This window comes from Danio aesculapii, chromosome 22, assembly GCF_903798145.1.
Source record: "Danio aesculapii chromosome 22, fDanAes4.1, whole genome shotgun sequence".
NCBI lineage: Eukaryota > Metazoa > Chordata > Actinopteri > Cypriniformes > Danionidae > Danio > Danio aesculapii.
In genome coordinates, this window is record NC_079456.1 from 10,563,468 (window position 1) to 10,635,556 (window position 72,089).

At 36.0% G+C, this 72,089-nt stretch overlaps 3 protein-coding genes, 1 long non-coding RNA gene and 1 pseudogene across 6 annotated transcripts in view; 1 reads left to right on the forward strand and 4 right to left on the reverse strand.

Moving 5' to 3' along the window:
- Positions 1–108, reverse strand: part of LOC130216386 (protein NLRC3-like) — a 229,101-nt gene extending 228,993 nt beyond the window's left edge. For both annotated transcript variants that reach the window (XR_008835795.1, XM_056448281.1), the window contains exon 1: positions 1–108. This exon is cut by the window's left edge and continues 27 nt beyond it. The gene's annotated coding sequence lies outside the window, so the exon portion shown is untranslated.
- Positions 109–9,780: 9,672 nt separating this feature from the next.
- On the reverse strand, positions 9,781–24,267 carry LOC130216667 (NLR family CARD domain-containing protein 3-like). The gene is made up of 10 exons (XM_056448552.1): positions 24,123–24,267; positions 22,137–24,024; positions 18,560–18,727; positions 17,922–18,095; positions 16,256–16,426; positions 14,521–14,694; positions 12,923–13,096; positions 12,610–12,783; positions 11,012–11,173; positions 9,781–10,210 (listed from the first exon to the last, which is right to left on the reverse strand). The coding sequence occupies exons 1-10, from the start codon at positions 24,265–24,267 to the stop codon at positions 10,201–10,203; spliced, it is 3,240 nt and encodes a 1,079-aa protein (XP_056304527.1). The 3' UTR covers positions 9,781–10,200.
- Positions 24,268–24,529: 262 nt separating this feature from the next.
- On the reverse strand, positions 24,530–26,004 carry LOC130216429 (uncharacterized). Its single transcript, XR_008835803.1, has 3 exons — positions 25,906–26,004; positions 24,982–25,086; positions 24,530–24,581 (listed from the first exon to the last, which is right to left on the reverse strand). It is a non-coding gene; the product is annotated as an uncharacterized LOC130216429 (long non-coding RNA).
- A 20,208-nt stretch (positions 26,005–46,212) lies between these two features.
- On the reverse strand, positions 46,213–50,456 carry LOC130216668 (gastrula zinc finger protein XlCGF52.1-like; annotated as a pseudogene).
- Positions 50,457–64,021: 13,565 nt separating this feature from the next.
- Positions 64,022–68,373, forward strand: LOC130216413 (natural killer cell receptor 2B4). Of its 2 annotated transcripts, none has more exons than XM_056448309.1 (6): positions 64,022–64,099; positions 64,803–65,141; positions 65,328–65,624; positions 66,491–66,607; positions 66,699–66,766; positions 67,158–68,373. In XM_056448309.1, the coding sequence occupies exons 1-6, from the start codon at positions 64,054–64,056 to the stop codon at positions 67,209–67,211; spliced, it is 921 nt and encodes a 306-aa protein (XP_056304284.1). In that variant the 5' UTR covers positions 64,022–64,053; the 3' UTR covers positions 67,212–68,373. The 2 variants fall into 2 exon arrangements, with proteins under 2 accessions (XP_056304284.1, XP_056304285.1); XM_056448310.1 differs by having other exon boundaries at positions 65,358–65,624.
- The last annotated feature ends 3,716 nt before the right edge of the window (positions 68,374–72,089 follow it).

A 72,089-nucleotide genomic window follows, 5' to 3' on the forward strand; every position in this document is an offset into this window, starting at 1 on the left:
TTAATCTCGGAGAAAAAACAAAGTTCGCCGAAGCAGTGGACAGCAGTGTGAAGCACAACCATCATAGATATTCCTCTGCAACCATAAAAAAAGCTCAACACCTCAATCTCCTTCTCCTTTCTAACGGCAGACCTCAAACTAAACCAGAGCTCTAGCGCCTCCTGCCGTTACTGCCTATTCTCTTCTACCAACACTGATGATTCTGGTGGACAATCTGCTCCATTTATGTAAATTTCACATACACAAATCCAAGTTTGCCAAAAGCAAACCTCTCTTCATGGTGCTAGAAAAAGAGATTAAAATGTATATGAAAGTGATATCTAAGTCTTTAAATAGAAAGGCAGTTAAAACAGTTAATATTACATGCTCCTCCTTGAACATTTTAGCATTAAATTGTTTGTATACATGCATTTTCTGTAGTAAAAGTGCATTTAATAACTCTTGTTAATAACTAAAATTGGAAAAATATGTGTGTTATATTTATATTTGATAAATATGTACCCTCTCCTCTGTTTCCTTCTTTGCTCATTTAATCATTCTTGTTAAGGAATGTGAAGTGATTTTGCTGTATAATAAAACTGTACATGCTGGTTATTGTTAATAAAGCAAAAACAAACAAAACAAAAAAAAATTATAATAAAATCTGCTCCATTCACCTCCAGCTGCAGAAGATTAGAATAATAACGACAGACTAATCAAATCTCACATCTGAAATGTAAATCTGATATTGTACAGTCCCATATTAAGGCGTATTAAGTAAGTTTTATTTTTGAAAGTGCATATTTCACAGACATTTAGAACAGAATATATTAAACAATCACTATATACAAGATATTTGTCAAACAATCTGACATTAAAGGTTGAAATGAATATAATTACTATAATAATGTTAATTAACAGAAAAAAAATGAGGATGTAACTCAAAACTGATGATTTAGAAAAGACAAAACACCACGTTATCTGTTATTTACAACTAATGACTAATTTTGACATTGCACAATGTGGATAAAAGTATTTAGACAATTCCTGTATGATAAACCGTCACTCGTGCAAACATAAGATTGAATATTTATTTTGGAATTTCTATCTGTGATAATACCTTAGATAGTCTTATTTAATTTTATTTATTTTCTTTTGGCTCTATTTATTATTAAAAAATAAATATTATTTTACACATGAAGCAACATGAAAGAAAGTAAAGTGTAAACGCAGCCTACATGACGCACTAAAAGGCAAGTTACTTTGTTCGAATGTTTTTAAATAAAACTAAAGTATTTTTAAGCTATATTTGGAAAATGTTTGCTGCATGAATTAAAAGTCAGTCAATTATTATTATTATTATTAAAACAAAACAGATAATTTCAAATAAATAAATTTGAGTTTTTTTTCAAAACTGTAAAGTCCACTGTTGTGGATATACATTGCAGCATATTTCAGCTGTTTTGGTTTCTTTTCAAACTACACTGATTGTTCTGGACCATTCCAGGAACAAAAATGCAATCACGTGACTTTTTGAAAGAACAGTATAAAAATCTTCTCTAGTAGTGTTTAAAGTTTCACATTCTAATACAATAAGTTTTATGGTGAGAGAGGCTTGACAGTGGTTACATGTTGCTGGTGCATTATTATTCAATATATACAAATAAGTCAACCTAGAGTGTCTCAAAAAAATGCTTGAGTTGATCACTTGCATTTTTTTGTAAAGTTTTCCCATTCCACTCGCTATTTTTGTTTATACGCAAATTAATTGAAGATTTCAGATTGGAGGGAGGAACATTGTCACTCTCAGAGAAATTCATTTTTTGGTTTTTTCCTCATCTTCCAGTTCATTTGCACAGACAGACATTTGACTTGAAGTTTAGCAGAAAATGAGGTTGAACTTCTTATTCTCTAAAAGTGTAATTTTCCTTCTTTCCATGTTAATTAGGGGGTTGTCAGACTTAATAGATTCACATGCTTGAATTCTCAATTGGTTTCAGATCAAGGCTCTGACTAGGCCACTCCAGAATATAAATGTTGTTGTCCCTGAACTATTAAATCAACCACTTGTGCAGTGTTCCTTTGGTAATTATCCTACTGGTATGTCCATTCCGATGGCAGGTTAAAGTTCTGTACCAACATAACCAGTTGTATTTTTATCTAGAATCTTGAGCTATTCTTTTTTTATGATACAGTCTATATTAATGAAGTAAGCCTGTATCACTGGCAGAAAACCATCTACATATCATGAAATTGCATCTCTGTGCTTTGGCACTGGGATGGTACTCCTAGCTCTGAATGCTTACCCTCTCATGTTAATTTTACAGTGTTGAGATTTTTTAAACTTCTTGATCACACTATATACACGACTGATAAAGGGTCATTAAACGCACATGAACCGGATGTTGCTGAGACTTCTATTTCAGTATGTTGATGTACTTACTGTACAAATGAAATGGAATTGAATGGGCGGGGTTTTTTTGTGAATCATTATTCTTGTTGCAAACAAACAAGAGGTACATAGTTTAAGTCAAATTTAAAACTTAGATATAAGGAGGAAAATCTAAAATTAATGCAACAAAAACTAAGGATATGATTATTGATTTTAGAAGAAATCATACAGCAGCTGAGGTGACAAATTTTAGGGTTCAAAAAGTAGAATGGGTGGAGAACTACAAATATTTGGGTACCATTATTGACCGACTTTGAGGCAAACTGTGATGCTGTGTGCAAGAAAGGGCATCGGCGCCTATATTGTCTTAGGAAACTATCCTGTTTTCACATTGGCCCCAACATGCTTACTCTTTTTTTTCTTATTGAGTCCATTCTATCCTTCGCTCTGGTGGCATGGTTTGGAGGTCTGTCCTTAAAAAACAGGAATAGACTGAGACAGGTTGTTAGGTGGTCCAGCAGGTTGATGAATCACAGCTGAGTATTGAATCCCTGTATAGTAGGCAGCTTTTTGCGGATTGCCCAGAACATTAGTAGCATTAGCTCTCATCCTCTGTCTGATGAGTTTATCCTGCTCCCTTCAGGTCGAAGGTTTCAGATGCTTTTTTAGTAGGACAAAACGATTCAGGAATAGCTTTGTCCCATCATCTATTGTCGCTCTGAATAAATTGTAATCTTTTATAAGGTACTTTGTATGTGTATATGTGTGATTTGATTGTTTGTATCAAATGCCAAACTTTGCTGCAAAAAGAATCTATCTACGATACTAATAAAGTTAACTAACTAACTAACAAACAAACAAGAATATTGTTGACTGAAGCTGTCAAACTGAAGTCAACAGAGAAGGACCGCCACTCCAACGCAGAAGCAAATGGACTATTATTGAGGATTACCAGAACAAACATTTTCAATAGATAAACTTGCACGGATTGACTTTAAGAATAACAATGTTAGCTTCCAAAATAAACATTGAACATTTTGATTTCACACAGACTTTAAACTGTTTCAAAATGAGTTTCAGCTTTTGTCAGACATTGACAATAGATGATAATGACTGACCTTTTTTCTTCTAGGCCATGGTGATAGTAACTTGATAATTAAGGCTTTATTCCCCTTGTTTAATACTTAATACAGAGCAGGTGATATCATTAAATATCTTTAGGCCTAAATTGATGTTGCAGTTTAAGACTGATAAATTGATGGTCAGTGATTATGATCACTGGAGAGTGAAAACCATGTGCACTTTTACAAGAGAATTAATTACATTTCTGTGATTGGGGAATAGGGTATTATTAATTTTGCACAGGCTCAAAAGAGAAGCTCTGGCTTTATTTATTTAAATGAAAATAAGATTTAGCCATATTTAGTGTTTGTAGAACAACTAATACATATTGGATACTATGGCAGATGGTCCAGGATTTTGTGATTCCGTGATCACTGAATTTAATGCAAAGCAACAATTTATTTTTCAATTGTTGCAGATTTCCCACATATTTTGGGCCATCAGTATACGGTTTAAATTCCCACCACATCACAGAACAATATCAGCATAGATTTAAATAAAATAAAAAAGATCATATTCACAAACAGAATGCGCTTGTCTGCAGGCATCTACAGGTATTTTATCAACAGGTATTTCATACCTGCAGTATTTTAAAAAAGATTGCAGATTTACAAAAAACATAAGTCACAAATATTTATTATTAATCAAATCCTCTTTTTGAGACTTTTGTAAACATAAATAATTCTCTAATAAATATTTGAAATAAAAGTATGCCAGTAAACATTTGCTTAAACATTCTGAATGCGTGACCAATACTAATAAAAATATGAAATACCTTTTATTAGATGATGTTTTTTCCTGACTGAAGTTTGGAACTCTACCATTTGACCGGTCACTCTTTAGAGACACAGAGCTGGACGCATTGAGAACCTGAACCCACACTGAAGACACAAAAACAAGGAGGAAAAAAATCATAATTGCTGAAAATACATCTTACAGAAAGATTTAAAATAGCAAATAGCAATTAAAGCCATTTGCCAGTCTATGATCATAGATAAAAGAAATAATTGTTTGGTTTAATCATGCATATTTAACAGTAAACATTGACTACGTTTACATGGACATCAATAATCAAATTGTTTGCCTTAATCTGAATAAGACAATAATATGATTAAGGTGTTAGGTTTTGAATGTTCTTTTATATGTTTGTGTTAATTTATTGCCACATCAGCAATTTATATACAACTTCATAAGCCAATAAGAGTACATTAAAATGTTATATTAAAATATAAGATCTTTCAGTCCCATATACATTTTTTTTTTAAATCTTCCAAAGATACTTTTATAAAAACATCCACCCGAGTGCTCTCAGAATTAGAATATAAAATATAGCATTCTAATAAAGTATGTTTTATGGTGTAAGAGGCTGTAGGTGACAATGACAATAAGATAACTAAAAATGAAAGCTGGTGTTCTGTGGAGCAATACGCTAGAAACAGAGAGACAAGAAATCCAAATCGTCAAACAGTAGTCTTTTTTTAATAAAGGCTATGTCCCATAAAAAACTGGAACCCACTTATCAGATTCAATAAGCTCAAGCTTTACCACTAGATTAATACATTTCTAAAGTATCACTGTCAGTAGACTATAGGTTTTATTTTGTGCATACATTTTCTTTACATCAACAGACAATAATATAACTCGTAAGTACAACAGCACAGTAATAACTTAGCTATCAGTTAAAAACAAATGGTTAATCAATGGACATCCAGCATAAACAATAAACAGTTTACAGGCATTTAACCAGTGCAAATCTAAAAGCAGATTTCTAAATTGTTTTGGAAAGCTGAACAGGAAAATTGTGAAAACCATGTTGAAACAGGACAAACCTGAAAGTTTTTTTTGAAGAATGACTACAGTCTTACCTGTGTTTTTCTGACGAACAGTCTTTTCCTTGTAATTCTGACATACTGAAGCTGAAAACTTTGTGTCGCTGAGGACAATCAGATGTTCATCATGATAGTCCACCAGAAAAAAGAATAATAACAAACAATTAATGTAGATAATTTAGACCACAATGTATATTTAAAAAAAAAACAATGCCTCATTATGGAAATGGAGGATTTAGTTTCTTTAACATTTTCAAACCATACATGACTCACGACTTGCTCTTGGTTATCGACTCCTAAAAGCATAATAATTGCTCTGCTTATAGAATGCTCCTGATTGTAAATTACAGACTAAAATGGAAATAAATAGGCTAAACTAACCTGCTGTATTTATTATACACTTTTACAATCTTAATGTTGTAAAAATTCGCCATTTTCAAACGCTTAACTTCTGTCTTGCCGTGAATTTATTGTTCTTCGACAAGTAAGCCAACTTCTTAAACGTTTACATATATTTAAAAAAAAATTATTTTCCTCATACAACTAATAGCATAAGTTTTTTAACTTACTTGCAGTATTACAGACAGTCTTGTGCAGCAGGTACCGAATCCAGAAATCTCTCAAACACTTTGTGACGTTGTTAAAAACACCTGCGTTGCTTTACGGATGTTGTTTGTCTCAAGTCGATTCTGTAAAGAGAAAATTAAAGTTTGTCAAATCAGTTTTTGACATTAGCGCCTTCAACTGGACAGAAGTGAAGCACAACACACCTGAGTCTCCTTCTTCGTGTTTTTTATTGACGGTTGGCATACAACTTTGTGATGAATTTCCGCCACCTATTGGTTAGGAGTGTGGATCAGCAGTGAAATTTCTACCCTCTTATTCTTATTCCTATTCTATTCTATTCTATTCTATTCTATTCTATTCTATTCTATTCTATTCTATTCTATTCTATTCTATTCTAACCCAGTCTTTCTAATAAACATTAGTTAAGCTTTAAATTCTTTAAAATCTCCTACTCCACTACTTAAAGTTCTATTACTATCTATACTTGCATTATTTTCCTCAATGTCTATTATCATCATATTCCGTTCCCTTTTATATAATGGACATTTCTTTATAATATGCTCTATATTTTCCTCTTCATTACAATTACAATTTCCACTTGAAACTCTTCCTATTCTAAACAGCCCGCTATTTAGAGCAGTATGTCCAAACCTTAACCTTGATATAACTGTTTCATTCATTCATTCATTCATTTTGGCTTAGTCCCTTTATTAATCCAGGGTCGCCACAGCGGAATGAACCAGCGGATGCCCTTCCAGCCGCAACCCATCTCTGGGAAACAATATAACTGTTTCCTCATGTCTATTTCTTCCTACTGTTCTGTTTTTACCCACCATCCTCTGGATCATGTAATACCATCTTCCTGTTCTTTCTTCCTCCCATTTCTTTTGCCATCTCTTCATCACATATTGTCGAATAATTGTCTTCCTTTCGTTTTTACTAGGTCTTAAAAACATGCCAATTTTTTGTGGCCTCCTTTGCACATTCAGAGTCTGTTTCTTCTAACAGATCTCAAACTAAAACAAAGTTCTAGCGCCCCTGCCGTTACAGCTTGTTCTCTTCCCCTCCATCTTCTGCATTACTGTACAATTACTGACAAATTAATCCCATATATAGATCTAAATGGTAAAGCCGAATAGACAGTCATGTTTTAAAGGGCTATAAAACAGCGACTGTAAGTGCAAATTCAATTCTCCAATCTTATTATAAAAACAATGACTATTATTTGAAATGCTAAATTCATGGAATTATTACAGAACTTGTTAAATGACAATAAACTTTTCAGCTCTATTGTTTACCCAGTTCACCTGCACAGCATGTCTTTGGACTGTGGGGGAAACCCATAGATAAATACATTATATATACAATATATATTGTGCTTTGTTTGCTCGTTACTACACCCGTACACAGCATTAAAGTCCAGCATCTTAACATTTGGCACACTGTCTTGACTAGTGCAGTTGAATGACATTGATCCTGGGAGCCCTGTACTAATGTGGTGGCGCTATTGATGCATGCTCAGGGTCCGTATACAACATCTAGTGTATATATCTATAGGGGGGAAACCGGAGCACCCGGAGGAAACCCACGTGAACACAGGGAGAACATGCAAACTCAACACAGAAACGCCAACTGACCCAGCCGAGGCTCGAACCAGCGACTTTCTTGCTTTGAGGCGATTGTGCTACCCACTGCGCCACCGTAAAGCCCCTAATTCATTAAATACATCAGATAAAATAATTATATAAGAATTTCTTCATCATAAGAGACAATTGAAATCAGTTTTTTTGTATGTAATTTTAGTTTAAGTGACAAATAACTACACTGTCTCATTTGTTGTAATTTAATTTATTTTCAAATGTTTCCAGCTCGTCTTCTTTTTCCTGTCTTGATCCTTTATCATCATCATCAGGATTATCAGTGTCAAAATGTGAAGGTATGGAATGTTCTTGAATAAATAAACAGAAGCAGTAGCTCTGATAAAAAGGTTGGTTTCATGTTGAACATTTTTACTACTAGCATGTTGAAGTCACCTCACGGTTGATCAAATGACAGTAAAATGAGAGTAGAAATCTTACAAATTTAGTTTTCATTCTTAATTCTATACATTCCATATCCTTATATGGACACAGAAATAACAATCCCACATGTAGAAGCTAAATGTTTGAGCACTGCTCAAAGGGTTAAAGTAGTGTTTGCTTGTGCGCAAAGAACGTTACAACCTGCTAAAACAGTGACAGAAAAAAGTCCAGATGTTCTGCTATGTTCATTCAGAAGTCTTCACTATGTACTATCCTGCTCATGGGTGTGTTGAAACATCCGCAACTACTACTAGATATAATAATTCTGCAATGTTAGCATTTGTTCTACAGTCAAAGACCTGGGTGTTACATTAGACAGCAACTTAAACTTTGAAAATCATCTCTGACATTGTCACAAAAACAGCCATCTTTAATCTAAGTAATATTATTAGGCTAAGAAACAGGCTGTCTCTCTAAGGTGATGAGGAGTTAGTTGATGTTTTGATGAGCTCTAGACTGGATTACTGTAATGTTCTGCTCACTGCTGTTCTGCATCCTCCACAAACAAACTTCAGATTGATCAAAACAGCTGCCAGCTGCCAGTGTTACCAGCTCAACAAAACATGATCATATCATCCCACTTTTATCTTCCTTATACTGCCTGCCTGTTGAGTTCTCAATTGATCACAACATAATGTTCCTTACATAGGTGTCATGGTGGCGCAGTGGGTAGCACAACCACCTCACAGCAAGAAGGTTGCTGGTTCGAGCCTCGAGCAGTTATTTCTGTGTGGAGTGTACATGTTGTCCCTGTGTTTGCGTGGGTTTCCTCCGGCTGCTCCGGTTTCCACCACAGTTCAAAGACATTATAGGTGAATTGGGTAAGCTAACCCAGTGATGGGTTGCAGCTGGAAGGGCATTCGCTGTGTAAAACATGCTGGATAAGTTGGCAGTTCATTCCGCGACCCCTGATTAATAAAGGGACTAAGCCGAAAAGAAAATTAATAAATGAATGAATGTTTCTACATGCAAAGCTCTAAATGGTTTAGCTCTGTACCTAAATTCAATCTTCAATCTCACTACAATCAAACTCGCTCTTTAAGATCTGAAAACTCAGAGACTCTGGTCAAACCCAGAATAGCAAAAAGGTAGAGTGTTTTCACAACTCTGGAATAGTCTTTCTGATAATGGGAATAGTCTAGACTATAGAAATGGAATATTCTAGATGAAGACAAAGTTTTTTTAGTAAAGCATATAAAAAACAATGCATCATAACTGTGTTCCTGTACATTTTATCAAATACATCCTATTAAATTCACAATAAGATCTCATTCATTCATTTTCTTTTCGCCTTAGTCCCTTTATTAATTCGGGGTCGCCACAGCGAAATGAACCGCCAACTTATCCAGCACATGTTTTACGCAGCGGATAGTCTTCCAGCTGCAACCCATCTCTGTAAAACATCCATACACACTCATTTACACTCATACACTACAGACAATTTAGCATACCCAATGGACCTGTACCACGTCTTTGGACTGTAGGGGAAACCGGAAAGGGAAAACATGCAAACTCCACACAGAAACGCCAACTGACCCAGTTACGTCAACTGACGCCAACTGATGCCTACTCGAACCAGTGACCTGCACCACTGTGTCGCCCACAATAAAATCTCTTGCTTACAAATGTTATGAACAGCAGCTACACTAATTCTCCTTCATTTAGTTTCTGCTTCATCCTGAGTCATTCAGATCAAAGACATGTGAGAGATGATGATGGCAAGGAGAGCACGAAACAAAATAACCATGTTTTAATTATTGCAATGATCAGATCATTTGATTAAAAATCATTTGATAATACATATCACAGCTTTGAAAATAGCTCATCTGCACCTATTCACGACACTTTACATTTTTCTGTTTTTGTTTATGACTGTAATAACACTCACCTATTGCAAAAATGTTTTGGAACAATAATTATTGTGAAAAACACTATAAAACAAAACTTAAAACAAGTTATATATCAAATTATATGAAACATGTTTAGTAACACAGTCCAGTGATGTATATTTGTGTTGAGTTCAAAATGTAAAGAGAGCTCTATTCAATCTCACTGTGTCAACGTAGTGTTACAGAGTTCAAATGTTCATTTCCAGAAAAGTCCCTGGAGCAGCTCTGGGTCCAGACATCTCCACAGCAGCTTTACAATACATTACCTCTGTTCTGAAACTCTAGATCCTGCCATCAAAAGCTGAGACTGAGAGAGGGATTCTTCACTGACGATGGAGAAGCTATTCAAGTCTAAAAGTAGAACCAGAAGAGAAAACAATCAGTGTTCAGAGGAACAAAGTGAAACATTACCCAGGTAGCAAAGAATTCTGGCCCAGATTTGGCATAAAGCTGGCACAGCAGGCATTCATTCGGCACTGGCATGCAGCATGTGGGCCAAACATGGCCCAGGTTTGGCTGAGGTGGCACCGTCTTACAGGCGGCACTCAAGACTTGGGCCAGATATCAAATGTAGTATTTGGCCAAGGTGTTTAAATGTATATGTGGGCCACATAATTTTGGCCCATCTTGACCCACTTTTAAAATACATTTAAAATATTTTTGACCAAAGAAAAAATCCTATCAATCACGTCGCTTCAAGAAAAAGCACAGCCATGAAGCGAAATGCTTCATGGGTTTATAAAAAAACATTGCAGTTGTGACACACCAACATATCTGGCCTAGTTCAGGCCCAGTTATGGGTTATTAACTTGACTGAGACTTGGCCCAGATATGGTCCATGTTTGCCGCTTGTATGGAAGCCAGACTTGGTCCAGTCATGTACCGTAATTCACTGCGGCATGTGGGCCAAGCAAATGCTGATGGTGTGGGCCAGAGAAATTTTGCTATGGGGGTAGTCATTTAAACGACAAAATATGTTACGTTAAAAACATTACGGATGTTATAATTAGAATTTCACATCGCAGCTTTTCTGTGCTTTCTCTTTAACAATTGCACTGTTTGCCCTTTGTTTAAATAAAGCTTGATGACAATTTGATTTGTTCACATATCAGAGGAAAATTAAGATCTTTAATATCAGTGTTGTTTACTCACATCAGTTTACACTTTGACTCTCGTATCACATCAATGAGCTTCTGCTTTGAGTCTCCAATGGGATTGTCTCTCAGATAAAGCTCTTTTAGAATCTGCAGAGCTTTTGTGTTTGTCAAACAGTGAGTTAAAGAAGAAACATCTGTGATTCCACATTCATTTAATCTAGAAAGAGACAAACAGAGAAAAGGGAAATGATGAGGGATTTGTTGAGTGGTTTAATGCAGGATTGATATACTCAACTGCAGGAGGCTCTTAAGCTTCATATATCTAGGATTTAATGATTTATTAAGATAAAGAAATGAAATCTAAAATGATCTCAGACTCATTATTAGACACTGACTATGAAGTGATTTAATTCAACATTTTAAGGGTGTCTATTGATAAAAACTAGTAATAAAAATACTTTTTAATACCAACTTATATTAAATTAAAAGCCAAAAAAGCTTTAAAGAAACTATATTAATACAGATTCAGCAGATCTGCAAAAGAAGCCATTTAGAATTGTATTTAATTTTATTTCTAAAATTAAAATGTATTAAACTTAATCTTAATTTCTCACTTGACAGAAAAAGAGACATGAGTCTGACATTAAAATATATAGTGAAGCTAAAACACATATACACACACCACACACAAATACAGTAGTCAACATTTGAAGTGGATTACCACCTTACATCAAAGTTGTCCTAAAACAGCACTAATTCTTACCCTCGAACAATTTTAAAAAACATAAAAAAATAAAAAATAAACATTTTTAATTCACTTCGAATGTTAAACACTGTATATATATATATATGTATATATATGTAAATAAAAAATAAATAATTAAAAAGTAAATATAGATGTAGCGTGTGCCATGGGAGCAGAGTGTGCATCACACAGCTTTAGAGTCTCACAGAGCAGCTCCAGAAGAATAAAAGAGTGATGACAGAGATAGACGAGTGAGAACCAAACCTGGGAGACCTTATGCTGAAGGTTTGGTCATTTTGCTAAATACACCAAAATCTAACATTCACCAGTTGCCGCCGCCTGCTTCCCTTGAAATATGAATTTTAAACCACCACAACGAGTTTAGTAGTATCAAAGACAAATGAATACTCAGGACATGCCACTCATGTAGTTTTAAATGGGAAAAAGTGTAACATCAACATGGCGAATGAAGCCACGCCTTCTAGTACAGAAGCCAATCATCGAATGATATAGCCTGAAGATTCCCGGGGGGAGGGGCTTGGACCAGACACCTGCAGTTGTTATGAATGCAAATGGCTTCACAGACATGAGTAATATATCCACATAAAGCTTGGAATGTCTACTTTTAAACCATACTTAAACTAAACTTAAGAGACAGATGTAAATAATGTTATTGTTGATTCCAAATATGAAAGTTCACCGTAAGCTTGGCAAACAGTTTGAGAATTTGATGTTTCCCCATTCAAACTAAATAGCCGAGCATACATCCTGAGAGATAATTCAAAGATGGCAGATGAGTAAAACGACTTGCCTTAACGGGACTTTGTAGTATTTCAAACTATTTAAAAAAAATCATACCTGACCTGAAACATAATATGCAGGTTAAACTGTATGTGAATGTTTCTCACCTCAGTGTCTTCAGTTTACAGTGTGAATCTTTCAGAACCTCACATAAGAGATTCACTCCTGTGTTTCTTATTTGATTGTCACTGAGGCTCAGTTCTCTCAGGTGTGATGGGTTTGATTTCAGAGCTGAAGTCAGGATCTCACACTGTTCCTCTGTAATACTGCATCTATTCAGACTGAAGGTAGAAAGGGAAAAGACAATAATTCAAATTACTGTAAATTCACGATTTCCCGACGTTTTGATGCAGATCATTTATAGCACTGCTCTTTCATTCTTTCAGCTTAGACAACACCATATAGTATAACGATACTAACTGTAGTTTCTCCAGCTTGAATTGTAGCTTCATTAGTAAATCACTGAGGTTTTTCACTCCAGAGTCTCCTAGTTTATTCAGACCGAAGTTCAGTTCTCTCAGGTGTGATGGGTTTGATTTCAGAGCTGAAGTCAGGATCACACACTGTTCCTCTGTAAATCTGCAATAAGACAGACTGAAGACAGAAAGAGAAAATACAATGACTCAGATTTATGTAAAGTAAATGTTTAGATCCATTTATAAAATATAAATACGCATTTTGTCTAATATAAAATTGTGAAGAGCACCATTTGTCCAGTATATGTGCTGTTACTGTCAGTTTAATCTGTCTTTCATTCTTATTTCAGCATGTGGAATATTTTTCAACTTCAAATGCTTCAGTTTAATTAAGCACGCTGTTAACTATCAGTATTTCTGAATCATTCTTCAGATGCAGAAACAGCAGAAGATACAGCTGAAGATTGTGTGAAGGAAGGATGATACTGGAATTATGGACCAACTGCTGATATTTTTATTACAAGAGTGCTGTATTAAAGGTGCAGTAGGTGATAGTCTTCAGACACATTTTTGTTGTGCTGCTTGAAAGTCTCTTCACATTCCAATAGTAATGATTACAGTAAATGATCTAAATGTGTTTATGTGCATTTTTATATTCTGGGTAAGGCATTAAACTAAACAATGTTCATCCAATTAAATACTGTTGGGCAGCTATTTTAACCTTTAAATTGGGGTAAATATCAATATTGATCAATATGGGTTTATTCTAATACATTTTTTAATAGGTATTTAAAACTGCTATTGTTATCTACATTCTAAAATAAAGGTACAAAAAAGTGACAGAAGGGGCACCTTTTTAAGAGTATTGAAGAGAACTAATTTTGTACTTTTGATTGACTAGTACACCACACTTTAGGTAATAAAATACACTTTTAAAAATATGGAGCTTTTAGATACAAACAAATTTTTTAAAAAGGTACTGCCACATCTTTAATTAGAGTTCTGGAAATACATGATAATGCACATGGCCAGTATTCTCACAGAGAATGTATTGTTTTTATGAAGGAACTATTATAAAAATGTATTCAATTCGATTCATGTTTATTTCTATAGCGCTTTTACAATGTAGATTGTGTCAAAGCAGCTTCACATAGTTCTAGTAAAGTTCAGATCTCAGAGTTGAAGTTCAGTTTAGTTCAGTTCAGTGTGGTTTCAATTTCACTGCTATTATAAAATTTATGGGAGTCATGTGTGTGAAAGCTAATGTGGGTGATTTGATGCAGCATAGAAGATGCAGACGCTTCTCAAATATCAAGATGTTTTATGCAAAATCTATTTAAATAGCCATAGAATTAAATAAATTGCTTCTGGACACATGGAAGTGTAAAGGCTGTACAAACAGCTTGCAATAAAAGCAGAAAGCTGTGTGTATCATTTAACAAACTGTAACATAAGATTGATTTACTCTAAATGTTATGTTATTTTGCTCAGACGTCTGATAATTTAAAAAAATATTCAGATGATGCTATTGTGCTGCTGGCTTGCCACCAACCAGTCACTGCATCATATCATCATGTCTTGATAGATTTAAGTATAACTAACTGTAGTTTCTTCAGCTTGAATTGTGGCTTCATCAGTAAATCACTGAGGTTTTGCACTCCAGAGTCTCCTAGTTGATTCCCACTCAGCTCCAGTTCTCTCAGGTGTGATGGGTTTGATTTCAGAGCTGAAGTCAGGATCTCACACTGTTCCTCTGTAATGCTGCATTTACACAGGCTGAAGACAGAAAGAGAAAAGACAATGACTAATTCATTTTATACTGAAAATTCTGCTGCTGCAAAAATAATAATAATCAAACATTAAAACAATGTCAACTAATTTATATTTTAAATAAAATTATACATAAATGTTGTGTACAGAATAGTGTACAGCTGTTTTCAGATTTCAGCATATGAAACTATTGTATAGCCACAAAGTAAGAAAAAGAAACAATAAATAAGTCAACAATCATGATTTCAGAAACAAGAACAATCAATTTGAAAGTCAATAGTTTAACAATTTGTAGGTTTGTTTATTGCCTGTTTAATTGTAATCATAGTTTGGTGTAACGCATTCAACAGTAACCCATTACTGTATTCTAAGTACATTTTTGAGGAATGAAGTAATGTAACGAATTACATTTAGAATTTGTGTAATTTAATTAGTTTCTAAAGTCAATGTAATTGCATTACTTGTGTTACAAATATAGTTTTTAGAAGAAAAAAAAAAATGCTTCCTTCAAATCGCGTTTTCCACTGCAGCATAAGCATGTGCTTTTAAATTATTGGAGAACGCAAGCTTCAATAGCTGCTGTTGAGTGGCTGTTTCTTCAATAACAGACATTACTTTGATTTCACAGAGTGAAAAAACTAAAATATTGCTGTGAAATGCAGTCTATGTCCAGTCTCTAAAGAAATTTCGACAGCCTTTAATTCCACCAGCAGCTTGTGCAAGCTCTTAAACAGAAAGCATTCTACAACAATACTCATCAACAAAGAGGACACCAGTGCCCAATAACACAGCGGCCCAACTCAGCCTAAACAGGCTAATTTGGATTTTTGCACAGGATGGGGAGTGATGGTATCTTCTGAATTTGAAAAGAAGTGTATCTGCTTTTGGGGCTGTTCACATATTTCGTGTTTTGCGCGTGTTATATTGGGAGCACTTATTGTGCAAATATGGATCGCATATGGAGCGCATATTGCATGCGCTCGCATTTCCCAGGCGCTCCCTGTTGAAAACCGCGAGTCACGAGAAAAGAACCGACCAATCAGATTAATGGTTTGTATGGAATATGCACATTTCGGTAGATTAATACCTCAGACAAACACAGAACACCCAAACACTGCAGTGTTTACCCAAACACTTTATCATACTATGGATGTCAGTGGTTACAATTATCCAGTTTTCTTCATGTCTTTTTTGAAGATCAAGCTGCTGTGATCAATACTTTGTAATGTTTTTCAGTTAATATTAAATTATTAAAAGAACCTGTTTATTTTTGTAATTTTATAGGTATATTTATATGTTTTAAAAGTAAATTCAAAGTAAAGTAATTAATAATCTGATTACTTTTTACATTAAGTAATTAGTAATTTATTCAGATTACATCTTTCCAGTAGTAATCAGTCATTTGTAATCTAAGTAACTTACTCAACATTGCATCATTGTAATGATTTTATTGCGTCTCTGGGGTGATTCTGAGAGTAATCTGCTCTGACTCAAATGAAAAGTTAATATCAACTGCTGTAACATCACCCGTGCTCATGTAACACGTTGACTGATGTAAGATACTCACATGAGTGTGTTGAGTGTGCAGTGTTTATCCTGCAGTAGAGCAGAGAGTTGATTCACTCGTGTGTCTCCTAGTTCACGATCACACAGATTCAGTTCTTTCAGGAGTAACAGGTGTTTACCTTCCATTCCAAACACAAACTGACAGACTTCATCAGCAGCAGGACTAAAACACCTGAAGAAGAGAAGATCAAGCAGGAGTCAGGTCTCGAAAACTGAACTAAAACTAAAACATTTAGAAAATAAATGAATTGAAAATGTCCAAACTACATTTTTTTGTTTGTATTACTTTAAAGTTACAGTTCGTTTCACTGTAAAAGAGTGTAATTAAATTAGCCGGAACACACCAAGCTGACACCAAACAACTAGCACCAACGAAACTCAGCTCATGTTGAATCAAGTCTGGACCAAAAAGTTGTGTGAACACACCAAACAGAAAAAAGCCTACTAAAATGAGAAAGTAAATTTCTAACGTGTGCAGACAAAGCATAAACAAAGCAGCATGTAGTACCATTATCACAGTAATTGATACTCACCACAAAGGGATTTGCTCTTGCAAATATGTCTGACAATCGAATAATCTATATCGTTTGAAATAATTTCAGAAATGTAGCAAAATTAATGCAAAATTTGTGAACCTTCTTCGCTTGAATTCTTTACTTGCTACATCACTTCACTACATCACATTCACCTTCTGATTCATTGCTGAATAACCAGTCAGAGAGCTCTTTCAACCATTTCTACCTACTGAATTGGGCAAGAAAAAAACACAGGGAAAGCCTCAAAATATTTCTATCTATAAATTAAACATGTTCAGAAAAACTGCTTTGTAAGGCTACAAGTTTGAGAGCAGCTGGACATCCTCACACAATGAAAAAAAAAATTCAAAGATGATTCCTTGGATTTACTCCATTTTTTTACGTTGAGTGGTTGTAAACAATTTATTTGGGTTGAATTTAAACAAACAAATTAAGTTGAACATTATTAAATTTAATTTGTTTGTTTAAATTCAACACAAATAAATTGTTTGCAACAGTTTTGCATGCGACACTTTAAGTGCTGGTGAGTCAAGCACTGTTACAGTGGAACTGAGCTGATGTACTGTAAAATAAACGACAGTGTGTTCAGAAACAGTAAACTATTTCACTGTTAGGCTTTTTAGGGTATATTTACAAAATAAAACAATCATGCGCATTTATTTTCAAACTATCAAACTATTATCACACTGAAGAAAAACTGCATCTAGTGACCAATTTTTTCTGATACAATTTAAACTTGTACCACAACTATAGACCATTTCAATGCGATGACGCCATTGGTACATGAACACTTCCTGCTTGTTGTCAAACTGTTTTACAACCGTAAAAAGAGGCAATTCAATCATATCTTAACATAATAACAGCTATCATAATATTACTTATCAATATATGGAGCTTTTTGGACTCTCAGAAGCTATAGAAATTAAAAATTTAAAGCAGGAAATAGAATAGGACTATTGTTATTGTTTACATCTCTCAAAATGGTCTAGTATCATTTATCACAATACAACATTTATTACACAATACAACCATTATTAAGATTTTTTTATGTCAAATTGTCCATCTTAATATTTTAGTGAATTAACACTCTCTATATAATTTATTTTCATGGTTATTTTCCTCATGTCTCACCTCAGTGTCTTCAGTGTACAGTGTGGATTCTGCAGTAACTCAGTGAGCTCCTTCACTCCTGATTGTCCAGGATCATTTCCTCTGAGATCCAGCTCTATCAGGTGTGAAGGGTTTGATCTCAGAGCTGAAGCCAGAGCTTTATAACCTTCTTCACTGATACTGCAGTCTGAAAGACTAGAGGAAATAAAACTCAGAAATAAATTTAACATTGTGTTTCATGTTAATACATAATACTCACTAAATATAATTAACTTTTTCAGATCAAATTTAGGCTCCAAAGCCCATTTGTAACTTGATTGTGTAACACTGCAGTGTAAAAGTCTGTAAAATAAATGTGTCAAAGTCCAATGAGTATTCTGTTGTTCAAGAAATGCACTGAACAACATTAAAGCATAAAAAATTACTCACATTTTACTATGGAAATGAAAGTTGCAAAGTAAAAGTGAATATGAAGTTCATTTGCAAGAACGGATAATCACAGTTTTTAAAGTATTTTTCAGATTATTTTTGTTTTCTTTAATATACAACATTAGCCATGATATCTCAAAATGACAACAATGTTTTTATTTGTTTTTGCGAAAACTCGTCATTAGCATATAAACGAAGATCCAGAGATGTTGAATTAAAGATCAGCTCACTTGAGTTTCTCCAGTTTACTGTCCTTCAGTCCATCAGAGAGCAGCTTCACTCCTGAATCCTGCAGATTATTATTGCTCAGGTCAAGATCCTTCAGACTGCTGGAGTCTGATCTGAGAACTGAAGCAAGAGCTGAACAGCTTCTGTCTGTTAATTCACAGCTGTTCAGCCTACAAAAGGAAAATCAAATTCGATATTTATTACACTGAAAAATATTCTTTAACACATTTGCTAAATACATACAAGGGTTGGACAATGAAACTGAAACACTGGCCTATTTAGTATTGGAGGTTTCTTGGCTAAATCTGACCAGCCTGGTGATAACTCTTTATTGATTGCACATTCCACCAGTAAGAGCAGAGTTTGATGGTTTCATCCACTAAAGATGAATTCACAAATAACCTAGATGATTTTTCTCTATATTGAAATGCACCCGCAAACGCAAATGACCTTGATGTAGTAACCAGCAGTATGGATGCCATCTTTACTAGCACACTAAATACTGTGGGACCCATCAAACTAAAAAAGGCTAGAGAGAATAAAACTACACCATGGTATAATAATCATATCCGCGCTCTCAAAACAGCAACCCGTGTTCTGGAACGTAAATGGAAAAAAACTAATTTAGAAGTTTTTAAAATTGCGTACAAAGACAGTATGTCCGGCTATAGGAGGGCTTTAAAATCTGCCAGGGCTGAGCACCTCTGCAAACTGATAGAAATTAATCATAACAATCCTAGATTCTTATTTAACACCATCGCTAAATTAACAAATAATCGGTCATCTTTGGAACTTCATGAATTTTTTCAGTGATAAAATAGAAGGCTTTAGACAGAAAATAGAAGATGTTAAACTTTCTGCACCACCTTATACATCAGATCCAGTACACATCCCACTGAATCAAAATAACCTACAGTGCTTCAAAATCATAGAACAGGAAGAGCTAGATAAAATTATAAATAGTTCTAAACCAGCTACATGTATGTTAGACCCAATTCCAACAAAGTTACTGAAAGAATTGCTACCTGTTTTAGGAGAACCTCTTCTTAACGTTATCAACTCTTCTTTATCTTTAGGCCATGTTCCAAATCCTTACAAGCTAGCTGTTATTGATGGCCTGTTTCCACTGAGTGGTATGGTACGGTTCGGTTTGGTACGCTTTTACGGCCGTTTCCACTGTCAAAAGGTGTACCGAACCAAACCGTACCGTACCACTTTTTCAGCACCCTTTCGAAAGGGTACCAAACACGAGAAAGGATACCAAAAGGCGGACCTAGACGCGCAGCTGAATGCTATAGGTTTACAGAGATACATCATTCGCTTACGCAACAAGCCAGAATGAAAACAAAAAACCCGCCATGTTTGAAATACACAGCGAGACATTACAGCGGATTTATATATACATATAATAACGAGCCATGGTCAATCCGGGCTCAAACAAACCTTGTCGTCGTCTTGATAAACAGCCACAAAGCCATGGAGTAGAGCAGAATCTACCCTGTGCCTCGTAGTTTTTACGAGACAGTCTGAAGCGCGAGCGGTTTCGCTTTCTTCCTTGCATTCACCGCGTGTCTATATCTGAAATAACAAACTTCTTGAGCTGATGATAATAACGTGCATTTGATTATTGACATGCTTTTGAAACCCGATTCTGTCAGACACTGACATACACGAGAGTGAAGCGCGGAAAAAACAAAAAGGCGAAGCCGGAAAAAAGAGCACATTATTTTTCAGCAAACATGAACAAAATGTCATATCTATTATCTTCACATTTTGGACTAAAATGAACTGGGAATGATGGAATTATGGTCTAACAGAGGCTACATGTGCTGCTGAAGATTACAGACACAGATGAGAGGTTTTCACTGACTGTAGACTATAATTTGCTGACCGTTACCAGTTTGTGAATATTAATGGACAGCCTTCACAAGTCAGCACAGTAAAGTATGGGGTGCCTCAAAGATCAGTCTTAGGCCCTTTGCTGTTTACAATATACATGCTACCCCTGGGAGACATTATTAGAAAACATGGGATCAGCTTTCACTGCTATGCAGATGATACTCAATTATATATTTCAACTAAACCTGATGAGATGTCTGAACTGTCTAAGTTAACTGAGTGTATTAAACATGTTAAAGACTGTATGACCAACAACATTGTTCATTAAAAAAAATGGCTGGTGTGCATCTCGCTGGCGCATCTGTGACTAAGACAGCAAGTCTTTATGATGAAACAAGAGCAATGTCAGCATACCACCAAGAAGAAGAACTACATCCAACAGGAGTAACTGTGGATGCAAAAGGAAGCTCTCTGAAAGGGATGTCCAGGTGCTAACACATCCTATTTACTAGTATATGGATCTCAGAGGACCTTAAACTCAGAGCAGTTAAAATAAACATAGTGCAAGATCAGGACACAGCTTTGAAAGGTCTGGGTCTGTCTTCTCCTGAGGCAGTGCTTGCAGGCTCACTACCTGGTCCCTGACACTGGCACAAAGCTAGGTCGGGATTTCAGGATAACATGAGTAGTGCAGGCCAAATTCCAGGCATGGTTTGTTGACTGAAAATGCCTCCCGGTCACCAAACCTCACATCTGAGCTGCCTAAATGACAGAATTCAAGATAGAGGGCTACAAATGGATTACAACTGGCAATGGGTGGATTCGGAAAAAGCAAACAGGTCAACCTGGGCTTCTTCTTGTCCCTGCATGCCATACCCATCATTATCTGGGGACCAGATAATAAAGCCAGATCTGAAGTGGTCTTATATAAAACAATTCAAGCGATGAATCGCAGCTGGGGGTGCCATATGCCCAGAAGCCTCTGAAAAGATTTCAGTGGGACCATTGTGTCACCTGTCGAGCTTTCTCAGACAAACCAGCACTAGCCTGGTGCACTCATTTGGGATATGCCTAAGGAATCCAACCCCATTCCAATAAAGGAGAAGGTCTACCTGGAGAAGAGCCGCCTCCTCTCTTGGTTGACTCATGGCCCCAACAGGTCAAGGTGCCAGAGCACCATGCCTCTGTATATAATCAATTTATCCCAAGACTGAGATATAATAATCCAATCATCAAGATAAGGCTGACACAGCCCATACCAACAACACCATTGGAGCGATCACTGACCCACCAATGGTGAGGCCCCACATAGCACCATTCTAGGGTGGAAACACATGCACAGTCGTTACAATATTTTAAAAAGACACATTTGCCAACTGTGTTGCTTAGTGGAAACTAAGTGTGCTCTATTAGAAGCTCCTTTAGCTGTTAGTGAAATGCCCAGGGACCGGAGAGAAGACCCAACCCGACCACTGCTGAATGTGCCATCACGCAACCTGGCAAACACTGGAACTCTGGAAATCAGTAAGCACTAAAGCACTGTCTAACATGTGCTCCCTATAACTTCCGAATTGTGGAGGGGATGCCCTGTTAGGTTTCACTTGCCATTTCAAAAGGCATTTTCAATTGCTATTTTTATTCATTTCAGACGGATGGGTTATCTAAGCGATTTCCTATAATGTTGTTCTGACATGACTCAGAAACCAAATGAAGGATGACTACTGTTTTATCTAAACTTACAAAGCTCTTTTGGAGGTTTTGATGACTGCTAATAGTCTGATGAGACACTCGTCTGATTTCTTGAATTTCTGAAGCTCAAACTCCTCCATCTCCTCCTCTGATGTCAACAACACAAAGGCCAGAGCAGACCACTGAGCAGGTGAAAGGTCAGCCGATGAGAGACTTCCTTTGCTAAGGTGAGTCTGAATCTCTTTCACCAGAGTTTGGTCGTTCAGTTCATTCAGACAGTAGAACAGATTGATGGATCTCTCTGGAGAAAGATTCGCTTCAAACTTCTGCTTGATATACTGAACTATTTCCTCTTTGCTCTGGTCATTGTGGTCTTGCTGCTTATCTACTGTTGTACTGAGGAACTGAAATATATTCCATTTGCTCCAGTTATTGTGGTCTTGCTGTGCTAACAGACCTCTTAGGAGTCGTCGATTGGACTGGAGAGAGAGACCGAGAAGAAAGCGAAGGAAAAGGTCCAGGTTTCCATTGTCACTCTCGAGTGCCTTGTCCACTGCAGTCTTCAGCAAATCAATCATGGACTCATTTCTGTTTTTAGAGTCTTTATCAAACACACTTATCTTGTTGAGGTCTAGAATCAGATGTGCATAAAGGGCTGCAATAAACTCCTGAATGCTCAAGTGAACAAAGCAGTACATGGTGCCAAGAATGATCCCTGTTTCCTGCTTAAAGATCTGGGTACACATGCCTGAGTAAACTGAGGCCTTATAGACGTCAATACCACAGGCTTCCAGGTCTGTGTCATAGAAGATCAGGTTGCTGTTCAGCAGCTGATGAAATGCTAGTTTCCCCAGTGAAAAGATGGTGTCTTTATCCCAGGAAACATCTGCTGTGTACTCTCCATCATACTTTCTTCTGCTCTGCTGGATCTGAAAGCGCAGAAAGTGTGTGTACATCTGTGTCAGAGTCTTGGGAGTGTCTTCAATGTTTGATTCCTGCAGTGTTTTGGAGGCGTCATCAGCCTGATTGTTTTTCACATCATTATTTCTCTTCTCCTGTAAAATGTTCTGGAGAACAGTGGCTGAAATCCAGCAGAAGACTGGGATGTGGCACATGATGAAGAGACTCTTTGATTTTTTAACATGATCAATGATTTCTTTGGCCTGATTCTCATCTGTGAGTCTTTTTCTGAAGTACTCCTCCTTTTGTTCATCATTGAATCCTCGTATCTCTGTCAGCCGGTCGATACAGTCAGGAGGAATCTTACTGGCAGCTGCTGGTCTGCTGGTGATCCAGATGAGAGCAGAAGGAAGCAGATTTCCCTTGATGAGGTTCGTCAGGAGAACATCCAGTGAGACTGGTGATGAAACATCACGACACGTCTCATTACCAGCAAAGTTCAGAGGAAGACGACATTCATCCAATCCATCAAGGATGAACAGGACTTTGAATCGATTCCTTCTTGTAAGGTTCAGTCCTTTTGTCTCTGGGAAAAACTGAGTTATAAGCTCCATCAAACTGAGTTTCTCTTTCTCCTTTAAGTTCATCTCTCTGAATGGAAGAGGAAATATGAAGCTGATCTCTTGATTTTCTTTTCCTTCAGCCCAATCCAGAACAAACTTTTGCACAGAGACTGATTTCCCGATGCCAGCGACTCCTTTTGTCAGTACAGTTCTGATCTGCTTGTCTTGTTCAGATGCTTCAAACAAATGTCTGCATTCAACCTGTATCTCTTGAGCTTCATGATGTCTGGAAGCAACTTCAATCTGTCTGACCTCATGTTCAGTATTGACCTGTACACTGCCCCCCTGAGTGATATAGAGATCCGTGTAGATGTTCTTCAGGAGTGTGGAGTCTCCATGTTGTGCAATTCCTTCAAACACAGACTGATACTTATTTTTTAGACCACATTTTAGCTGGTGAATGAAGAACAGCTCATCTAAACAGAAAAATAAAGCACAGATATTTCTCAGATATAATTATCTCTTGTGGTCGTGATAATCAGCCTTTCTAATCTGATATTCATTAGTGTCTCACCTTCTAGAGTATCAGCAGCTTCATTTTGCTTCAATTCTCTCAGGAAGTAGAGTGTGAGCTCAAGAACTGCTTCTTTTATGCTGTTTTTGTTCTCATTAAAGTCCTCTACAAAGAATTGAATGTTTTCTTTATGCAGAATTTTCATAAAATTGTTTATCTCATTCTGCACATAATCAACTATTTTGCTCTGAAGATCCTACAAAGAAAAATAAGATAAAAAAAATAGTAAAATACAATGAAAACATATATCCATATTTAGTAGTTAAAAATTTAAAAACGTTACAGTTTATTGACAGGAAATGGTCAACAATATTTATATTGAGAGTCTTTGAAAGACGCACAATGTCAATGTTTCATACTGCACTTATTAGATCAAGGTTTCCTACCTGTAAGATTGATGTGTAACTGCTGTTATTAACATGTGTCTGGGAATCTGAATTTACAGTCTCATATTGCAGCCTGTTAAAATAAAATTTAATAATATGAAAAAAAAAAAAATAATAAAAAATAAAATAAATAAAACTGAACTAAATAAGGCAGTTGTGAAAGCAACCTAATTTGAGTAATGTTGGAATATTTTCTTTCATCAAAAGATAATTTAAATATGATGCCTAGTGGTCAGTGCAAGCAATATTAAATCAGAATGTTAAAAAAAAATATATATATATATTTAATATTTTTCAATTTCTTTGTGAGACTTATGTAAAAAAGAAAAAATATAAAGTGAATACTCTGATAAATATTTGAATGATAAGTTTTACATTTTGTTTGTATGAGTGAGCAATGAAAATAATAATAATAATAATAATAATAATAATAATAATAATAATAATAATAATAATAATAATAAACAAAATACCTTTTATTAGACAATATATTTTCCTCACTGAATTCTGGTGGTTCATCTCTTGAACAGTCACTCTTCACAGACACAAAGCTGAACACCTGTGAACCTGATCTCACACTGAAGACACAAAAAAACTGTGAAAAACAAGACTATACTGCATTTAGCCTTATTTGAGAAGGTTTAATATTGCAAAAATAAGAATAAAAAGCATTTGTCACTCGATGGACAAAAGCGAGTACATATTCATTGTAGGAACCCACTGGCATATTTCAGAATCAAAACCAGTCTAAATCTGAAATCTTGGTCCCGAGTCCAGCCGATGAGGGAAACCTCGCCTTCCAGTAAAAGCGCAAGTACCACAAACTAATGTCTCTTGCTGATCTGGTGCAGAATAATCTTAAGCAGTTAAAGATAAGCCAAATCTCTGCTTTTCTGGTTTCTCAGGTGTGATTTTAAGATTTAGTAATAAGTACTAGAATTAATTTGGGACAGTTGTCAACTCATTTTGCATCCTCTGAAGTGCCTCTGTGTGTATGTGTGTGTGCATTTGTTTGTTGTTTGCTTATATTCCGTAGGTTTCTTCATGAATCGTAGTGTAGCTCAATAAATCTTTGTTCTCTTTTTGTAATAACTGTGTTCTTGTGTATGTGCTTCTAAGTCATTGCCTCGAGTTGTAGATTTTGTTACTTTGCTAAAATTTAACCCAAAACTGGTGTTATGTTATTATCGTTAGCCAAGAAAATAATATAAATGAGATTGGTAAAATACGATGTCCTCTATCTGCTGGACAAATGGTTGATAAGGTGTAAAGCTTTTAATTTGATTCAGTCTGACTCAAATGATTTGAATTTTCAAGATCCGATTCCTTGAAAAGAGCTAATAAAACCTCTGAGTGATCTTTTAACGTAGGTTGAACCCCAAAAAACCCCAAAATACCTTTTATTAGATGCTGTTTTCTCCTCACTGAATTCAGGTGGTTCATCTCTTGAACAGTTGCTCTTCACAGACACAGAGCTGAACATCTCTGAATCTGATCTCACACTGAAGACACAAAGACGCATTGTGCAGTCAAGCTGGTGCAGCAGAATTACCAAAAAATCCAGATAGTATGTGAAAAAAAAACAATTGCATTCATAGTTAAAGGGCACCTATGGTAAAAAAATCTACTTTTCAAGCTGTTTGGACAGACATATGTGCATGTATGGTGTATAGACCGTCATATTGGGGTGATATAAGCACACCTAGTGCTTTTTTCAATTTAACAACATAAAAAACGGTGGACCAGTTGGAGCGGTTTTCAAACCGACCGCAACTTTACGTAGGAGTGCGGTCCCCCTGCCCACCAATATTGATTGACAGGCGCATCATATCCTCAGTTTGTTGATTCACGTCCGCCATTTTCAGCGTGAGTCTAAGCAATATCACTAAAGGAACACCCTAGCTCTATTTTTAGATGCAAGGCTCATTGGGCTCAACACAAGATCAATATTCTCCACATTATCACTCTAATCGGAATTATTGGTTGTATCTTTAGGTAGGTTTGCAAACATGTGTACTTCTCATTGAGTCTACCTTATACTTCAGTCATTTGCATTTCTCGCGATCCCAGAAGCTCCCTGTGATCTTAACTAGCATGCGTTTTAGAATTCTAAACATCGGTTTCTATCAGGGTACACTCAAGTCGATGGCTGGGCGCCGCGGACCGCTGCAGAAACCTATGTTTAGAATTCAAAAATGCGTGAGAGTACAGATACAGATACAGAGAGTGTCTGGTGTGCCGTGTCGCAGCGCATCCGGTGCCTCGGTCAAAGTTAATTCAGTGTGCGTGGTTATTAGTTTCTGTGTACAAGCTCGGCACTTGAAACTAGCACACAGTTGGCTGTAAAACTGTACAAAGACACACATGATTTTGTACTCTCTGCTTGGTCTGTGTTCGAGTCGTACATGTACGACTGAATGCGGATCCTCTCAGTCTGCCTGTCTGTGTTGCAAACACAGAGCGGGTGAGCTTATGGCTCCGCCCCCTTGTTACGTTGGGCGGGAAGCCGAAACTAGTCTACATGTGAAGCAACACACCCCTAAATCAGCGAACTGTGGACACGCCCCCAACATGACACTTTTTAACACATTATAATAAAAAAAGCTGAATTGTGTTTTAAACTGAACCTAAACTGGCACACTCAGAAGAACCATAATATTATTATTAAATCATAAAAAAAGAGGTAAACTATGTGCCCTTTAATTGTCACGGATTGGTCAGGCTCTCACGATCCCCACTCACGAAGATCACCATCACCTGACTTCTAATGAGCACACAGCTGCATCACATTCACGAGCACCAGATAAAAGCACAGCACTCCAGTCGCTCATTGTCCGGGCTCGTCTCGACGAAAGCGGACAACTGAGCGACCACTCAGCGTAGTCATCCTCAGCTAAAACAAACGCTTTACTTACCTGTTCTCTTTGTATTCCTCCTAGTCTTCCTGGTCCACCCGAATCGTCCTGTCTTCCAGTCCTTCCAAGTCTGTGTCATCCTCTGTCAGCTGTATCTGGTGTGTGCTGTCCATCCTCGTGTATTCCTGTTACCCAGCCACGGAGGAAAAGACCCCAACATCATTCCTGATCCTCCTGGCTATCCTTCATGTGCTCCTTGTTGTCATTTAATAAACACCCTAACGTTTCCTTACCTCTGTCTCCTGTCCGCTTCATAACAGAAGCCCGGACCCATAACGACGACAACATGAGCACCCCCGATCACTTTCAAGAGCTGGTGGACCAGTTGAAGCGGATTCTACAGCCACCAGCTCCACTTTCCAACGCACCACCAGCACCGAGCACTTCCGCCTCCACAGTTTTCTTCTTCGGCCCTTCCTTCCAGTCCCATGGCCCGACCAGCGCCCTACTCAGGCGGAGCGGGGGAGTGCAATGGTTTTCTGTTACAATGTTCCCTCATATTCGAAATGCAACCTTCTCTATATCCCACAGATAAGTCAAAGATCGCCTACATCGTATCACTACTCTCTGGGCCTGCACTTAAATGGGCTGAGACGATCTGGAACCAAGCCGGGCCGGTCATGAATTCCATCACTACCTTCACGGAGTATTTCAAAGAGGTGTTTGGACGTTCTGATGGGGAAGTAGCCGCTGGAGAGCAGCTGTATCATCTAAAGCAAGGTACTCTATCTACACAGGAATATGCTCTCCGGTTTCGCACTCTAGCAGCTGCAAGTGGATGGAATGAGAGATCGTTGTTGACCACGTACCGGCTCGGCTTGGAACCCACTCTCCGAATCCAGCTGGCCACATTAGATGATACTATGGGTCTGGAGAGATTCATCCAACATTCTCTCCGATGTTCCGATCGTCTCCGTTCCTATCAACAGGACACCATCACCCCCTCGTCTGCACTCCTCCAATCGCCTGAGTCAACAGCCTCTCCAGAACCAGAACCCATGATAATAGAGTCTGGAAGACTGACATCAGCGGAACGACAGAGGAGGCTGACCCGGGGTCTGTGTCTATACTGCGGTGTCAGTGGACACACCCGTATGGAGTGTCCCCTTCGTCCCATTCGGACTTCAGTGAGTGTATTCAGTACGAATATTGAACAATGTAAACCACTTACTACCACCGTACAAATAACTACTGCCTCTATTTCTCTCCTTGTCACAGCCCTCATCGACTCCGGGTCAGCAGGGAACTTCATCTCCCAATCCCTCTGTCGTCAACTCCACCTACGTACTGAGGCGTCCTCGCATATATACCAGATACAACCGATAACCCAGTGCACTCGATCTTCGACCCGTATCCATCGACAATGCGAAGACATCCTTCTTCAAGTGGGGTTGTTACATCAAGAGAGGATTCAATTTCTGGTTCTGGAGGGTGCAAATATGGACATCATTCTAGGGCGCCCGTGGCTGGTGAAGCACGATCCCATCATCTCTTGGGGCACAGGAGAGATAAAGAAATGGGGATCTGGATGTACACCTACCTGTTTTCCAAATCTCCCTCTTCAAGGTCGGAACCCCATTTCTTTGTTTACAACATCGGTCGAGAGTCCTCCTGAGAAGCAGTCTATCCACATTCCTAAGGAGTACAGCTCCTTTCATGATGTCTTCTGCCCCAAGAGAGCTTCCCAGCTACCGCCGCATCGGCCATGGGACTGCGCGATCGACCTAGTTCCAGATGCCCAGTTGCCAAGAGGTAGGATCTACCCGCTCTCGCTTCCAGAGAATCAGGCAATGGAAGATTACATAAGGGAGGCTCTGAGTCAGGGGTACATACGTCACTCAAAATCACCAGCCGCCTCAAGCTTCTTCTTTGTGGCCAAGAAGGACGGAGGGCTGCGTCCATGCATCGACTACAGGGTCCTAAATAACGGTACAGTAAAATACCGATATCCCCTTCCTCTGGTACCAGCCGCTTTGGAACAGCTCCGAGAAGCTAAAGTCTTCACTAAATTGGACCTCCGCAGCGCGTATAATCTGATAAGAATACGTGAGGGGGACCAATGGAAGACAGCATTCGTGACCCCTACTGGCCACTATGAATATGAGGTCATGCCTTACGGTCTGGTCAACGCCCCCTCCGTATTCCAAAACTTCATTCATGAAGTCCTCCGGGAGTTTCTTCACCACTTTGTAATAGTGTACATAGATGACATCCTCATTTACTCCCGGAGTGAGGCCGAACATCGCCAACACGTTGCGGAGGTCCTACACACATTGAGAGAACATCACCTCTACCTCAAAGCGGAGAAATGCTCATTCCACCAGAAGTCGATTCATTTCTTGGGATACATCATTGACCAAACCGGTATACGTATGGATGGGAAGAAAATTGAGGCTGTTCTATCCTGGTCAGAACCCACTTCCATTAAGGAGCTCCAGAGGTTTCTTGGGTTTGCTAACTTTTATAGACGGTTTATCAAGGACTACAGCAGGATTACATCACCTCTCACTAATCTCCTCAAGGGTAAACCCAAAGGACTGGAGTGGACCAAAGAAGCAGCCGCAGCCTTCCGCCTTCTTAAGAAGGAGTTCACAAGGGCCCCACTCCTGACTCATCCTGACCCAAATCTTCCTTTCGTGGTGGAAGTGGACGCATCCACCACCGGCGTCGGGGCAGTATTATCCCAACATCATGATACACCGCCCCGACTGCATCCCTGTGCCTATTTCTCTCGGAAGTTGAGCCCGGCGGAGCAGAATTACAGCATAGGAGACAGGGAGCTTCTAGCAATCAAGCTAGCCTTGGAGGAGTGGCGTCACTGGTTGGAGGGAGCCAAACATCCGTTCCAGGTGATCACAGATCACAAAAACCTCCAATATATCAAAGAGGCCAAGAGACTATGTCCACGTCAAGCCAGATGGTCACTTTTCTTCTCACGTTTTGATTTCTCCATTTCCTATCGTCCAGGACCCAAGAATCTAAGAGCAGACGCTCTCTCTCGTTTACACGAGCATCACGATCATGAAGAACTCCCAACGAAGATTCTTCCCGAACACATCTCCATTTGTCCGATCACCTGGAACGCTCCTCCAGTCGTTGCCACTCCGGAAGCCCCTGCTCCGCCGGGATGCCCTCCTCATCGGCAGTTCATACCACCTGAACACCGGGTAGATCTGATCCACTCCTTACATACCTCGCTAGGCACTGGACATCCAGGGATCAACAATACTCTCTCGCTAGTATCCCAACGATTCTGGTGGCCAAACATGGCAAGGGATGTGAGGCAATATGTTCAGGGCTGTAAGGACTGTGCCCAATCCAAGAGCCCACGTCATCTACCCGCTGGAAAGCTCCATCCCTTGCCGATTCCGAACCGTCCCTGGTCACACCTAGGAGTGGACTTTATCACTGACCTCCCCTCGTCAGAAGGTAATACCTGTATTCTAGTCATCGTAGATAGATTCTCAAAGTTTGTCAAACTAATCCCTCTGAAAGGTCTTCCCACAGCCTTTGAAACAGCCGACAATATCTTTAATCAAGTCTTCAGGTCATTTGGTATTCCAGAAGATATTGTGTCGGACAGAGGTCCACAGTTCATCTCACGTCTATGGAAAGCCTTCTTCAAGCTCCTAGGTGTGGCCGTCAGCCTCTCTTCTGGATATCATCCCCAAACCAACGGGCAGACAGAGAGGAAGATTCAGGAGGTGGGACGGTTCCTGAGGACCTTCTGCAGTGGTCACCAGAGCTCCTGGAGCCAGTATTTGGGCTGGGCAGAATATGCCCAAAATTCACTGCGGCAACCCTCCACCGGACTCACGCCATTCCAGTGCGTCCTGGGCTTCCAACCACCGCTCTTTCCCTGGGATGGCGAACCATCTGATGTCCCCGCAGTGGATCACTGGTTCCGGGAGAGCGAGAGAGTCTGGGACGAGGCTCATCAACATCTGCAGAGGGCAGTCCGTCGAAGCAAGGTAACCGCCGATAGAAGAAGGTCTGAAGAACCCAGATACACACCCGGACAAAAGGTGTGGCTATCCACCCGGGACATACGCATGCGACTGCCCTCTCGCAAGTTAAGTCCCCGATTTGTTGGTCCCTTCACCATCGTGGAACAGGTTAACCCCGTCACCTACAAACTACAATTACCCTCTCACTACCGTATTCACCCTACATTCCACGTATCACTCCTGAAACCCTATCACGATCCTGTTCTTCCCTCCACAGAGCCTGACCACGAAGAGGAACCCCCTCCTCCACTGCTCCTAGAAGAAGGAGCCGTCTACGCAGTGAAGGAGATCTTGCGTTCCCGACGTCGTGGTGGCCAGTTGGAGTACCTGGTGGACTGGGAAGGGTACGGCCCCGAAGAAAGGACATGGGTTCCCAGAGCTGATATTCTCGATCCTAGTCTCATGGTGGAGTTTCATGAGAGCCACCCTGAGTTCCCAGCGCCTAGAGGCAGAGGGAGACCACCACGGCGTCGGAGGTGTCGGCCCTCAGGAGCGGGCCCTGGGGAGGGGGGTACTGTCACGGATTGGTCAGGCTCTCACGATCCCCACTCACGAAGATCACCATCACCTGACTTCTAATGAGCACACAGCTGCATCACATTCACGAGCACCAGATAAAGCACAGCACTCCAGTCGCTCATTGTCCGGGCTCGTCTCGACGAAAGCGGACAACTGAGCGACCACTCAGCGTAGTCATCCTCAGCTAAAACAAACGCTTTACTTACCTGTTCTCTTTGTATTCCTCCTAGTCTTCCTGGTCCACCCGAATCGTCCTGTCTTCCAGTCCTTCCAAGTCTGTGTCATCCTCTGTCAGCTGTATCTGGTGTGTGCTGTCCATCCTCGTGTATTCCTGTTACCCAGCCACGGAGGAAAAGACCCCAACATCATTCCTGATCCTCCTGGCTATCCTTCATGTGCTCCTTGTTGTCATTTAATAAACACCCTAACGTTTCCTTACCTCTGTCTCCTGTCCGCTTCATAACATTAATATTCTCTAGTTTTTATTCTACATTTGTTTAAAGGGCACTTATGATGAAAATCATCTTTTGTAAGCTATTTGGACAGAACTTTGTGTAGGAGTAGTGTGTCCACAGACTTATTGGGATGATATAAAGACAATAAGTCTCTTTTTTAAATTTTCTGACATAAAAATAGGATCCAAATCCCTCCCATTTGGAGGCCCACCGCAACATGAGGTAGGAGTGCGGTTTCCACGTCCGCCGAATTGATTGACAGACGCATTTTAACATGACAGGAATTGTGCGAAGCAATAGGGATTAAAAGATCTGTTCAGCTCTCTGTGAGCAGCAGCACCTCAAGAATCAGTTTTACAAGTTTAAAACAGTTTTAAAACTGCATGTTTGTTATAAAGAAAAGACAGTAAAATCATTTTGTAATTCATCAGCACAGCCGCGTGTCAGTACAATTATGAAAGAAGATGCTTCAATCCCAGTTTGTGGACGTTATATCAGGTTTATTTTGCACATTAACATTACGGATATCCATACAGCAGTGGATATTAACCTATATCATGCCACATTTGCAGTGCAAAAAAGTGCAAAGATAAACATATGCAAGGACGCACATGTGTGTACGTAGGCGGACTTTAACGAAATTGTGTGTGACTCATCATTGTAGAAAGGCTTGAATTAACTCCACAACAAATATATCAATAACCGTTGAGAAAGTTCCTATTGTAGTAAAGGATCTGCTCCATTCTTGTCTGTCACTGTGCTGCTTATGCGTGAGACACAGCAGGAGACGGCTGCATCTCTATGGCTCTGACACACGTGGGAACAGTGGGAGGGGAGAACCAGCTCATTTGCATTAAAGGCACAGGCAACAAAAACACCTACAGTGTCCTAACAGCTCAAATTTCCAATAAGAAAAGGGTATAATAAATAATCTGATGGGTATTTTGAGCTGAAACTTTACATTCTGGAGATACTAAAGACTTGTATTAAATCTTGAAAAGGGGGTGAAATAGGTGTCCTTTAAATGATCACTAATCCTATTTTTCTATATTTGTTCTATATCATATAGCATACTAACCAAAGTCTAAAACAATGCTGCACTACAGAAGTTGTGTGTATTTAGAAGAGCGCTGGTGTTTTCAGAGAAAACACTTTGGTAGACACACAGCCTAACTAACAAACAACATATAAAGTGAATCCTGCATTTTTGAAGGGTCAAAGTTTTACAATCAACATTTACTAAAACTATGAGTGAGCAGTAATAATGAAAGAATGAAATACCTTTTATGATGAGAGGTTTTTTCCTTATTAAATTTCAGTGGTTCATCTCTTGACCGATCACTCTTAACAAACACTGAATTTGACACAAGTGAACCCAATCTCAGCCTAGATACAGAAAGTCTGTAAACAGTGAGGGAAAAAAATTATAAAAAGGTGAGGAAATTTAGTAAGATACTACTTATTAAAAGCTTTAATATTGCAAATAGTAATTAAATGGTAATTAAACTATGGATGCAAACATAATACAACATATTCATGCCTAGTTGCATGATCTATTTTCCATGGTCAGTGTTTACCTTCTTATGGCTGCTTGTGTAACTGTCCTTTATAGACAGCAAGGATCCCAAAACATTCAAAGCACAAAAAAGAAATAAAAAAATTCATCAAAACATCCCATGTGACTTCTGTGGCTAAACTGTAATCATAAGAAGCGCCGAGAAAAATGTAAGTGTTTGCAAATGTTTTCTCTTCCTTGTCAGGTCATCACTGTGTTTACTACAGTACGTGGAAGGCATGGGTTGCCATTAGAGTCAGCAACACAACATGCAAGCATTGTACCGCTCGAAATAAAGGGCCACATTTGTATGATTACAGTTGAACCACTAAAGTCACAAGGAATGTTTAAGGAAGGTTCCTTTTCTGGACTTTGATCCTCTGTCGACCGTTGCTGTCTATGGAGGATGAGGGAGCTCTCAAATATTCATCTAAAATAGCTCTCATCTAAAATATCCAGATTTGTGTTCTGAATTGAAGGAAGATTTATTTGTAAAATAATCCTTTAAACAGTCCATGAGTGAGCAACAATAATAAAATCACAAAATACCTTTTATTAGATGCTGTTTTCTCCTCACTGAATTCTGGTGGTTCATCTCTTGAACAGTTACTCTTCACAGACACAGAGCTGAACACAGGTGAACCTGATCTCACACTGAAAACACAAAAAAACTGTGAGGAGAAACATAAATTTCATATGGATAATAGTTCAGTCTTAATTAAAGCTTTAATATTGCAAATAGTAAAGCCATCTGTTAACCTGCGACAAGGAATAAAACGAAAAACAATTATTTTTGGCATTATCTATTTTCCATTGTCAGTGTCCTGCTTTTCTTGTGGCTGCATGTGTAACTGTGTTACTAAAATGGAATCTCTCAGCAAAGGTTTACTGAGAGAACAGCAGACTAGCAGACATGGTGTCCTTTGATTTCTTTTTATAATTTAGTCACAACTGTTAGTGGGTGTTTTATATCTATTATATCTTTTATATTTATATCTGTTATATATATATAATTATATATATAATTATATATATATATATATATATATATATATATATATATATATATATATATATATATATATATATATATAATTAATTCCAGTGTTTTATATATATATATATATATATATATATATATATATATATATATATATATATATATATATATATATATATATATATATGTCATTCATTCATTAATTTTCTTTTTGGCTTAGTCCCTTTATTAATAAGGGGTCGCCACAGCAGAATAAACTGCCAACTTATCTAGCGTATGTTTTATGCAACGGATGCCCTTCCAGCTTCCCATCACTGGGAAACACCTGTGTCTTTACAAGATATTTTTACATCATTCACACAAATCTAAAGTTACTTTAACAACAATTTGAAAGTGTCTATTAGTGCCTTGTGTCACGTACTACAACTTTTTCTCGTAAATGCTTATAGTTAAATGTGCTACCTAAAAAACAATGAAGTACACTATAACTTTGATGTTCTATGATTTTAGCTGTGGCTAAAATTGTATTAACTTTACACATCATTTCAACAACAACGTTCTCCACATTGACTGTGTAACTGGTTCTCAGTATAAAAAATATTCTAAAACAGAAGGCTGTCAGAGCCTACAGTACATGGTAATTTTGACAAAAAGGCATGTGGTTTAAAAATAATGGTGCATCTGGTTTAAAAATAATGACCAGTATTATTTAGTATAAACAAAATGTGAAACCAGATATAATATATTTTTTAACTAGCTGCAATCCTTAAATATAGTTCTAATTTGTTTTGATGGACATGACAACGATGAAAACTAAAATGACACTCCTTGCTGAAACAGAACAGACCAAAATAAACTCCAGTTTAATGAATAAAAACAGACACAGTCATACCTGTGTTTCTCTGGCATAAGGTCTCTCTTGCAGTTTTTTGACATTCTTTTTAGTGTCACTGAAAAATCAGATTTGATGGACTTTTACAATCTGTCACTGACATGAAAATCCTGACACTCACAGGGAGAAATTAACTTCGTATTTAAAACACGCGCACATGTTAAAACAAAAATAATGTATTATTATATCAAATAACTGCAATAGTGTAAGTATTCAGATTTACTTACAGTAGTAAGTTACTTACAGTAGTACAGACGGTCTTGTGTAATAGGAACAGGATCCAGAAGCCTCTAAAACACTTTAGTCTGTGACGCTGTTAAAAAAAATCCCTGAGCTTCTTTTCGAACGTTTGTCACAAAACACGACTCCATCAAGGAGAAAATGGAATTTTGTCAAACCAGTTTTGTTTTTTGTTTTTATTTTTTGTGCGTGTGAACCTAACATACCTGAGTCTCCTCCTCCTCCTCCTTCTTTTAACTAAAACAGAGCTCTAGCGCCTCCTGTCGTTACTCTCTCCTTTGCAGGACTGATGATCCTGGACAATCTGTTCCATTCACCTTCATCTTTTGCATTTCTTCACGTTGACTATTGGAAAATGGCAGACGAATCAAATCACATATACAACTGAAATATCTTTAAATATATACTGTTGTGTTTAAAAAGCTCATAAAGGTTTGTAAACACTTGAGGGTGAGTGAATTCTCTTTTTGAGTGAACTACCCCTTTAATATACTTTATTCTGAACAGTCATAAATGCAACATGAGAATTTCTCAGAATTTTCTCTGCGTCTCACGAAGAAGCTTAAGAAACTTTGGAGAAGAGGCAAAAGAGGCTGGAGTGGCAGACGAGAGAAGACCGGCCAGCCCTGGATACGATACGTTGTTTCACTTTCAGTTTGGCAGTAGTCACACTAAGGGGCTGCCGCGGCCAATATGATTTATGTTTATTTATTTATTAAGCCAGGGAGCCATCAACTTTATTACATAGAATATGCAGTAATTTGATGTTTGATTAAGCAAGGTGATAGATTTTTTGTTTGTTTGTTTGTTTGCTTGCTTGCTTGTTTTCCAGTAGAACATTAACATAAGCATAATTGTGTAACAAATTAGACTCTATGGTTTTGTTTTGTTTTATTATTTTGTTGTCAGGGTGACCAGAGGTTTATACATTTTCTTTTCTTTGAATCGAAAAAAGGCTAAATGTCTAAATAAAATAACAATAACGACGATGATAATAATAAAGTAAGTTTCATAATGAGGACACAAGAACTACAGATCTCAAGTTATTCAGTGTTACTTTACGAAATGTAATACAGCCAAAACCCTTTATTACATTCGTAACTCGTTATCTTATTGGTCTTTTTGTCATTTAGTATGAGTTTTTTTTTTTTTTAATTAAGCCGCTTTTGGTAGTCTGACATAAGATTTAAATCATTTTAAATGTTAACACAACATTTGGGTTTGTCTGTATTTTACCAAACATAAAAAAAGATAAGATGTAAAAAGATAATTGTTAAAAAAACAAATTACTTTGATTGTCTACAATTACATTAGAATTGTATTTCAATTGTAAAATGGCTAAATGAACATACCTTGATAAATTATAGCTTATTTGTGAACCCACCAATTTGTTTACTTCATTTTTTGCTGTCATTTTGTCTTTCAAATAAGTCAGATAAACATTTTGCAGCAAGACCTCATTCCACAGTAAAATAACACAAAGACTTGCATTGTTGCTTTAGAAAGTTTCTCAAAACAAGATGTGGTAACGTTACTTTCAGTTGCGAAGTGCATTTAAACCTGAGACCTTTAGAGTCTGAATCTGTGCAAGTAACTTTTTCAGGATGCAGTGATTATAATCTTGCTGTCATTTTCAGTGCAAAACCTTTAACAGGAAGAAGGTTATCTGATATGTTTTTTATTGTTCTCTACTGATGCCACTAAACTGCCCGTAAGCCCTTCCAAAATGTTCCTGTGGAGCTTGTCATATATTTTTATTTGCATTCATGGTAAGTCTAGTGTTTTAGATTTCTATTTGTTATTTTATTATAGTGATTGGCTTTTGTCTTTACTGCATAAGCACAGTGGTGAGTGTGTTGGCTGTTTGCTTTATCTCTTGTCTACCATGTTAGATACAATATGGGTGCATGTAAGGTCTCTGTAGGGTTTTGCGCTAGGTCACGTAAAAAGGCATTTGCGGATTGTTCAAACCACGAAATAAGCTACAAAAAAGATTCTTGAGTTATTTGGGAACAACTTAATTGTTTTATGTTCAATCCACTTAAATTTGTTGAAACTAAAAAGCTAATTTAATTCCTTCATGTCATCCCAACACAAATCAAATGTGTGAAACCCAGCATATTTACAGTGTAACTTAGATTATTTTGGGGATTCCTCATTGACGAACTCTTCCTCTTTTTATTTTTTCATATGTTCATACTCGCTATACTCATATTAAAACTGCATTTGTGTTTTTTAATACAGAACTTGAATCATCTGGAGTAATAATGGAAATAGTGATGGAGGGAGATTCTGTCACTCTTCAAACTGAGTTTATGAACAATGAGAGCAATGATCATAAATCCTGGGGGTTTGAACCTAAAAACACAGATAAAATGGAGAGCATCTTTACAATAGATGGCGTTTCCGAGAGATTCAGAGGCAGAGTGAAACTGAATCCCAATGGATCGCTGACCATCACAAACATCAGACTCAGTGACTCTGGATATTATATAATGTCTTCTGATGGCTCCTCGCAGAAGATGTTCAGAGTTTTTGTCAGTGAGTTAAGTGAGTTAAATATCAGTTATAATTGGTCTTTTTTTATTAGTAACAGCATGGATTATTTTGCATTTGTACAAATTATTGGTAACACTTTGCAATAACAGTAGATGAATTACAATGTATTAACTAAACGTTACTTTATCATGAAGGGTTAATTATGTACTAACTGCATTTAACTACAGCATGAGCATTGAGTTCATAACTTAAGTGAATAATGACTACCTTAATTACTTGTTAGTATTTGTTTGTTATTTATTAATGTTAATGTATCTTCATATCATGACTTTACTAGGAGGGGCCCGTTATCATTACCTCATTCTTAACTACTCATGAACTCCTGTGATTAAACTGTTCATTTTGATGTAGACAGAACACTTTTCTGTTGTTATTCAATGTAAATACACACTAGAGCATGCCCAAACTAGGGCCCGCAGGCCAAAGTTGGCCCATGGTAAAAGAGAAGAGAGGGAGAATGATGCGAATGTTTTTAGTTTATCAATTCAAATTGATTGTAACCCTTTATTTGTTTATTGTCAAATGTTAAATTGCGTAAATTAATCCGATTTTGTTTTAATGTAGGCCTACATACTGTCACCTGACAATGCAGAGACTTTGGTGAGCAAATCAAGTCAAATGCAGATACTGCTTGACTAGTGTATTCAGCATTGAACTCCACAGTGTTATAAATCTGATTGTTTGTTTTTATTGCAGTGTATAAACAAGTTATACTGCTTTAGCTAATACGATTTAAATAATGTTTTCTATTTTTAAATCTTATGAAATAAATTAGGAAATAACCTGGCAACTTTAATGTAATATAGTTTGGTATATTTTCCTTTGGCCCATGGCTCAGTGATATTTGGTTTTTGGCCCTTCATATGAAGAGGTTTGTGCACCCCTGCACTAGAAGGATGTGCATAATTGTTACGTTTAAACATGGAAGTTCATGAGTATTTATGAATTAGTTAAGGATAACGTGCCCTTCAAGTAAAGTCATATTAGATCATTATTCATGTACTTTTAATGTGTAGTGTTACTATGTTTATAATACAATTATAAGAGCACTCAGTGTTTGTGCTTTTATTGTTGTAAAATTGTAGTTTATATATCTATATACCTACAGTAATCAGAGTTTTGCTACACTGTAAAACCCAAAAAATTAAGGGAACTCGGCATTTGAGGAAACCGATTGCAACAAACCAATTAAGTTAAAAAATTTATCCTAATGAGTACTGTGAACTTAATCCATTTGAGTAAATGAAGCAAATTGAGGACAGTAAAACCCAATAAATAAAGAGAACTCAAACCAATTGAGTACTGTAAAACCCAATAAGTTAAGGCAACTGAAACTGTTTGAGTAAACCGATTGCAACAAACCATTTGAGTTCAAATCTATATGAGTACTGTGAACTTACTCCATTTAAGTTGAAGTAGGTATTTAATTGACACATTACCTTCAGCACTGAGTTCAAAACTCTTTTCAAATGAGTAAAATTAACTTTCAGTTAATAATTCAGTGTTTGAGTTAACTACACTCACTTCATTTGATAAAGCTGACTGTTGGGTTTTACACTGTACACTCATGCAGATTCACAACAAATGCAAAGAGAGCATTTTCTAGACAAGGAAAACATATCTTGTTTTTAGAAATTATGTAGCAAAACTTAGTATTTTTTCCTGAAAACAAGTTAAATAATCTGCCAATGGCGTAAACGAAATAATCTTATGATCAAAAATTAGATAAAAAATTTAATCGTGTGAATAATTAGCTCTGCATTTGGTGTGAACCCAGCCTAACTGTAGTTTGAGAATGGTATTTATAGTAAAACTGTGGTTATACAAACGCAAATGCAATGCACCAGAATTGTAATTGAATATTATAAATCTTTGTGTGTTAATGCTTAGTGATTGAAGCCTACATTGTAAAAAAATATTAGTTATCCAAACATTACAGTTGACTTTACTTAAAAAAGTAGGTAAACCTGTTGTTATTTGGATCTGTTAACTTAATTTTAAAATGATATATATTGTTCATTTACTTAATTTTAAGGCAACTGCTATTTACAGTGTACTCATTTTGTTTCATTTGAAACTTTATATTTCTTTTCCTTCTATATTGTATATGTATCTCTTATCTTTGGTTGCTTTATTTTGTTTTAAAGAACAAGTTTCAACACCTGCCATCACCACTGCAGGTGCACAAACTGAAGTGAGTCAAACTCAAAGTGTTCGAGGTAAATCCCACCTCATGCTTTCCCCCTCATTCTTACATTTTCCCACTCCTCTGCCTGTGCCTGAAATTATGAGAATCTCTTCACAATGTTCATCATCATCAGCGTCCAGATGTTTAGTGATGTGTTCAGTGTTGAATGTGAGTGCTGTGAGTCTCTCCTGGTACAAAGGAAACAGTGTATTGGCCAGCATCAGTGTGTCTGATCTCAGCATCAGTCTCTCTCTACCTCTGGAGGTGGAACATCAGGATAACAACACCTACAGCTGTGTGGTCAACAACACCATCACAAACCACACCACAGATCTGGACATCAGTCAAACCTGTCAGCCATGTGAAGGTATGCTAATGTACACAATAGACATTTCCAGAAAGTTATGCATTATTTGAGAACGTTTTTATTATTTTAATGTTACTATAGTGAGCACATTATCAGCACACTATTGATTCAGTGTCATTTCCTTCTCTCAGACACTGGTCATTGTTGTGGATTCACTGAAGCTGTGATCCGATTGGTTCTCTCTGCTCTGGTGGGCGTGGCTACTATTGCTGTGTTGGTTGATCACTTCAGAACTGTGAAAGCGGAACAGAGAATGAGGGAAGAGACATCACTATCACTACCTTAGAGAATTCACATTGGGTGAATTCCCTTCTGAAGGGCTCCTCCCTATGCTCTTCACACTTCAGAGGGTGCCTCTGAAGGGATTAGAGCAGGGGTGTCCAAACTCGGTCATGGAGAGCCAGTGTCCTGCATAGTTTAGCTCCAACTTCAGTTTTTTTTCTTTCTTTTTTTAAATCCTTCATTCCAAAGGGCCCTTCGAAGTGGCCAGTTTTGATCACTTGGGTTTGGACCGACACTTCAATATGGGGGCCATGATTGTTTTCCCTCCAAAGTGTCCTTCAGAAGGCGATTTAGCTAGTTTGGAATGCACTGATAGTCAAGTTTATCTATCTGCGGACTGCAAGACGAGGTCGTAAGATGAAGGGGCATAACTTGTACACTAAAAAAAATTATTCAAAGATGATTCCTTGGATTTACTCAATTTTTTTTACGTTAAGTGGTTACTTACCAGAGAACATTTTGATCAAATGTTTTTATGAGTTTTCTCCAAATTTATCCACAACCTGTTTATTTGATGTGTTATAATATTCAATCATTTAGCAACTCCACCATGCAACTCCACTTGCTGACTTAATCAATTTTCGTCTACTCGGCATCGCCCAGTGATTGCAAATAACAGTTCAATGGTGAGTGTGTCAAGTATGACAGCCTCCACAACTTGCGGCTGTACATTAATAACTGTGAGGGTTGGGTTTGGGGTTGGGGAAGACGTTAATAATGATGGTTGGGTTTAGGGTTGGGAAAGGTGTAGACATTAATAACTGTGAGGGTTGGGTTTAGGGTTGGGGAAGGTGTAGACATTAATAACTGTGAGGGTTGGGTTTAGGGTTGGGGAAGGTGTAGACATTAATAACTGTGAGGGTTGGGTTTAGGGTTGGGGAAGGTGTAGATGTTATTAAATGTGATGGTTGGGTTTAGAGTTGGGGAAGGTGTAGACAATAATAACTGTGATAGTTGGGTTTAGGTTTAAAGAAGGTGTGGATAATAACTGTGATGGTTGGGTTTGGGGTTGTGGAAGACGTTAATAATGATGATGATGGTTGGGTTTAGGGTTTGGAAAGGTGTAGACATTAATAACTGTGAGGGTTGGGGAAGGTGTAGACGTTATTAAATGTGATGGTTGGGTTTAGAGTTGGGGAAGGTGTAGACGTTAATAACTGTGATAGTTGGGTTTAGGTTTAAAGAAGGTGTGGATAATAACTGTGATAGTTGGGTTTAGGTTTAAAGAAGGTGTAGATAATAACTGTGATGGTTGGGTTTGGGGTTGGGGAAGACGCTAATAATGATGATGACGGTTGGGTTTCAGGGTTGGGAAAGGTGTAGACATTAATAACTGTGAGGGTCGGGGAAGGTGTAGACGTTATTAAATGTGATGGTTGGGTTTAGAGTTGGAGAAGGTGTAGACGTTAATAACTGTGATAGTTGAGTTTAGGTTTAAAGAAGGTGTAGATAATAACTGTGAGGGTTGGGTCTAGGGTTGGGAAAGGTGTAGACATTATTAACTGTGATGGTTGGGTTAAAGGTTGATTAATAAAGGGACTAAGCCGAAAAGAAAATGGATGAATTTTGGAAAACTGCTGTTTATCACATAATTTGAGACACACTAATTATATTGTGCTGTTTGCTAGGGACCACAGAACAAATAGTAACATTTTAAGGGTTTTGTGGACAAAATGAAGAGCTGTTTACTGGTTCACAGAATTCTGTGTTTATTATTTTGTATAATTTCAAATATTAGTGTCAATTTGCATGGCAATACAGTTGAAAATGTATTAAAAGCTAATCTAGTGCTGCATTAGGAAATGTATGTTGTAGTCATTTTTGTGTCGCACATTTTAAATTTGATGTTTTAAAGCATATCTTTCTCTTCTGGTCTTAAAAAAAGGAAAATGCATGTTTACATATTTATATTATATATTGAACAAAATGATCCAAATAACAAAATAAAGCTGTGCAATTGCTTTTATATTTTCTTCTTAATTAAATGTGAGAAATAATTGCCTTTTGTTTTTAAATCCAGGATTTTTATTTGACCAGCCAAGGACAAAATGTTACAATGCATTAACACAAAACAAAGCAAGAAAATGATTCACATTGTTCTGTATATAAAAATGCACCTATTAGCCATTTTTTTTTCACTCAAAAATCTATTTGTTTTATTTTACACCAGATTTAGGTAAATGAAACCATATTAACTGCATTTGTGCTGTCATTAGTTAATTATATGACAAAAGAGTACAGTCTTTCTTTGTCCAATTAAATGACCCGCCTGCACTGCGCTTGCGTGAGAGGTTGCAGTCATTCAGAAATTGAAAGCGAAACTAATTCGGGCATCACATTAAACAGTAACGAAACATGCGCACTACGTCACTGATTATAGGATACTTTGTGCTCGTCACAAAACTCATTTCGTACAAACTGTGGCAGCATAACAATTTAATCATGTGCACCTAAATAGAGACAGCTTTGTTGATAACTAGTTGAATATAAATTTAATATAAAATATTTAATGTAAATTTACAGGAATGATTATATTAAGAAAGAATAGCTACACATTATGGGATTTTAAGGCAGGATACAAGGAAAAATGTTTAAAAAATGTGTTTTTTTGGGATGAAAGAAGGAAAATATAAATTAAAACAACTGCTAAAAGCATGATGTTAGCTTGTACAATACTCTTTGTACTTTTGGGTATAATATGGACAACCAAGATAAAATAAATGTATTAAAAATTTAAAACTGCGTGGGCCCTTAGAATCATCCTAGACCCCCCTCCCCCCCTCTTAATAATATAATTATTTAAGCTTTTTTATAAAACACAATTACACAGAAAATGTTACAAGCACTCCCTTTAATTTAATAAAATATCGGTGCATTAAAATATCATATTCATATAAATATATATTTGGTATATACAGTATGTCAACATAAATACAGTGTATTCTTAATGATGCACATTATACTTTTCATATTCATACTATAATGTTAGACAAGGTTTGTAATTGTACATTTGACAGCATATGAGCCAGTATGTTACTGGAAAATCTACAGTAAACAGCTGTAATTTCATTTACATCATGGGAATTTTCCAGCCCCATCTCACAAAGAAACGTAACGCATTCATTTCTGTGAAAATGTCAGATATGTAATAACCACACCCCTAACTCTCTTTTGGGCTTAAATGGGCAAATTGTACTATAAACGAATGAGATTATAATCCCCAAGTCATAAAGTTACGAATTGCAGTGAGATAGCGTTGTCTGTGACATCAGATTGGTATGGACAAAGTTATGACTAGGAACTACCACAAAAGTATAGTTTAATTTTGTCCATTAGCCCCACCATGGAAAAATGACGTGACATGATGTAATGACGTTCATTTTGCTCTTTACCTTCAACGATCATCTCCACAACCCAGTCCCCACCCCCGCCAGCTCTTCACCTCTTCACTTTTGCTGATTGACCCCTTAACAACCCCGTAGTTGTCTGTGACATTAGATTAGTATGGACAAAGTTATGATTAGGAATTACCACAAATGATGTGACATGATGTGACTTGACTGGACATGACGTAATGTTCATTTTGCTCTTTCGACGACCGCCCCCTCCACAACCCTATCGTCTGTGACAACAGATTGATATAGACAAAGTTATGACGAGGAACTACCTCAAAAGTCTAGTTTGACTTTATCAGTTAGCGCCACCATGGTAAAATGGCATGACATGACGTAATGCCATTAATTTTGCTCTTTACTTTCGATGATCGCCCCTACCACAACCCCATCGTTGTCAGTGACATCAGATTGGTAAGGACAAAGTTATGAGTAGGAACTACCACAAAAGTCTAGTTTAACTTTGTTCGTTAGTGAAATGACGTGACATGACGTAATGACATTCATTTTGCTCTTTACTTTCAACGATTGCCCAGTCCACAACCCCATCTCCTACCCCCCGCCTGCCCTTCACCTTTTCACTTTCGACGATCACTAACCCCATTCCCACTCTTCATTTTCGATGATCTCCTCCAGCCTCTGATGACGGTCACATCTGTGGATGATGTTTCTGATATACAGTTGAAGTCAGATTTATTAGCCCCCTTTGAATTTTTTTTTTCTTTTTAAAATATTTCCCAAACAATGCTTAACATAGCAAGGAAATTTTCACAGTATGTCTGATAATATTTTTTCTTCTAGTGAAAGTCTTATTTGTTTTATTTCAGCTAGAAAAAAAAGCAGTTTTTAATTTTTTAAACACCATTTTAAGGTCAAAATTATTAGTCCCTTTAAGCTATATATATTTGTTTTCGATAGTCTACAGAACAAACCATCGTTATACAATAACTTGCCTAATTACCCTAACCTGCCTAATTAACCTAATTAACCTAGTTAAGCCTTTAAATGTCACTTTAAGCTGTATAGAAGTGTCTTGAAAAATATGTAGTCAAATATTATTTACTGTCATCATGGCATAGATGAAATCAGTTATTAGAGATGAGTTATTAAAACTATTGTTTAGAAATGTGCTGAAAAAAATTTCTCTCACTTAAACAGAAATTAGGGAAAAAATAAACAGGGGGGCTAATAATTCAGGGCGGTGGGGGGCTAATACTTCTGACTTCAACTGTATATGGAAGAGTTATTATTATTTTAGACTAAGTTACCTGTAGGTAACATTTTGTTAAATGCAGGGTCACACTTGAAAGTACATGATCTAAATACAGAACTCCTACTGAGGTTTTGGGCATTTGAATTTGGTATGACAGAGTAGAGAAGGTAATTGCGCGAAACTCTTCCCACAAGGAAGGCAGTGATACGGCTTTTCTCCAGTGTGGATCCTCTCGTGAGCCCTCAGATGTCCTAAGTGATTGCATCTCTTCTCACAGAAGGAACATTTGTAGGGTTTTTCTCCAGTGTGAGTCCTCTCGTGTGTTTTCATGTCTCCCGATTGACTGAATCTCTTGTCGCAGTGTGAACACTTGTAGGGTTTTTCTCCAGTGTGAACTCTCTGGTGCAGTCTCAGCTCAGCATCAGTAACAAATGTCTTTTTGCAATCGAAGCACATGTGATTCTTCACACCCTTGTGTCTTCTCAGGTGCACATTTAAAGCACCCATCTAACTAAAACTACTCCCACAAAGGAAACACACATGAGGCTTTTCTTTTGTATGAACTCTCTTGTGCTCTTTTAGTATGTCTGCCCTGTAAAATCTTTTATCACACTGATCACAGGCAAATTGTCTGACTCCAAAATGAGAACGAAGATGCGATTTATAAAAGCTTGACTTTCTGAAACTCTTGTCACACTGATTACACGTATGTGGTTTCTCTTCAGTGTGGATTTTCATGTGATCTTTAAGGGTTCCTTTCTTTGTGAAACTCCTCCCGCATTGGTCACATGTGAATGGCTTCTTTTCAGTGTGGGTCTTTAAGTGATCGCTTAGGGTTTGTTTTCGAGTGAAGCTCCTCCCGCACTGATCACATGTGTACAGATTCTCTGCTCTTCTTTTCGATGAATTACTTTTATCCTTTGTGCTATGAGAAGTCTTTTTTTCCAGTTTTGACGTCATGTTTTTACTCTTTATTTCTTTCATCCAGTCTAAAATGAAAGTAAGATGGTTTTATTTTCAATAAGTTGTTAGAAATCGATAAGAGATGTGTTATTGGAAAACAAAAAAATTAACCCTGTGTTGATAATATATTATATAGTTATACCAATATATATATATATATATATATATATATATAGTTATACCTATATAGCAGGGCTTGACATTAACTTTCATCACCAGCCAATGTGGCTAGTAGTTTTCCAACGTTACTAGCCGCTTACCATTTCCACTAGCCACAACTTTGTTGTTGGAAAAATATATTTTAAATATTGCTAACATTACTTGATTTAAATGTTGTGTTATGTCCACATCCCTCCTAGTTCATGTAACATTGTTTTGTGTGGTGTATGACCTTGCTTGAGTACATGGGATGTGATTTCATAGTGTTGCATTGCAATCAGTTTTTATTTTTTATTCTTAATCTATTTCACATGACTTTTCAGGGCTCGACACTAAGGATTTGCCAAGTTTTTCTCTGGCCTCACCAAACTAATAATTTCCTTACCACTAATTTTAATTGATGTGTAAAAACAAGCTAAATTTAGCTTTATACATACACTTTTTATTCAACAAAAATGTTATTAAAACAATTGACACTTAAAGACAATTATTTTCAAGCATCTAAAACTATGCACAATAGTCTGTCCAGGCTTAAGGTCCCATATCACCATATACAGTAAATAAATGGCGAGTTAATCTTCAATTAATGCAGTGTTATTGTAATGGATGATAATTAAAACATCAACAAAAAATAAAAAAACTAAATAATACTAACAAAAATAAAAAAAAATACATTAAAAAAATGTGTAATAATGAAAGGATGATTGCGTGCACACGGTTAATAATCTGTTTAAAGAATGGTTAAAGCAAAAGTGTCAACCGCTGCAGCTTACAAAATAATATCGAGCTCTTGAAAGCAGCAGGACTGTGGCTGCACGAGCATCGTTTTATTTTCCTATTAAATCTATTTCAATGAGAAGCTATGCGTTTCCAGGCACAGTTGCTTCGCACAAAGAAGCATGCACGCTTTTTAAAAACTCCACACTAAAGCTTTTATCAGTGAGTGAGGATCGCATGCGTCTCACCGTGCGCCTGATCCTCTCATTCGGTATTCACCTGCTTTCTTTTGCTCGTGCAAACAGTTATTTTTGTCAGTCGTGCTGCTTCTGGATTCTAAGATCACATTTGCACGGATACTGACAAACGATCATAAACTAAAATTCTAACTTTTTGTGGCACTGGCAATTTAAAACTTATTTTCAACCAGCCAAAGTGATTAGTGGGAGTGCTGTCTAACATGCCACAGCTGAAATCTACCCGCATTTGGCAGGTTGGCGGGTGTTAATGTCAAGCCCCGCTATATAATATATACAGTTGAAGTAAAATTATTCACCCTCCTGTGAATTGTTTTTCTTTTTCAGATATTTCTCAAATGATATTTAACAGAGCAAGGACATTTTCACAGTATTTCTTATAATATTTTTCTTCTGGAGAATTTTTTTTTATTTCGGCTAGAGTAAAAGCAGTGTTTAATTTAAGTAACATTTTCAGGTCAATATTATTAGCCCTCTTTAGCAATATATATATACACATTTTTGATTGTCTACAGAACAAACCACCTTTATACAATGATTTGCCTAATAAACCTATAGGTAAGCCTTAAAATGTCACTTTAAGCTAAATAATAGTATCCTGAAAATAAATATAAATATTTAAATATTATGTGCTGTCATCATAGTGAAGATAAAATAAATGAGTTATTAGAAATGAGTTATTAAATCCATTATGTTTAGAAATGTGTTCCATTTAAACAGAAATTGGGGAACAAAATATACAGGAGGCTAATAATTCAGACTTCAAATGTTCATATAAAATATGTTGATGCACACTATAAAACGTTTCACTTGGGTAAACTTACAAACTCAAATCCACCAGCTGCCTTGAAATTGTGAGTCAACTCAACTTAGAAAGATTCTGTTTTAAATTAAAATGTTGCGTTTCACAATATATTTAACTAAAACTCAATAACTTAAGTTGAAACAAAGAATCTCTCAAAACATCTCAAGTTGAAACAAAGAATCTCTCTAAACATCTTAAGTTGAAATAAAGAATCTCTCTAAGTTGAGTTGACTCACATTTTCAAGGCAACTGGTGAAATTGAGTTTGCAATTTTAATCAAATGAAACAATAAGTGGTGTATTTTTATGGACTTTCAGTTATTATGAATATCATATTATTAGCCTAATCAGGGTTTGAAACATTTTTTTTCTAGACTTTTTAAATGAGTTAGAACTGTTGCTGTCTATGTAGGTAAGACACTTTTCATTCATCTGTCAAATTTTTCAGTGGCCCAGGAGTGCACAACAGGACATTTCAAAGAGCAAACATTAATCTCTCAACACAAAGACATTGAGATCAAAGATCAATATTTGTTTTTTGGAATGTCATGTTGTGCACTACTGGGCCACCATATGTATTGTCTTCAGCTTTATCTCATGTCAAACCCATGCCAGTTTTTTAGAACTGTTTCAGTGGCTTTTGCTGCCTTGCTTTATATGCATTTACATTGCGTGTGCTATTATATTTAGCTTCTGAAAATGTCTGAAAGAAAGGTTCTGTCTGTATTAAATAATTGTAATATTGTCTCAGTTCCTTTTGTTCAAACTGATATGACGGCTTTTTAAGTATGCCAATGAAACTGAAACTACAAAATGCATCATCAGCCATTTGTCTACTTCTTCAACTTTTAATACACAAAACAAATATATCAGATTTATAAAAATAAAAAAAATGCAGAATTATTAATGTCATTGCTTAGATTAAATTATATATTTTTAAAAATCACTGAATCAGTTTCAACTTTACAGTCAATCATTGTTTATGAATAAAAAACAGAATTAAAATAACAATAAAAAATCCCATGGAAACTGTATTGCTACCCTAAAAAAAGATAATTTCATGAAAATATGTTCCTTATTATTCAATATAAATGCAAATACACAAAAACCACTGTAGGGTCACAAAAACACTGTAATGATATTGCACTTATTGCTTTTAATAATATTATACTATGATTAAACATTTCCACACAGCAACTTAATCAGTTTAATAGACAGACTCAATACAAATGATAACACAGATTAAATCATTGACAGATTATAATTGACTAAACTAACTGGAGAACAGACAAATGAAATTAAAGTCTGTAAAAACTGACAAGTAATTAAAAACCAAAACAACCAAACAAAAAACTAAGAGAAAGAAAATATACCAGATCTGACAGGTTAAACATACCTCAAGTGTTGAAGAAGTCCTCTGTATTTTACTGATCTTTATCCTCCAAAGGTGACTTAAACTGTGACTGCTGCGAATAGAATAAACAAGTACAGGAACTAGATCTCATCTTCCTGTTTGTTAGCATTCCTCTAGGTCCATATTTGAATGCATGTGCTCAAGCTTTACAGAAAATCTACTCATTATTTACTCACTCTCAAGTGGTTCCAAATATTTAAGAGTTCATTTCTACTGAACAAAACAGAAGATAAGTAAGAAGTAAAGGGTGTGTAAATAGTCCGTTTTTCATGAACTGTCTATTTAAGATTAAAAGCAGATACTTAAATCTCAATAAGATAAATGGGATTCAAACAATTTAGAGATTAAAAAACAACAACAAACTGAAACTCTGAAACGAACAAGCAGCCAGTGAAGAGCGTAGGATTGGAGTAATAAGTTCATCCTTTTTTGTCCCAGTCTAAACACTGGCTGCTGCATCTTGAACAAGTTGTAAACGGGAAAGAGTTGACAGGCTAATCCCAAAATAGAGTGAGTTGCAATAGTCCGGCCTAGATGAGATAAAAGAACAAATAACCTTTTCAAAGTCTTTAGAGAAAGGGCCTAACTTTTGAAAGAAGGCATAGTTGGAAGCAAACTGTTTTCTGTGAAGGTTTCTGTGCAGTCTAATAAAACACAACATGGTAAAGGATCTTTTGTGTTAACCTGTTTTTTATGAAACAAGAAATCGAGGGTGTGTGACGTAGTGTTGTCATGATATTGGAATTTGACACCATTCATTACTGAAATTTTTAACATATATATATATATATATATATATATATATATATATACACATAAAGTTGAAACCAGAAGTTTACATACACTCTAAAAAAGAAACATAACTATTTTTTAAAAATGTCTGATGGTAAATCATAATGTTTACTATTTTAGGTCTGTTAGAATTACCTAAATTATTTACATTTGCTAATTTTTTTTTGAGAATTTTTTTATTAATTTCTAGACAGTCAAAAGTTTACACACATTTCCTTGGTATTTTTAGCTTTGCTTTAAACTGTATAACTTTGGTCAAATGTTTTGTGTATCCTTCCACAAGCTTCATACAATAGTTTGAAGGAATTTTGGACTATTCCTCCAGACAGAATTGATGTAACAGAGTCAGATTTGTTGGTTGTCTTGCTCGCACAAGCTTTTTCAACTCTGCCCACAAATTTTCTATAGGATTGAGCTCAGGGCTTTGTGATGGCCACTCCAAAACATTCATTATGTTGTCCTTAAAGCACATTTGAACTAATTTGGTAGTATGTTTAGGGTCATGGTCTGTTTGGAAGACCCATTTGTGGCCAAGTTTTAATTTCCTGGCTGATGTCTTGAGATGTTGCTTCAGTATTTTTACATAATGTTGTTTCTTCATGATGCCATCTATGCTGTGACGTGGACCAGTCCCTTCTGCAGCAAAACAACTCCATAACATGATGCCGTCGCCCCCATACTTCACAGTTGGGATGGTGTTCCTAGGCTTGTAAACTTTATTCTTTGCCCTCCAAATGTAACACTGGTCATTATGGCAAAACAGTTCAATCTTAGTTCCATCAGACCACAGGACATGTCTCCAAAAATTATTCTTTTTCCCAGTGTAATGTTTTGTTGATTCTGGCTTGTTGATTTTCCCATGTTGTCACACAAGGAAGCAGTGTGTTTGAGGTTTTCCTTAAATACTATTCTACAGCTCTGCCTCCAATTAACTCAAATGTTGTCAATTAGCCAATCAGAAACTTCCAAAACCTTGACACCATCATCTGAGCTTTTTCAGAAGCATAATAATCTTATTGTATGTAAACTTGACTTTCAAGAAAAGTTATAACAATTTCTCAACAAATATCTCTCATTATTCTGATGTTAAGCATAACAGAAACAAATTTAATAATCCTAACTTACCTAAAAGAGAAAAGGTTTAGTCACATTAACATCTGACTTTTTAAAAATGTTTATGTGCCTTTTTTGTACAGTGATGCAAACTTCTGGTTTCAACTGTATCCCCAAAGCCCTATTGTCTCATTAAATTCATCCTTGAGAATCTTGACGTCTTCTAATATTCACTAGATTAATAACTGGCAGTCCAAATGTAATATTCTGTACACATTTCCTCATTTTCTCCAGCTCCTCTGCCTGCTCCTGTCATCAGCAGTTACTCTACATCTACAACATGTCCTCCGTTTTCCTTAATCCAGCATTGTTCAGTGTTGTATTCAGTGGTGAATGTGAGTGCTGTGAGTCTCTCCTGGTTCAAAGGAAACAGTTTATTGTCCAGCATCAGTGTGTCTAATCTCAGCATCAGTCTCTCTCTACCTCTGGAGGTGGAATATCAGGATAACAACACCTACAGCTGTGTGGTCAACAACACAATCACAAACTACACCACACATCTGGGCATCAGTCAGACCTGTCAGCCATGTGCAGGTATGTCAGTGTTATTTGACTACTGAATAAATGTAGCGATTCATTCAGACATGTTATGCATTTCACCTACTTGGTTTACTGCTTAAAACATGCATTTTCATCCATTTCTTTATTTTCTCAGACAATCAGTCAGTACCTCGTCTTCAGCCTGTGCTGATTTTTTGTCTCAGCTGTGATTCTGGTGATTTTTGTTGTGCTGTTTCTTCTGTACAACAAAAACAAAATAGGACAGAAAGGTCAGTCTGTCCTACATTTATTCATTTTCCTTTGGCTTACTCCCTTATTTATCAGGGTTCGCCACAGCGGAATGAACCATCAACTATTCAAGGATATGTTTTACACAGCAGATGCCCTTTCAGCCGCAAGCCAGTACTGGGAAACATCCATACACTCTCACGTTTACACACAACAGGCAATAGGAAATTTTGTTAACCTATTTCACCTACAGTGCATGTCTTTGAACTGTGAGGGAAACCGAAGCACCCAGAGGGGACCTATGCACATAAAAAAAATCAGTTGATGGAAACGCCAAGATGCGCATAACTTTTGAAGATGCGCATAAAAAAATATATGCTCATAACGGAGTAGGATAAACTTTTTATCCGATGAGAAAAGATAAACTTTGATGGAAACACGTTTACTGAACAAATTCCAGTATGTGCATTAAAAAAGGTCATGTGATTTTGTTGTAAGAGATCATGTGATGATAAAAATGTGTGTGAATGGACAAACCAGCAGGCTGAGCACACTGCAAAATATGTTAAAATGTTGTTTTGGTCATTCTAAAATGCCTGAACCGTTTCAGTATTAGTGTTATTATGTTATTATATAATTATATATGAGCACATTAAAAAGCATTGCATGCAGCTCAGATTGCATCTGCACCAGGTCCAGTCTGATGGAGGGAGTCTTTAGAGCTCTGTTGCATCTTTTAATTAATAAATGACAAACTTCACTCAGTCAACTGTTTGTGTTCATAGATGAGAAAAGCCTGTCAGAATACATACAGATCATCTACAGTCGTCAGACGATGACGGATCTGCCACAGGTCACTGATCTCCTCATTCAACACTAATTTTACATTTAATTATAGACTGCAGCTCACATTTAGGATTGATGACTTTCTAATTATCTTCCTCCTCCCAGTATTTGTAGTACATAAGTGTAAAAACATATACATTTTTTATTATATTGTTTGTTTGTTTGTTTTTACGGGTTTCAGAAAACTCTTCATCATTTGAACAGAACTGTGACCTATCAGTACACTCCAAATGTCAACTGAAGGAGCAAGCTGAAATAATCCTTTTCTTCTATAAGGTTATGAATATTAGCAAAATGTGCATTTAAAAATAGGACAGCTGTTAAACATTAAATCTAAATTCTGCCAGATTAAATAATGAATGCATTTAATTTGATTGAAGGACTGCTTTTACAGTTTACTCTCTGAATAAATGGTTTTACATTTCACAAGTGTTCGAATATGTTACTTTAATATTTTATTAAATTTTATTAGATTTTTAGATCTATTATTATTATTATCTTATTTATAATTTTTTTTTAGATTACATTTTTCTTTGCATTCACCCTTGTATGTATCTTTTACTGCTACACATTTTATATGTCTGTAAAGTGACTAGATGCTACTTGTAAAGGCATTATATAAAAATAAAGCTTATTGTTATTATCATTATTATTACTATTATTATTGTTAATATTATTATGTTTTTAAAAATTGGCAAAAGAAGTTAGCAAAAGAAGGTGAAAATTTGGTGTTATTGAAGTTGGTAAACTGAGTGTCTGTGGTAAATGTGTGTGCATCCTGTTATTGGTATTAGTTCTATTTAGATCAGTTACCACCGTAAAACTAAAGTACTACTTCTTATTATATTTTATATTATACCAGGCCTGTAGCCAAGGGGGGAGGGGGGGGGGATTGAAAAGACCATCCAATGACAAAGTTCAGAAATTGGCCTCTTTATCAACTCATTTATCTCATTTTTTGACTGCTTTGCCATCATAAATTGTGAAAATTATAGATAGAAGTAGGCCTTAAGACAAATTAAATTATTAATTATTCAAGTGGCCAAAATCTGACTAAAACTGAATGAGCCCACTGTGCCCATAGGCTACAGTTTTTAATTTTAAACAAGTTTTACCAGAGTCCTTTTTTTATGATGAATGATAATAAATTTGTATTTAAAAATAAGTCTTTTTTTATATTTCTTTATTCATTTTTCTAAATGCTCATTAGCAGGATTAACCTAGTTAAAATTCAAATTTGTAAACAAATACTTTGTAGTAAAATAGTATGGTGAGCACTTTGACAAAATTGTAGGAAATATTTTTGGTGCATCAAAAAAGTGTGGTTATGATCCCCACTGACCACCGGACAAGCTGATCTAGCAAAGATTAGATCTTAAAATTTCGTTAAAATGCACGATTGAATAGAAAATGAGACGAAAAACTGCAAAAGGTTGCCTTCTTCAGAAAAGAAAAGGACCCCTTTCAATAGGCTGGCTAAGGGCCTGTGTATGCTGCAATCGCCGCTCTTCTGTTTGTTCTCTCTCACTCTGGCCTGAGTTTTGTTTCGTTTTGACTAAATCTGTGCTCATTGGTCGGCTATGTGATGGGCGTGGCTTCAGTAGTGACTAGTGTTTTTTCACATCAGTTTTGTATCTGTGCAGTAAGTGCAGCAGATGGCGATGTTTTCAAAACTTACAGCACACCTTAAATAATTTAACCTTTTGTCTGGCACTGCTTTTTTAAACTATTTTGTATTGTTTCGTTTTTCTTTGACTGTTTTGGCTTTCTCTGTCCATCTACAGTATGTTGTAACATGCTTAAGCAACAGGCCTTTAAAATTATAAAATGTTACAGAATGTCTACATCTGTGGTCCGACAGAAGACTAACTTGAGTTAATTCTGTAAGCAGACTGCAAATGCAAAAACCCAATCTAAATATGCTAAATGTGTCATGACAGCAAATCAATAAGGGCTTACAATGTAAACTAAAATCAACTGATGGAGCATCCATTACTGACGGCAAACAATAGCATCATATTTAAACAGTTGCTTGTATCTAGCTCATTTCCCTCACAGCTGCTCTGCTATCATATGTCACCCTCCTCCAGCTTAAGTCCAGTTAATTATTCATTACATTAAAGATTCATCGCACTAAAATTATCTCCCTAAACAATGATACGAGAAAAATGAGATGAATTGCGATTAACAGTTTGCTCTGGTTTGTTTTTGTTTTCTGTAATGAATAAAAGTCACATTTAGACCTAAAAGGAAATGTTAGAAAATGAATAATGCAAATGAACCTGTTGCTCCCCACGTGTCCCATCACTTCTCATAACGATATTTCCTCTTTTTTTAGCTTTATTGTGTTTAGTGGAGAGAGTGTGAGTAAATAAAATGTCTACCTTCCATATTATGTTTATGTTATAGATTTGTTATGACAATAAAGCATATGAGTGAATATACAATAGTCTCTCATTGTGAATTAAATAAGAGACATGTATTTCCCCTTTAACTTTTATTTCCCTTTATCTTTTGCTATATATATATATATATATATATATATATATATATATATATATATATATATATATATATATATATATATATATATATATATTTTATAAACCTTATTTTTATAATATCTGTCTGACATCTACAAAATGCCTCTTTGGGGTTGTTTCTGGCATTCGCTCAGATCGACAGTGTGGTGTTTGTTTAGCAGTAATTTTAGATGCTCAGAAATACCCTACCCCCACAGTCTTTCTGTTTGTAGAGTAAACAGATGGCAGGTGGGCCATTATATTTTGATGCTTTATATTGTTTAAAAAGAAAATGGGAGAAAAAAAAAACATGTGAAATAGACAACAAGATGGATTGTAAAATGTGCTTTTTTAGATGTTTTCAGAGTGAAACTGAAACTAAAAAGGTTTTAATAATATATACAAGTGTTATAATTAGTTTTTGTTTTGTTTTGTTTTAAATTTGCTGTTAAAAATTTTCAGTATCATTGTTTTCCAAAACACAGTTTAGGGGTGCATTTACACAACACAGTTTCAACAAAAAAAAAAAAAAAGACTTTTTTTTTTATTTCTCAGCAACCTACTTCTGGCGTGGCATGCTTACTGCAGCCTTTTTCATTCTCACAGATACACCGATCTTTCACTGAACAAGCTTTTCTGTTTTTTTAATAACATTTTTATCATTTAGATGTGCTCTAAAAACCAATATAAACTAGAACAGATGGGGAAATATCAAACTCAACCAAGTGCTGATGGAAAAGATGAATCCGGAAAAAGCGAAAGCAAAACTACCACACATTTTCATCTGATACTCAACAGCATTTGCAATTCAAAGTTTTTAAGTCACATGATTGGAGATAACCTGGAGGACAAGACATCCATAGAACTGCATTACCGGTCTGTCAGTTTTCCACATTAAAGTGCACCTATTTTACCCCTTTTTCCAGATTTAAGATGAGTCTTTTGTGTCTCTAGTGTAAAGTTCCAGCTCAAAAAACTCATCAGATTATTTATTACACCATTTAGAATATTCAAATTTTCTGCTCTAAACACACAGCTGTTTTTGTTGCCTGTGCCTTTAATGGTGGTTTTCCCCGCCCACTGTTCCTGCCTTAATCTCCGGCTGCTTCAGATAAACAGCACAGTGACAGACATGAAGAAAGCAGATCTCATGTAACGTTTGTGAGAAATACTACAGTAAGAACTTTACCAATGATTAATTGATGTATTTTGTTAATGATGAGTTAATTCAAGCCTTTCTGCAACGATGAGTCACACACAATGTCGTTACAAAGTTCATGCACATACACACAGCAGACACACACACACAGCGTGCACGTTTAACTTTGCAGTGTTTTTGCACGACAAATGTGACAGGATACACAATAATATCCACTGCTGTAGGGATATTTGTTATGTTAATGTACAAAATAAACCTGATTTAATGTCCACAACCAGGAATTGAAGCATCTTCTTTTCTATAATTGTACTGACATGCGGCTGTGTTGATAAAGACAGTAAAATCGCTGTAATTTATTAAAACCTGCACAACATTTTAAAAACGTTTTAAACTTGTAAAACTCATTCTTGACATTTGATGATGATCACAGAGAGCTGAACAGATCTTTTATTCCTGGTTGCTTTGCGCACGTACTGTCTTGTTGATATGATTATACAAGTTACTATGGAGACATGTTAATACGAGGCAGTCAATCAATTCGGTGGGCGGGGAAAGCACACTCCTACATCACGTTGCGGTCGGCCTCCAAATGGGAGGGATTTGGATCCTATATTAAGATCAGGACATTTTAAAAAGAGACTTATTGTCTTTATGTCACACCAATATGACAGTGGACACACTATACTTACACACAGTTCTGTCCAAATAGCTTACAAAAGATGATTTTCACCATAGGTGCCCTTTAATAAAGTATTCAAACTAAAAATGCATGAAAAAAAATTATATTTGTGAGAATGTAGGATAGTTACTGCTGCAGTATTGCATTGATTAAAAAAAAATTGAACTTAACCTATGGAATGGAATGGACAATGACCTAATTATGTGATGGGACGATGCTGTTTTTGTTTTTTGATTGATCTGACATGAGAAGACCAGAGCGGTTATAAGAGTTGCTATCTACGGATGTGGTGTAAACAAGTGAAAGGTACATTGCACTGTTTTACACAGCCCACAGACACGGTTCTTTCCATTCTCATACAGAAAAGCAGCACAAAACTCACATTCACTAAGAACCAATAATTACATCAGTTAGAATGCTTAGTTTAAATAATATATAACACTTAATACATGTAAGCTTTATAGGGACAGACAGAATTTGCAGACATTTTTTGCTATTTCTGAGCAAAATTTTGTCCGAAGAATGATTTTGGAAGTATCATAACTAAAACCTTAATATATGAAATAAAAAGTAATGCCTTTTTAACTTTTTATTTATTGTTCACGATGTAAATCCAATTAGATCCACTTTATTTGGGATATAATATATATAATATATCTACTAAAAGACAGAAAATATTACTTTACACACTGTATTGTAAATAAATCATAGGAATATATTCATATTAGTCAATAATATTACTGAAATTAATTTAAAAACTGAATAAGTCTAAATTTACACAAGTAAATAAACAGAATCAATGATGGACTAAAAATCTGCGGAATTCTGCGCACACAGATTCCATGTGAGTCTACTTATTCCTTATGGACATAAGTACAAGTGTGCAAGCCAATATATGAATTAAAATCAAAGATTCATTCATACCTTCATTTTCCATCGGCTTAGTTCCATGTTTATCAGGGGTCGTCACAGCGGCATACGTTTTATGTATTGGATGCTCTTCCAGCAACAATACATTACTGGGAAACACACTCGCAATCCCATGCCAATTTAGTTTATTTAATTCACCTATAGTGCATATCTTTGGACTGTGAGTGAAACCAGAGCACCTGGTGGAAACCCACACATACACTGGGAGAACATGCAATCTCCACACAGAAATGCCAACTGGCCCAGCCAGGGCTCAAACCAGCGACCTTCTTGGTGTGAGGTGACAGTGCTAACCCCTGTGCCACCATGCTACCCCTAAAATCAAATATCACTTTTATAAGGGGTTTAAAAATCCCTTCAATAACACCTCATGTTGCGTGGCAACAGTGTGAATATAGCCAGCCTCTTATCGTAAAAATTAATAAATTCTATTTTTTATAACCACACTTGATAAAAACAGTCTGCAGAAACACTTTGATTGACATTCTTCCTTTGTAGATGTCATCAAAGGGAGAAAGCCCCGCCCATTAATGACGATCTCTCCCTCATTAGCATAAACAGCCCTGAGTGAGAAGCAGCCATCTGCCATTAGAGTTTACACATCATGCTTGCTAAAGACAATGTCAGCAACTAAGAGGCATTATTAATCTGGCATTTTAGGATGCACAAATGAACACTGTAGTTTGCATAGATGACAATCTTCTGAGCCACTACCCCTAAAATGTTCAGTTTTTCACAGAGATAATTTTAGTCCTGTTTTTGAATCTGCTGCTATGCTAAAACATAAGTATTTGCAGCTCTGCCCTCTTTTGAAAAGAGCACAATCTCATTGTAAGTTAAAGTACACTTTTAGCTTAGCTTAGCATAGATCAATGAACAGATTAGACCATTAGCATCTTGCTCAAAAATAGCTGAAGAGTTTTGATAATTTTGCCATTTAAAGCTTGACCCTTTTGCAGTTACACTGTAAGACAGGCAGAAAAATGAAACTGCTATTTTCTAGACCGATTTGGCAAGAGACTATACTCTCATTTCAGCGTAATATATAAGAAACATGAAACATGCCTCATGTATCAATGCTATCAAAAACTTTGTGTACGCTAGATTTCAAGCTCACATTTGTTTTTACTAACAATGAAATTAACGTGAGAATGTGCGTTGGTCCACGCCAACTTCATGTCTGGCGTACGTGCATTTCTTGTGTGTGTTTGTTTTATTTCTATTGGCGACTCCTAGAGGCAATTGTGTTAAATTGCACACTACAAAGTATCGCACCAACAAAGTATCCTGGCAACTGATTCTTCCCAAAGGGAACTGGCAGACCTCTCGGGGTTAAGCCAGTCATCTTTGAGCCGTGCAATGCCAGCTGGATGAGACGGGATCATCCGCATGTCTAGCGGGCATTTAAGGTTTTCTTACCATGCAGTTGACCAGCCAAACATTAAAGTACAATTTGCAGCGATCGCCTGTTTTCCCAAAGTAATCAGAGCAATCGACTGCATGCACATTGCAATAAAGGCACCATCTGAAGACAAGTTTGCATACGAGAATCGAAAACATTTCCATTCAATAAATGACCATGAGCGCAGATGCAATGATGCCCATTCTCGCACTCAGTCAGTTGTAGAGCCGCTGATTGGGCAGCTGAAATGCCAGTGGTGCTGCCTTGATAAGAGCGGAGGGGTGCTGCTATACCGCCCTACCAAAGTGTTCCTCTAATACATCTGTGTCTCCCTCAGACACGGATACTACTCCAGACAGTAAAGTGTCACCCACAATTGAGGCAACTCTCTTCTCAAAGGGTGTTAGTTCAGCATCCCCTCTTCCCCCGCCTGTTCAGTCCACACTTTGATGGTGTGCCGCTGTTCTCCTCTTAACCTGCACCTTTACATCGGAGCATTTCTTTTTTAATTCACTCACATTGCCATGTTCAGACCCCACTGCGTTAACTGTGTCAGCTAAACTCTCCCACTCTATTTTTTTTCTTTTGTTATTAATTCTGGAGAACAAAACTGCAACTACCTCCGGTCTACCTCCGATAGGAGCACCTCCAATTCACATTCAGTAAAGTTTCTCTTCTTGCTTGCTTTTTCATTTGGTTTTTGCCAAAGTGGAGTCATTACCATATTTATTAGGGGGAGGAGGCAGGGAGGGGTTTTGCGCTCGTGCACATGTGCTCAGTTTCACGTTAATTCGGATGTACAAAAAGAATACACGTGGGATTCCGCGTACGTTTCATATCTAATTTTTTTACTGCATACGCATATTTACAGCTTTTTCCGTACGCAATGTTTTAGTATTAATTAAATGCAAGTCTTTGTACATGAGGCCCCAGGGCTGCAGCGACTGCAATGATATTATGTAGCACGACCGTCAATAACATTTCTATATTACCAGCATTGGCAATTAAGTGACTTTTAGAATCATCACCTGTGTGAAATTATCTACCAAGCTACTTCACATTAAAAGCAGCGGCAACAGTGAACATAAAATGCAGAAAACATGTTATTCCATTTCATGCGAGTGTCTTTTTTTCTTCCCTCAAGTTCAAGGATCTTATTATAAAAGCATGTCGTGGCTCATCTGAATCATTATGAAGCTTTGTTATGTCAGCAGGTTCAGATGGAATAAACCCAAAGCAATAAAATGATGAAGCAGGTGAAAAACAGCTTACACATGGCTTCTTGTTTACTGTAAACAGTTATGAATTTTTAATGTGCCACAATTTTGTTTTTACCTGCACAGAGCCGGTTTTACTATAATTAGACTACATTACTGTTTAAATCAGTCAAGTGATAATATAAATATTTATATTTTTAGTGGGGGCAACACGGTGGCTCAGTGGTTAGCACTGTCACCTGACAACAGGAAGGTTGCTGGTTTGAGCCTCGGCTGGGTCAGTTGGCAGTTCTGTATGGAGTTTGTAGGTTCTCCCAGTGTTTGCGTGGGTTTCTTCTAGGTGCTCCGATTTCCTCCACAGTCCAAAGACATGTGCTATAGACAAATTAAATAAACTCAATAGGCTGTAGTGTATGTGTGTGAATGAGTGTGTGGATGTTTCCCAGCTATGGGTTGCAGCTGAAAGGGCATCCGCAGTGCAAAACATATGCTGGAATAGTTGATAGTACATTTATGGTACAGTGGTTCATTCCACTGAGGCGATCCAAGTTTGAATAAAGTCGAAAGAAAATGAATGAATGAATAATTCATATTTTCGGTGACAAAGTATTCAAATTTTAAGATTTAACATACAGATAATATTTGCTATCTTTATTGTAGCCTAAATTAAATGATTTCTGAAAAATGAGTAAACTTTGACAGATCCAAATGTCTTCAGCAATAATCTAAGCAAGTTTTAAACAAGCAATACTGACACAACATGTATTTGCAAATACAGGGGACAAATGCAAAACATCAACTGCCATTTCTGATCTCCATGCAAATTACCTGTTGCACATTTTTCATTGCATTTTATGTGTATTTGCTGTTAAACTGTGTTGCTTTTATTGTTGTTATTTGTTTTTTGTACGTGGAAAGAACGTGGTTTTTCATGCACTGCAACCTACTTTCCGCCTCACTATTTTGCGTCTACGTGAAATGCTTTGTGGTCTCTGCAGGCCATTGGCTAAATGCTATTGATTGCATGTGGTGGGTGTGCTGTGAGCTCTTGCGTATGTCTATGAGTAGGCAGGCGGTTTTTGGTTTGTTGCTTAAACAACAGCCTACAGCAACCTAATGTTTTAAATTCAAACAAAGCTGTTTATGATCTGAAGCTAGGTCAGTTTTCAGGTGCAGAATACCTTGACCTTGATGCAGAATGAACTGAATTTGTTCCATAATAAAAATAAATGAGCCATGAACATGCTGAGTGACTTAATGTAACATCTTTTATATCTTAAAACAAATAAATGAAAACATTAAGCACCTCATACGCTCTTTGACAAAGGTTCATTTTAGTTTGATTTGTAAGTGTCTGTAAAATATTCTGTACAATATGAGAATAATACAGGAAAAATTGGGGTATTTTCCCAGGGATGGCTTGCGGCTGGAAGGGCATCCACTGCGTAAAACATGTGCTGGATAAGTTGGCGGTTCATTTCGCTGTGGCGACCCCAGATTAATAAAGGGACTAAGCCGAAAAGAAAATTAATGAATGAATATTGGCGTATATCAAGTAGAGAACCACCTCCTGAAGTGAGAACACAATGCCTTGAAAGTGTGAAGACAAAAAAGAAACATTGCAAAAGCACAATTTCTTAGATTATAGCACAGTAAAGGCTGTAGAAACCCAGTGTGGCAAATAGCTTTCAAATTATTTGGTATTCTTTTCATGCAATGAGAAAAAACAGGCCACATGGAAAATAAACTTTTAAGTCAATTTTCCAATACATCCATAAAATATCTATTGAGTTTAACGGCATTCTCTTGTTGCTCTGCTTAGCGACTGGCTTCTCTGTAGTCTTTACTTTTTTCATCATCATCATCTTAAAAATATTCTGTATTTTAAATATTCTGTTCTTTATTACATAAAACTAAAATTCACCCTGTCATGTGCTGATGTTTGTGACTTTTTTACCTTTAGACCATCTGTTAAAACTTTACAGCTACACGTGTTCATAACGTTTATTATTTATTAATTTGCTGACGAAATTAAAACGACATTCATAGTTACGAATTCCGGAATAAAATAAATAAATAGTTTCACATTAAAATGATACGTGTATGATACTGTAATTATTCGCTTGTGCTTCACCAAAAAAAGCAGAAGCAAAAGGAGGGTCTGTAATGGCCAACCCACAATAAATCGCCCGTGTTGTTTGAACAGAGTATTGTCGGATATGTAGGCTTCAAGACGGTTTGGACTATTATTAACGGATATGGAGCTTCATGCTTTTTTCTGTTTTGGTCTGTGGCTTTTGTGTGGTAAGTTATATATTTTTAAGACTTTGGTTCTTGTGTATAAATCTGTATAGTCCGACTTTTGTGTTTCGGTGAAGGAAAATTTCTTTCTTTTTCTCTTTAATTTAGCCGGAGAACGTAAAAGAATCAGTTTACTTAAAACGAAAGTTTTACTTCCATGTGTATTTTCTAGTGCTGTTTAGCCTACAGTATTAATATATATATATATATATATATATATATATATATATATATATATATATATATATATATATATATATATATATATATATATATATATAGCCTAGCTTACCGTTTTGAATATCATACTGTTTCAAATGAATAAATAAGACATTCGATTAAAAAGCTTCAAAATTAGGCTACATGAGAAAATTTGTATTTTGTAGTGTACTATTTTTTTATTTAACACGATTAACCAGTACATCAGTTATATATGGTGAAGCTTTATATTTTTCCTATTGTATAGTATTGTGAAGTTGTGTTATAGTTTATGTTTACAAATCCTTATGTTAATCAGATGTAAATCCATATACGCTTTTTAGACGAACTCATTCATTTTAATTGACTTTGGTTGCAATCAAGTTACACAGCTTCCACAGCTCATATTTAGACTCTATTTTAAAAGTATAATGGAGTTTGGCAGACGCTTTAATTATTTTATAAACTCTGAAAGATATCAAATGTTTTGTGACTATATTTCTTTCAGGTGTTTTAGTTGTTCAGTCCGATGAAAGAGAGAAGATTCCTGTAATGGAGGGAGATTATGTCACTTTAAACTCCAATGTGAGAAACATAAAAAGCAAAGATCTTATATTGTGGACATTCAGGCTTAAAAATAATGAGACTCGTATAGCTGAAATCTATAAACAGAGAAACTATACATATGATGATGGGATTAATGAGAGATTCAGACACAGACTACACTTAGATGAGCAGACTGGATCTCTGACTATCACAAACATCAACAAACTACACTCTGGGCTTTATAGAGTCCAGATCATCAATGGAGGGGTCAGAGAAAAGACTTTCAGTATTGATGTCTATGGTGAGTAAACAAAAACACTAATTTTAAAGTTTATTCTTTTAATCTTATTTAAAATATGTTTATTCTAATTTATTTTATTATGTAACTCTGGTGTTCTTCTGGACATGCACTTTTACTTAATGGACAATGCTGTTTGAGAATCTTGAAATTATTTCAGCAGCTGTCTGCTCATGATTTTATTCTTAGGTATTCTGACTGTTCCTGTCATTATTAAAGATTTACAAAATCCACCCTCATCAGGATCCTCAAGTCAGTATTGCTCAGTGGTGTGTTCAGTGTTGAATGCGAGTGCTGTGAGTCTCTCCTGGTACAAAGGAAACAGTTTATTGTCCAGCATCAGTGCGTCTGATCTCAGCATCAGTCTCTCTCTACCTCTGGAGGTGGAATATCAGGATAAAAACACCTACAGCTGTGTGGTCAACAATCCCATCACAAACCACACCACACATCTGGACATCAGTCAAACCTGTCAGACAAGTTCAGGTACTCTGTAAATTACAGTGCTTTTACAATGGATAAAATTTGCCATTGCATTCAAATTAGCATCCATGTTGCTTTCACTTTGACATATACATTTCATAATTTAAATGCTGATTCCAGCTAATAATGACACAGCTTCATCTCTCAGATATTTAGGAGTATTAACTCGTATTATGATATATTAAATATTAAAGGGGATAGTTCACTCAAAATTGATATTCTGTCATCATTTACTCCCCATTCACTTGTTCCAAACCTATTTGACTTTCTTTCTTCTGCTAAACACAAAGGAAGATAATTTGAAGAACGCTGCAAACTGTAACCATTGACTTTCTTAGTATTTCCTATTACAGAAGTCAGTTGTTACAGGTTTTCAGCTTATTTTTAAAATATCTTCTTTTGTGAAGACAGGAATCCATAAAAATTAACAATTTATGAGAGAGTAAATAGTGAGTAAATGAAAATATTTGTGTGAACAATCTCTTTAAATAACATCTTTAATGATTGTGTGATATTTGACGTAATATTTGTTTGTTTTCAAGATGTTGACATGTATTTTGGATTTAATCCTTTTGGATTTATTCATTAATATTTTTACTATTGTGAATAAATGTTTAAAGAATGTTATGTTGTGAGAAAAAAGGGTAGCCGCTCGTTGTATAACAAGAAAATGGGACATGTTAATTGTTTAGAAACACTGCAAATCACTTAAGCAACGTTTTTAAACATGTTAGCTGGCATTTACTTTATTATCAATTAGGAGAAAAAGAAAGACTGAGCATATTTGTAATAATGTTTGCTTTTTCTCTTGTAAATCATAGGAAAACTTAACAATCACGCTTACAGAAGCTGTTTTTTCTCCATTACAGAATCCAGAACTTCACTTCTTCTCCTGGTTGTTTTGCTGCCGCTGCTGTTTTTAATCACAGTTACAGTTGTGATAATATTACGTCGCCACAGAAACTACACGCAAGTAAAACAAAAAGGCATGTATTACGCACAAATGAAACAATATTTCTTGAAAAAGAATTATTATTACCACTTCAATAACCTTTTTTATAAATCATTATTCAACAGCTCAGACTAATGAGGATGATATCGATTATACTGAAGCAACATTTACTCCACACGGAGATCAGGATACGGTAAGATATGTTTGTCACTATTCTCTGCTCCTAATCAGTTTAAACTTGATTCTTAAAAAATATTTGGATTTATTGGTTTTTAAGGTGCTTATGCTTTCTTTCCTGGCTTGAATAATGAAATCAACCCTTAAAGAGTGCCTCTTGTCATTGTTTTAATACAATTTATAATCTAATGATCTGCTGTTTGTTTTCAGTGGATCTTAATCCATAATTGCAATTGCATGATCATGAAGTTCGAATAAATATAAATGATTGATTTCTTATTTTAACAATCATTGTGGGAATGAAATGTCTCGCATGTCACTTTTTCTTGAAGATGCAGTGCTTTCATTTTCTGAATCATATTCACATCTTTCTTTAGACTTCTCAAAGTGTGTCTATTTTTGTACAGAAAGCTGAAGGACAGGATCAGACGGTGTATTCAGAAGTCTTTTTGAAATGCTGATCACATAGATTTGTAATGTTATAGAATTTAACACAGGATTGAACACGTTGAAGCTTGTTGCAAAAATGGCTGAATTTCAAGATTTTTTAAAGCCTTAATGTCTGAAGATTTCACAAATATTAAAATGACATTCCACTTTTTCTCATGGATTTTCAGAAACTGATATGTAGTCTACAACACTGTAATAGAAAATGTAAAATAACAACAAAAAACTTGCAAATATTGCTGCCTTAAAGAGCCCTTAAACATAAATATATATTGTAATAATTTAAGTTAATTAAGCAATGAAACAATATTTTTGTTTACCTTTTTAGGTTTATATGTAAATGCCATGTATTTCTGTTTTGTTGTGCTATTGCTCCCTCTGCTGGCCTGAGAGCTAAACTGTGAATGAGATTTTTATATTTTTAATTTTAGAGATTTTATTGCTGCCTTTATAAAGTAATTTATCTTGATGTAAACTGTTAATAGCTTTCACATTTACGATAACAATTGACAAGCAAAAATACGTGTTTAATATCTTAAGCATAATGATTTTTTTCCAAGTTCTGAGCCAACAGTTTGATGACTATTTATAAGTTGTTATTTATACAGGAAAAACATGCGTCATAATTTTATCTAAATATATACAGTTGAAGTCAAAAATATTAGCCCCCCTTCTATTTTTCTTCTTTTTAAAATATTTCCCAAATGATGTTTAACAGAGGAAGGAAATTTTCACAGTATGACTGATAATATTTTTTCTTCTGGAGAAAGTCTTATTTGTTTTATTTTGGCTAGAATAAAAGCAGTTTTTAATTTTTTAGAAACCATTTTAAGGTCTAAATTATTAGCCCCTTTAAGCTATATATATTTCGATAGTCTACAGAACAAACCATCATTATACAATAACTTGCCTAATTACCCTAACCTGCCTAGTTAACCTAATTAACCTAGTTAAGCCTTTAAATGTCACTTTAAGCTGTATAGAAGTGTCTTGAAAAATATCTAGTCAAATATTACTTACTGTCATCACGACAAAGATAAAATAAATCAGTTATTAGAGATGAGTTATTAAAACTATTATGTTTAGAAATGTGCTGAAAAATTCTTCTCTCCGTTAAACAGAAATTAGGGAAAAAAATAAACAATATAATTGTTTATTGAATTATTGAAATAATAATTCAGGGGCGCTAATAATTCTGACTTCAACTGTATATATATATATATATACATATATATAAATGTCTTTTTCAAATCACCAGTTATCATTTATGATTTAAAAATCAAGTATGTTATGATTTTCTTAAATGTTTGAGGGTTTGAAGATTTTCTCTGGAAAGTCAGTCTAACCTATACGATATTCATTTCATTTGAACGTAAATCTTTAATATGCACTGAAGAATATGAATGCGTGTCTCCTTTTTACTTAACTAAAATAGGTTTGTTTATATATATATATATATATATATATATATATATATATATATATATATATATATATATATATATATATATATATATATATATATGTATGTATTTATATGTATATATATGTATATACTTTGTACTTGATTTTGTGTTGTGTAAGTTTATCTGCCATTGAAGTGAGTTGTGTAAATTGTAAAATTGTTGATTGTAAAAATAAAATCAAAATTTTAAACATTCTGTCAGTACTGTCTCTTCATAGTAAAGTCAAGATGCTAGAAGACTGACCAGGTGAACATACGCTGCATCTGAAATTATTTGACTTGCTTTGTGTGGAGGCTAATTACGCTACAATGCTAATTTCTCAACTAGCATATATAGTGTACACACAAATTAAATAATACCTTTTCTGTGTTTCTGTTACTAGTTGAAGATGATTGACAGGCCATATACAGGGGCATGTGTTTTGATGCAGGGCAGGCTGTGGTTTATAACTGAAAATTCGAAAAGGCTGCTTAAGAATCCATAATAGAAGTTCATGAAGGCTTTTTTGGAAAAGATTGAAACCAAGAGAGTTTAAATACAGTAAATTATTTTACTAAGAACAAATAAAAGGTCAGGAAATGTCTGCAATCTCCCTTTTTCAATTAAACAGCATCAGTTGCCTGATTGTTTTTTTTAACTAGAGGCTCTTTTTGCATATTGCCACACTGGCAGCTTGGTTGAGAGTTTCCAGAGAGATCTGCTGTGGTTTGAAAACAAAATTAATACATTTAAACCATGTTGATTGAAATTGTGGAAAAGCATGAATGCATATATTCCAACAAACCAAGTTGAGTTTTAAACAGACTGTATGAATTATTGAACTCTTTTAGCAGCAGTAATCTGATGGATTTTTGAAATATAGTCATCTGATTACATATTTTGCTATATGCTATACTATAATGTCAGGTCATTTGTAAACTAATCAAGAAATCAGAGATCTGATTCAAGACTTTCAGAACTGATGTTGCGGGGAAAAAGGAAATTTATTTTTATTAGGAAACAAATATTTAGGCTAACAACAGATTAATCAATAATTTTCTTTTGTGTGACACAATATATTAACCAAACATACTTCATCTTTCTTACTGTGTTGCATACTATGAAACATTTCGTAGAAGGAACTGCTGACAAGAGGGGAATAAACATCCAGCCTTGCTCCAGACTTCCTGTCACAAGAAGTCTAGATGTGTTTACTGTCACAAAGAGCTGGATGCTTGTAGAAGTTGTGAAATATATTGAAGATGCACTTAACTGTTCAGTTCTGGTATGCAGAGAAGGGTTGCAAGGAAAAAGGAAGTATGTTTGGGTGCAACAGCCAAAGGATTGCAGAATGATTGACAAGTGACAAACTCCACCTGTTAATATCAGCAGTGAATGAATGCTGGAGTGAATGCTGGAATGCTGGAAATGTAAGTGAGGAAATGTAAGTGCTGGAAGTGCTGGAAATGTAAGTGAGTTGCGAACCTCCTGAATGTAATTCCTGTATTGCATTGGGGTAAAGTAACCCAGAGTTCTGTCCTCAAATTATTTATTTGTATCTAATAAATTACTAATATTTTTGATATCTTCTGACCTTTTTTTATTGAACATACATGGAATTGGCTAGATATTCCAACAATGTCTACGGTGAGTCAACTGAAAAAAAAATATTTTATTTAATTAATTAACTCATCACAAACATCTGCATTCAAATAGAAAACGCAGCTGGACTGCATTAGATTATCATTCACATTTCAAACAGAGAATTTGATTAAATGAAATAATATGAATGCCTAAAAGAAAAAGTTGCTTTTGCAGTTTATGTTTCACAACTGTTATATTTATAAATTAAAAGTACAGTATGTACATTACATGTCAAATGTTTGAAGCTGCGAAAAAACATCTTGTATTTGTAATTTTGCAAAGTGCTCAATTATGAATTCTATCAAAATTGTGTAACCTAAAATCACTAACACTAATTCAATAAAAGCTTTATAGACGTTTAGAAGTTTGTTGTAATTCAACATTATTTATAGTTTAAGTCTGTTTTCATTTGAAGAATTAATATATTTTTCATTGAATCAGTATTTTATTTGAATGAGTATTACTTTTTATTATTAATTTCTTGCCACCAAAGAAAACCGTTGTTATATAGCGTGTGTGTGTTGATGGAGCAGCTCGTGTTGATGGTGTTTTTCACACAGATCTTGTTATTGAGGTCAGTAAATGTGTTGTTTGAGCTGAACGTGGTTTGCTCAGAGTTTTCAGATAATGCACACAAACGTATCGATAGAGGAAGTGTGTTTTTGTCTACATGAGAGTGGGTCAGTTCTTCTTATAACAAACAAAACCTCTAGAAATATTCATACAGTACACACATTTTCTTTAATATAAAAACCTGAATGATGCTCTCTCATCTGTGTGCTTTGATCCTTTTTGTCTTGTACGGTAAGTCATTTTGCAATATCTTTTTTTTTTTTTTGTTTTGTTTTAGTATGCTGGTTTTGAAGCACATTTTTGAATTTTCATTGTCAATCTTAAACAATCATAATCATTTGTTTTGAATTTCCACAACCACAATGCAAAAAATATATCTGTTAGTTAACAGTTTCTGTATTTTGTGAAGTGTTTTCTGTTCATTATATTCTGTTTATATTCTGTTTGATGTTGATGTCGACTTTTGATTTTGCAAAATCAACTTTAAAGTTTAACAAAGTTACTTTTATTGACATTTTAGTAGTTTGAAATAATACAGCGTGATTTAAAAAGAATAGCACAACTTTGAAAATCGCATCTGCAAAGAAGAAAAGGAAAGCCGAGCTCTTTCTGTCGTTGATTTAAGGATACTCTGAAGTTTCACATTGAGGAACTAAAAGAAGGAATAACTGCAGCAATCTAAACTGTTATGCCCGACACTGAGAGTGTTAAACGAGTTCGAGTATCGGGTTGATGTCACTCGAGTGTCTGGAGGGGGTTATATTGAACATCTATGAACTTGTTTTCAACTGAAAAACTTTATGTATTCTTTACATTGATTAATTACCCAAGGTTCTATCACGTTTCTTTAATTAAATACAGATTTTCAAAGTTGTGGTATTCTTTTTGAATCACCCTGTATAATGTATAAGAAAAAATATATAGTGAAATACAGTTGAGGTCAGAGTTCTAATTCTGACTTTAACTGTAAGTCTGTAATTTGAGTCTGTATTTTGTAGTGTGATATACAACACCAACGCAGACAATATATCACTTTTAACTATTAAAAAGTTGCATAAAAGTCACTTTGTCAAATATTTCAAGGTTGAAAGTTGTTGGAAAAAAATCAAGATCTCATAATGCAACTCGAAGATAGAAATAAATGGGGGTAAAAAATAAAAGCATGAAACACAAAATAACAAAAACGGCTAATTTACGGATATTAATAACAGTACAGTGCAGAGCCCTGGG

Bases quoted from the DNA above. Each gene is read 5' to 3' on its own strand.
- LOC130216667 (XM_056448552.1), bottom strand. From the start codon at position 24,267: ATGAAAATTCTGCATAAAGAAAACATTCAATTCTTTGTAGAGGACTTT. The intron at 24,025-24,122 runs GTGAGACACTAA...TTTTCTGTTTAG, and splicing joins AGCTGCTGATACTCTAGAAG to ATGAGCTGTTCTTCATTCAC. The intron at 18,096-18,559 runs GTGAGCTGATCT...TATTTCCTCTAG, and splicing joins AGTAAACTGGAGAAACTCAA to TCTTTCAGACTGCAGTATCA.
- LOC130216413 (XM_056448309.1), top strand. From the start codon at position 64,054: ATGGAGCTTCATGCTTTTTTCTGTTTTGGTCTGTGGCTTTTGTGTG. The intron at 65,625-66,490 runs GTACTCTGTAAA...TCTCCATTACAG, and splicing joins AACCTGTCAGACAAGTTCAG to AATCCAGAACTTCACTTCTT. The intron at 66,767-67,157 runs GTAAGATATGTT...ATTTTTGTACAG, and splicing joins CACACGGAGATCAGGATACG to AAAGCTGAAGGACAGGATCA.